Source organism: Vidua macroura, chromosome 10 (genome assembly GCF_024509145.1).
Source record: "Vidua macroura isolate BioBank_ID:100142 chromosome 10, ASM2450914v1, whole genome shotgun sequence".
NCBI lineage: Eukaryota > Metazoa > Chordata > Aves > Passeriformes > Viduidae > Vidua > Vidua macroura.
The window spans coordinates 13,771,457-13,843,545 of record NC_071580.1 but is presented as its reverse complement, the minus strand read 5'-3'; the positions used below and the strand labels follow the sequence as shown (position 1 = coordinate 13,843,545).

At 39.7% G+C, this 72,089-nt stretch overlaps 1 protein-coding gene across 2 annotated transcripts; it reads right to left on the bottom strand.

Annotated features, from left to right (window-relative positions):
• Window positions 1-18,997: 18,997 nt before the first annotated feature.
• Window positions 18,998-69,536, bottom strand: PLOD2 (procollagen-lysine,2-oxoglutarate 5-dioxygenase 2). Of its 2 annotated transcripts, XM_053986625.1 has the most exons (20): window positions 69,348-69,536; window positions 54,705-54,796; window positions 53,100-53,236; window positions 47,354-47,517; window positions 46,147-46,259; window positions 44,194-44,257; window positions 43,266-43,363; window positions 41,398-41,499; window positions 37,556-37,681; window positions 35,826-35,947; window positions 28,552-28,656; window positions 28,161-28,286; window positions 26,828-26,969; window positions 25,557-25,619; window positions 24,118-24,231; window positions 23,649-23,714; window positions 23,080-23,184; window positions 21,615-21,761; window positions 21,262-21,387; window positions 18,998-20,211 (listed from the first exon to the last, which is right to left on the bottom strand). In XM_053986625.1, exons 1-20 carry the CDS (start codon window positions 69,445-69,447, stop codon window positions 20,056-20,058), a joined length of 2,268 nt encoding a protein of 755 aa, XP_053842600.1. In that variant the 5' UTR covers window positions 69,448-69,536; the 3' UTR covers window positions 18,998-20,055. The 2 variants fall into 2 exon arrangements, with proteins under 2 accessions (XP_053842600.1, XP_053842601.1); XM_053986626.1 differs by lacking the exon at window positions 25,557-25,619.
• Between the last annotated feature and the right edge of the window lie 2,553 nt (window positions 69,537-72,089).

Sequence of the window (72,089 nt, the reverse complement as noted above, 5' to 3'; positions counted from 1 at the left end):
TTATGGCAACTGCCTGTGCCTCTAGTTTGGGATGCTTTTAAGCTGCAAAAACTCTGCTTCTTACCCTCACTGGCTGCCACAAGGTTCTGTGCAGACCCACCTGCCCTCCTGAGCCTCCCACAGCCCTGCCTTAAGGGTTCCCAATTCCCCCAGCCCTTCCCAGGTTCTGCCTACAGTCAGTACAAATCCCAGAACACTTTGTAAAGTCCCTGACTCCTCCTCCACAGTAGGAAGTCACTGCTAGGGAATAAATTTCAAATCATTTATGAGTGTTCAACAGCTGGGTGTCTAAGGGATTACATACAGAGGATACAGTGCATGCAGACCACTTCCTTTTTAGAAGAATTTGTGTGTGTGCACACGAGTGTAGGTGTGTCAAATTTTTCAGTGACAAAATTTGGAAACATCAGTTCATCTTTACTCCTTTTATTTACTGCAGTGCCCTAGGCACAGGCTCTGTAGGCCCTGGCTAAGGCAGTCACTGCAGCTCTGTGGATTTCTGCCACATCCGTAGCTGCTCCGGCAGGTCCCGGCAGCAGCCAATCATAGCCTAGTCCTGGCACCCACACCCAGGGCCCGGGGGCCAAGGAACTCATCAATCAGTGAGTTTATACACAAACACAGCTACATGCATGCAAAAAAACATGCTTCACCTTGAAATCATATTTTTTCAATTGAAAAAAATCAAACCAATCCAGAAAGCACTCACCAGTACTTGGTAGCAGAAAACTATTGCCCACCATCCTAAGTGGTGGGATGTGTGCAGCCTGTCCAAGAGATTGTCATCATTGTTCAATGCTTTATGTTATCTGAAGCTTGATTTAGCAAGGCTATAGAGTAAAGAATAGCAGTCTTTTACATTGATGTTGAAACAATATTAACCCCTGTAACCACCCTATATCCTATCTCTTTCCCCAGTTTCAGATTTTTCTCTAAATTTTGCCATTTGACACCGTTTAATGTAGAAACCTGTGCTATAAGTGGATCCAGTCCAAATACTTTATGCTTTTTGGAAGTGGAAGGGAAAAAAGGGGGGCTTTTATGAATATCATATTTCTATACCCTATCATCCCACTTGCTGTAAATCAACTGTCAATGAGAATCTAACATTCCAGCTCCATAGGCCTTTCTCACAGCAGCAGGGATGTTTTTGAGATGTTTCCCATCCAATCCCATGCACAATTTGTGGAGCTCCTCAGCAGCAAAAGCTCACCTGGGGTTGCCACAGCAATGCAGCCGTGCAGGGGTGGGGGAGGCACAGGCACCAGAGAGCTTGTGAAATTACTCATCAGAAGGGGTTTGTAGAGTGCTCCAGGAGGAGAAAAAGAGGGTTGGAGAAGAGGGATTAGAGGTGGCATGAGAAGGGAATTTGTAGATGGAGAGAAAAATTGAGCAAATTGTGGCACCTCTGTTTGAGGCAAGTCAGGGCAGACTGAGCTCATTGAAAATAGTGTCTTACCTACTCTTGCTATGCTACCCTTGGCTTTCTACCTGTGCACCAAGGTCTGGAAGGGAGCCTGGGATTGCTGTGCCCATTGTGGGAGCAATTCTCTGCCATGGTAGACGTGTCTGACCGAGCCCTGGCGCTGCCTCTGCTGCAGGGACTCCCATGGGCAGAGAAGATGCTGTGTTGGCACAGGCCTGAGCCCTTCTTCTGCCCATCCACAACATGGCCACACCTGTATATTTACATCTGCCCACCTTTAGGTGCTTATTTTGGCCTTTTTTTTGCCCTGGATTTGATCTGCCTGACTGCTTTTTATAGGGCAGCCTTCTCACTGTAACCATGCATGGAGCATCTTGCCCCCAGTAAATTTTGACAAACCAGTAGGAGGAAGTAAAATATAAGTGGGACAAACCTCCTAGATTCCACATAAGCCATCAAAAATAAGTCAAATGCACTTGTAGAAACTACAATTACTTTTAAGAAGTAAGTCTTAAGAGACTTAAAACTCATCCGGGTTTCTTTAAGTTTTCATTAGCATAACTGAACTTTACATAAAAACACTAAGCTTTTTTATTACTCACCCTTAAGAGATCATGTTGATTGATCCCTTAGTATTCCTTAGTACTTACACCCTTTGCTGATAATCAGTTGAACTAATGCATCCAAAGACCTACAGTTCTTACTGGCAAGGCCAGGACTGCGGAGACAAACAAAGCTGTTGTTTGAGAATAACAGAAGGATAACAGAGTAGGTTTGAAGGTCAAATAATTTCCAGATTGACTTCTTTTTTCCTTCATTAAAGAATAATGATTTGGAGCAATTCTAGCTCCCAAGGACCCAAAAATGGCATTTTCTGATAAAGAGAAAAATGGACACAAGCCTGTTCTTCTACTTGAAATTTTTTTTTGAGTCCTTGCAAGATTGATAGCTTCCCAAATGTCAATTCACAGAGAGTTAATCTTACTGGCTGTATGAAACTACATAACTGCCTCTGGCTAAACTAGAAGTGATACACATCCAAACAATTGCTTTTGCAATAAAATACTAGAAGGTATCCTTTACCCACCAATCCATCATCTCTAATGTCCTATCAATGTTGTTTTAGTATATGCCAATATACTTCAGGAGCTCCTGGGGTAAAAAAAAAAAAAAAAAACAACAAAGGAAAAAGAGGGCTGGGGAGAAGACTAGATCATTCTTTCCTGATTTGAACATTAAAAAGGAAATTCAAGTATTATCCCCTTGCAGAACCATGGAACTTGGCACAAAAATCCATCCCTTGTTAGAGACTCCTGGTTTTCCATTTCAGTAATGCTTTTAGCTTATATTTCTGGGGAAGGGGGAGTTTCCAAACTATAAATTTTGTTTTAATCGGCAATATACTGCCTATATGAAACCCCAAAGCACCTGAATGAAGATCTCTTAACCATACCACTAACATCCATATAAAACCTGAAACCTCCCTCACCCTGACTGTGGATTAATGACTCTAATAGAAGACACCACCTTTACTAAGTCACTTTACCTTGTTTATCCCTCCAGATAATTTTGGTTAGAAACAAAAATGTTATTAGTGCCTGATATATCACAGCCTCCATCTGGGTCTCCATCCCCCCTTGGAGAAAAGACCCTGAGAGTTCAGGTAATTCCCCTGGCAAAACCAGCTTTGCCAGCCAAAGGGATACAGCAGAAGAAAAGTTTGTGAAGTCTTGGTTGCAATCACAAGTCCTCTCTCCCTTTACTCACCTGTTAATCAATGATCCTGACAGGTCTCTTCCAACACAGCATAGTCTATAGTTCTATGAACCTGAAAACATGTAATCCAGAGACTCAGAAAGCCTGAGTGCCAAGCTCTGTCTGATCTGGCAGATCTGCTCCATATTTCAGCTCCTCTAGAGTCAGGCTTCTCAGCCTCCCAAAGCACCTCACTCCAGAGTGTGCTCAGCATTTATGGACACTGCAGGTTATTGCAAAACAAACCCTTTGTGCTGCTGCCTTTGCTACACTGCTACTGCAAGCCAGCTGCATTAAACACCAAAGCTGGTACCTTGCTGAAATAACTGAACTTCATGCCATCAGGGTTGTGCAACTCTCAGCCTGCAATCTGTGTAGCACAGCCTTTAACAAACAGGTGCTCTTAGAGAATGCCACAACCCAAAATTGTAACCCATTTTCCACAACACAACACTTAACTATGCAATACAGCTTGAAAAGAGACGTAAGAAAAGAAAAAAAAAACAGGACTACGCCCAAGTAAACAACTTTGTCTTATTCCTCACATCATATGTTGTTGGCTGCAGACAACAAAAGGAATTTAGTGCAATTACAGATTAGCCACAAATACAACCAAAACCGGAGAGGATGCAGAATGACATACCACTAAATAGCCATGGTCTATAATACCTCTAAATTAGCTCATTCGTTTCAATTCATTGATTCTTATATTAGCAAACTGTACACCTGCTCTGGCAATGCCTGTTTCAGCTGCAGCTCGATGTTGCCCTCCTGTGGGCTGAAAAAAAGGGAGAGCCCTTGAGCTCCACACTTTCACCACAGCAAGAGAAATCTGGGCATTATTTGCTTCTTTCCAGCTGAGAAGGAGTAAGCACTGATGAGCTGAATTCCTGTGGATCATGTAAATGTAACATTGTTCTCCAGATTTAATCACTTCTGGACTACTTTTGGAACAAGTCTGCTGCATAGGAAATTATTCCATAGGAATAAACATCTGCATCTTGCCAGATCAACCACAGTTTACAAGATGGTATTTATGCTGACTTTCTTCCAGCCGAGGGAGGGGAAGAGATACATGAAGTTTGCTGGAACAAAAGCAACTCTTCAATTTCTTCAGCAGTTTTTAATGATAGAGTGATGTTTTTTTCCATCCTTTGCCTGACAGTGGGGAGCTTCAGTCACAAATCATTTTTGCTTGAAATTTGATGAAGACCTCTCCCTTGCCTAGACTGGGTGAATTTGTCTGAATGAGCCTTGTTATAACAAAGTTTAGTCTTTGTCACTTGTGTGAATCTTCCCATGTTTTGTCACTTGGGGACTGCAGGTCCCCATTTCTGTACCAGACTGAATTTGGGGCCTATCTTCATTCTGAACTGTGGCTACATTGATTTGGGGATGGCATACAGTTAAGTTGGTCTCCCACTAATCTTCCACTTCCTAAGGATCGGGTAAAGAAGCAAATTCCCCACCAGCAGGAGGTAGGAAACACTCCAAAATCAGTGATTCACAAAACACAGACACTACTTAAACACTGGGAAGCTAATATTCGATTTCTTCATGCCAGAAGCAACAGCCAGGAGACGGGATGGGATTACCTGGGCTATGTGAGAAAAGAGTATTCTCCTTTTCTTGTGCTTGATTCATGAGTGGTGAGAGCTATGAGGAACATAGGTTAAATATAGCTTGTTTTGGTACTTACACTGGTAATTAATAATTCTCTCTGCAAAGACCCAGCACTGTCACATCTGTCACTCCAACAAGGTTGACTCCCCCAAGACTCCTCTAGGAGCAATGGGAAGGGAAAGGTGTTTGAGGCAGCTGCAAGAAGAACCTGAGCTCCAATTCCTCTTACCAGAGCAGCACAGCCCAGGTCTGTGCCAGGGTCATTGGGGAGAGATGGTCTCAATAATATATATGATACTGATATTTATGGCCCTCAAGAACAAAATCACATCAAGCACAGAGTTTCAGGTTATTTAATTCCTCTGAAAATGCAAGCTGCCCATAGCAGTGTTCCAAACAAAAGGAAAGGGGTTAAATCTTTAGCAACAGGATTTGACTCTACACATAGTCAACATAAAACAAGCTGGGTAGTCTTGGATCCTTGGTAAAATCCACCTCTGAATCCAGAAATGCACTTCGTGGCTGGGTCTGACTGTTGCCACAGGCCAAACCAACATCTTAAATCCAAACACAACCTCAAACGGAGGAAGCTGAGGTCAGACAGTTGTGGCCTGGGTTCATGTCTGCTTGCTACCAAGTGAAAGGCTTCCCTCTCAAAAACAGAGTGCTAATGATCAAGTGACAATCCAAACGAAAACAAGAAAAAAGCACCAAGACAACATCTGGAAGCAATACTGGTAGGAAGAGAACATGAAGACGTGGCCAAATGCTTCACTGCCAAAGAGGGGTGAAAAAAAAAAAAGAAAATATTTATGACAAGGGGCTTTTCCCTGCCTGTGTTCAAAGAACATCAACAGAGCATCTGTGCAGAATAAAAGACTAGGAGAGAAAGTACATACATGGAGAGGCAATGAGGAAAGTAGAAACTGCTAGAAAAGCAACTCCAGGCTAGCTAAGGAAAAAGCAGCTGATTAGCATGCAGTCAGTTGAGATCTACACAATAAATAGCATAATCAGCATTCATACACATCTGTCCAATAAAGGCTGTAGGAGCCACCAGTTTCCCTTAACAATCTCCACATTTAAATCAGAAATTACCATGCATTGCAAACAAAGTCAAATTTCTGAAATCTTTCTTGCCACAATCAATCCATAGATTAGGCATCAGCATAACACAAGGGTTAAAATTAATAAAATCCCCTGGAAACCTTTGCAGTAGTGCTTAGGCTATAGTGACTTCTGACACAATGAATGCAGATGAATTCCAGAGACAAGCCAGCAAAGAAAATACTTTGAAGCAGAAGGAAATTTTTAAAGCAAATCTGTGCATTTCCTGAAATGGTAATTTTACTGGATTTGGTTTCTGAGGAGGAGGAGGGAGGAAAAAAAAAATTAAAAGCTACTTTTCTCTCCTCTTCTGCTGCAACTTTAACAGAAACATTCCTCTTTATTCCCTGTCCCGTTCTTATAGCCTCACACCTTCAGAGCATATTTCCAAATACTAGGAGATAGAGAGAGATTCAGGACAAATATTTATTCTGTTCTGGGAGGGAGGAAGTGAGGGACAGCAAAACCCAGGTATGCAGTCTTATAAAAAGAGAGAGATGAATGTTGCCAAAAACATCCACAGCCTGGTTTCCATTTCCCAGCTCCCAGTGCCTCTCTGCAGGAGGCTGAGGCTCCCAGTGGTGTGGGGAGAGCCTGGCAGCAGCCAGGGCTCATGGTCTCTGTCCTCAGGAACAAGCTTTGGCACAAGCCTTCAAGCTGAGCTTCCTCCTCATGGCTGCAAACACAGGAGACAACAGCCCTTAGAGTCAGGACATGGAAAAATCTGTTGTCTGTACAAGCTGCTTTTAGAGGACCTGGATCTGCAGCTAAAAGCACTTCTAACCTCCTGTTGAATTATACAATGGAGCAAGAGACAAATTACTGCCTTTTTCCACCTCTGCTTGAAGTGAGTTTCACAGGCTTTCCTCTGAATCACTTCAGCTCTGAGACAGTCTTCCAGTAAAAAATCCATTTCTGAAAGCACCTCCATCCAACTGACATTTCAAATAAAATATACTACACACATTTATTTGTCCTTCATAGTATCTTCCTTGATGGAACATGTACTTGCCATACATGTACAAAATGAAACCTGACCAGAGATGTGAAGAATTCCTGAGGATGCAAGAGCTGATGAGTAAGCAGCTGCTTTATTAGCAGCCATACAGCTCTTGATTTAGAGGCTTCATTCATTTATAGCATCAGGCACAGAAGATGTGCTTGATGCTATAAATGTCAGTCAGGACTAAAAATGGCAACAGGACATTTCTGTTGTTGCTTCCCAGGCTTGTCACCTGAGCCCACTGAAGCTGAATGGGTGAGAGAGGAAGCAGATGCCCTGGCAGGGGCACAGCAGCCCCAGCTCTTGCATCCACACCTCCTCCTGTGCTCCTGCAGCGAGGATGGCTGCCGAGGGAAAGCAGAGCCATAAAACAAAGAGGTCTCCCTGCACCCACTCACAGCCCAAAGCACAGACTGAACCCGCTCTGCATCTCCAAATTCCCACCGATGGGACGAAAGCTCAGCTCTCCAGCACTGCTTCGTACTTTCAAAACTATCTGGGACTGCCAGATCTGCATTGATCCCTGGCCAAGAATGACCTCTCAGGATAAACACTGCATGACCTACCCAGCTGACAGCCCAGCTGTGGCTGCAAAGTGCTGTAGGATAACCAGGGTACTGCTGGCAAAGCAGGGCTGACACGTGGCACAAGAGCCACTCCATGCACCTTCCTATTTCCAACACTCTGCTTTCTCTGGAAAGAAAGCCTTTCCCCCTTGCCCCATCAGTCTGCTTTAACCTGACTCATTACTACCAACCACAGACATCCCATGATAAATGAAGACACTTGCTACATTTTCCATTCTTATAGGAAAAAATGTTCTTAACCCTTCATGTGCTCCTTTAGTGCATTTAGAATGAGCAAAACATTAAGTAACCACCAAACAAGAAAAAGGTTTTTTTTTCTGGATTAGTCTTTAAGGCCAGTTTAGGAATTCCCTTATTTTTCAGCTATTTTTTTGAAAACGCTCTTCCCATTTATCATAACTAGAAAGGAAATCCCACAGCATGAAAAGGCTCAAAACTGTAACTTTCCAGCTCCCATGAAGATGACATCAACAATCTCAAGTAAGAAAAAAATTGCAGTTGTATTCTCTGATCTGCCACACCCATAAAATCAAAAGCCAATCCAAAAAATTCAAAATTACTTAACTCACAAAGAAATTGCCTCTTCTGATAATGATTTCCTTTGACAACAAATTTACATTGAAACAACTGAACTTTGCCAACAAAGAACTTATGAGGTAACACAAAGATTTCACATTCCATTAGTCAGCAGCTTAAAATCTTTACTTCCAGAGCAGGTAAAGAAAATAAATTAACAATGAATATTTATGAAACATAATAACCCAAGCATTTTAGAGGTTTAAGGTGTAAAATGTGCATAATTTTTCCTTTTTGCATTTTTCTCTGAAGCCTACAAACCACATAATTGGTTAATGCACCACTGAAGTATACAAAGTTTCTATTTAAGTTTTTCTGACTTGACTGAGTAGACAAATCCACCAAATTAGAGCTGATGAAAATTGTTCTCTTCACTTGCCTCTTGTTAAGAAACTTCAAGACATGGGTCTGTGCAAATTTTTTTTTAAATATAGTTTTAAGTTCTATATTATTTTTTCAACCTGGCTTTCAAAATGTACAACAAAACATACATGCCAGTGGTCACCTGAAATATTTGAGTGCTACGGTAAGGAATTAAGATATTAAAAAAAAAATAGGGTTTCAATATTTGAAACAGTAAATAATTTCAAAGAAACACGATGACATTTTACTTCTGGGAGGTAAGAGTTGTTTTCTCTTACCCACATAATTAGCAGAAAGGCTTAGAAAAGGGGTCACACCTCTCCAGGTAACTTCATACTCACCACCATACGGAAATGGCACATTCAACCACCATCTAGGAAAACATTAACCAAATAATCAGCCCCATCGTGTATTAAAACAACCTCTTTATATAAACATTCAAATTTACAAGAGCACGAGAGTCAGAGGCAGCATTTCACTAGAAGGTAGAACAGGTACAGGAGAGGCTGAGCACAGAGGCTCTCTGCTCCCACGGCATCGCTTTGGCTGCTGCCGCTCTTGGCTCCCGCAGTCCGGCTGATTTTGGGCTCATACCAGAAGACATTTTTAGAAAGTAACAGAATAGCACCAGGAAAGAGATCCTGCACCAAACATCAGCTTGTTGGGAAAGTTTGGTCTTTGTTTCCTCGCTCTGCAGATGGAGCTGGCAGAGGCTGTGTCTGCTGTTCGAAGCTGTCCCTGCTCAGAGCCCCCTCCTGCCCCAGCCCCGCTGCCGGGAAGCGCTCGCAGCCACCGCGGCCGCTCGCCTGGCAACTGAGTCACTCAGCCAGGGGCCATGGCCAAGGCTGGAAATCGAGACTCTGCAGCCTCTTCCCAGATTTGCTGCCAAATGGAATGAACAAATCAGTTCTGAGCCACAGTTTTCCCATCAAATGCTTTGACGCACTTAGATGAAAGGCTGTGCGAGCGCTCTATTACCAGACACTATTTCATCCTCTCCCAGGTTGTAAATTGTAACTTCCACCTAAAAATGTGGGTATGCAAGTATTATTCATGACATTTTTAGGTGCATGTGGACAAATGCACACTGTACAAATATGACCATATTGCTTGAGTCCTATAAATGTACCCTAAGTTTTATGTTGGAAGTATTTTGCAGCCAATATTTCTGTCCTAATTTCTGTTATCCAGACCCCATCCTGGTTTTAACAAGCATCTGTACAATTCAATTTTGGCCACAGGATGACTGACAGAGGGTAAAGGCATTACTTTATCTACAACTTCTACTCACCAGAGAAAAAGTACATAGATAAGACAAAGCCTTTGTTTCCTTACACTGTCTGTTTGCTCATACTTTCATAACTAGTTTAAAAATATTTTGACTTCCCCAGCATATTACAGAAGAGAGTTTATAGGACACAGATCATGAAATGAAACTGAGAAAGGTCATTTCCCAGAAGTTTAAGTCAAATGTGCAGAAATTCAGCATTTTGCAGGCATGGTCCCAAAACATAACTCACTGTTTCATAGCTCATACACTTTGTTTCAAAATTATGGATATTTAGTCTCTACTTATCAGAGTTTAAGATTATTCCTGTGAGCAGCCTTAAGTAACCACCAAATAAATCAAATAATGTTCTTGTGGTATATTTATGCAATACATACCCAAGATAGCAGAATTACCAGAAGCTTAGCAGACAGGAGACTATTGTAGGACTGTCCAAAACTCACTCCTAAATTAAAAGCATTTTTTCATGCTGTTATTATTCTTGGTTTAAGTTTAGTGAATATGAGAATTCTAGTAGCCTTCTGCCCCAAATTCTCATGAAAATGAGGACAAAAAGCAACATTACATATTCAGAGGGCCTTCTTTGAGCTTCATGTGTTATCATTTAACCAAAACATAATGCACTCCAGCTTGCTGAGGGCAGCAGTTCAGTTCAAAGAGTTTTAACACACCTTCAAATAATTTCCTGAATGACAAATAAATACAAAATTGACGCTGTGCAAAGCTGCTTGTCCACCATCTGTTCAAGTCTTTAGACAGTCCTGAACTTACAGATAGTATAAAAAGGAAAGTTCTATTTTGGCATTTGGTTTGAATATATTTATTTCTGAACTAAAGGAAGAATGAAGAGAGAGAAACTGGAGCCTGGAGAAGCATACCATGAAGAAACCATGCTTCACATTTAAGTAGCATTTTTATTGCCAGTGGTATTGGCTGTGTTGTTGGACTGTTTTCTCCTTTCCCACACCACTCTACTACACAGAAAAACATTCATAATTCAAAATGTAGGCAGTTGGAAAGCTAGATGAAAAGGAAGAATATTCTCTTTATCAAGGTTCACTTTATACAGAGGGCTATCAACATGCTGAACTCAAGCCAGGTGGGAACACAGAAAGAAGCTCTGTATCTTCAACCAACTTCCAGGAATCCAAGAGAAGCAGTGAAATGTTCCATCAGCAGTGAGGAAGGACTGCAGGCATCTCTGTAATCACTTTACCAGCGGACCACAGGCGTTTGGGAAAATACTGGGTTCAAGAAAGAAGTTGGCACAAGGGCTGGAGAAGTGCCAGGGCTTAGCAATGCTCTGCTTGGACCACGAGACATTGCACCAAGCAACACACAAGGAAGGCAGCACAGTAAAGGCAAAAATTAATGAATTAAATTTATCTAACAACTGTTGGCAAGGAAACAAAGAGTAAACTAAAGTTGGAGTGGGAGAATGCAGGAGTTCCAATGAGTGGCCTCATAAATAATTCTTATTGTTTCAACTGGCCAAATATGAGAAAGCAGAGATTCCTATTGGGAATTCAGCCCCTTAGAACAGAAAATGGAAGACAACAGAGGATCTGTTATCGTCTGACATGATCAATGTATTTCACTCTCCATTACAGCTTGGCAAGTGGATTGAAATAAGACATTTAATATCATGGATAGACCATGATATGCAATGCACTTGCTCACTCAATTCCACTGCCTTGCACTTTTTCTAAACTCATTTCCTATGGATTAAGATTTATAATTTTGCTTTGTATACATCTACTTGGTTCCATTATTAAAGAAAAAAATCCCAACAAACAAAAACTTAAAAAAAAAAAAATCAAACCCACAATCTCATTTCTTTCCTTCTAAAAATGAAACTGAATCCCAAATCAGTTTTCTTTAATAGGATTTTTTTTCTTTAAAATCTGCAAGCTTCAGTAGTGAGAGGAAACCATTCTTATCATTAGCAACAAACACTCATCACCTCTTAGACATTTAAAAGGGAAAAGATAAAAATCTAGTAAAGTTTGCTGTAAGTTTTTACCATGAGCAGATTTTCTGTGGAAGATATTCAGTCCAAAAGAGCTTCCTTGGCTTGCCTTTGAAGTAAAGAAGCAGCACTACAATACAGCATGCTGCACATAAAATCTTCAGCTTGGAGATAAGCACATCAAAAACAAAAGGGCAAAAGCAGATGGGAATATTTGTAAAAGAATTATTCAGAAGCAAAATTTATATTTGAGTTACTTACAATAAATACATGAGTACCCATCTCTCAAGTTTCTTTGTTAAGCAAAAAAAAACTTTTCAGCCTTATGAGATCAATTCCTCTTGCATTAGCAAGGAGCTACAGTTTTATGTTGTGCATATCTTACTCCAATATCTGCAGAAATCAAATAACAGTGTAAGGGCATTTCCAGAAAAAAGAACAAGATTTCCTTACTCCAGATCTCCTACACTTTGTCAACCAGAGTTTCTTTACATTTCAACACTCAGATTATGTATTTCTACTATTTCTCTGAAAGAAAGAAGTGTTCACTTCTCATTTCTATAGTTCTAATGATTTACATTGTTCAAGAACTGTACTAGCTTCCTTCATTTCCCAATTAAAAAGAAGGAACAAAAAACAAGCAAATAAAGAGGGTGTAAGAAATCAGCCCTGATCAGTGCCATGGAAAAAACAGTGTGGTATCAGCCTCCCCTCTTCCAGAGGCTTTGTTGTGTCTCAGTGCTCTGCTTGGACATCCATCCATCCCTGGTGCTACTCTGCAGTTGCCATCCTGCTCCTACAGATCCACAAGAAAAAACAACAAGGAGCTCTGGTTGGATTTCTTAATTACCAAGACAGAAAAGGTTCATTTGCTCCCATCCTCAAGAAAAGAGTGTCTTTATTTCCCAGCTGTAAGAGCCAGGCTAGATTTCAGCATCCTTTGAGATGAGCTTCCTTTCATTCAACAACAGTCTTATTTATTCTAAGCGTGAAGCTTGTCCCAGACACCAGAATTGTGGACCTATGCTCTCTCAACCCTTGGCCTCTGTGGTCTCACTATCAAATTACACCTCCTGCTTTGCAGGAAATAGATAAATTAGCACTTTAGGCCCAAGTATTTTGCAAACTTCTTACCCACAAGCTCTTACATATCCACAAGCAGAGGACATGTTGAAGCCATGTGCAAAAGTTTGTTCTAGCTGAAATTAATCCTTGCACTGGCAACCTGCACTCAGATGCAATCAGTGTCAGTACTGCATGAAACCTGTCAAAAATACACCTGTCCCTGTACTTGAGTACTTTTTGCCTGCTAGCTTAGCAGAACTTACCCTGGAATTTTCATGCCAAGCATGAGACTGGGCAGGCATTAGAGCATTGCATGTGGGGGCATCTCAGCTAAGGAACTTTGATTAGGTTGGTAATTTGGCTTTATTTCTGAATACAGGTTTTTAATTAAATCTCTCATTTTGGTTGTACGTGAAGAAAAGACCCTTCAGGATTAAAGTTTGCAACTAGAAGGTCTTTTTAAAGAGAGTTAAAATTATGCCAAAAAAAATGTCTTCAGGCTGTGGTATTTTGATGAGTTTCCTCAAGTGCCATCTCAGGGTTCTGGTCACAAAATACTCCAAGCAGGGAATATTTTTGTTGCCTCAATGGCTGTAAAGTTTTTCTTTCCTCTGCAATATAATCTCTATTTATTTATTTTGAGCTTCTGATTCCCAGCATTTGAATGCTGCTATATCAGTACATTAATGTACTTTTGTTCCCTTGATACTACAAGCAAATAAAAATGGAAACAGCTTGCCAAGAACAGATCCATTTATTTGCTCAAAAAACATTTCAAGAACACCTGCACAGCTATTTTGGAAACATACTGGGATGTCCATTCAGTCTTTCCTGTCTGTGTAACTTCAGGTAGATTATGTCTACCTGAAAAACAGAGCATTTCCCATACCACTATGTTCAAACTAAAGAACTTCTCATTTTTCCTACTTTTGCTATTTGAACAACTAACATGGATCAATTAATTCATGTGAAGTTCATATTCATATGCTCTTTTTGTCAGTAATACAGAAAAATGAAGCCATGCTTGTGTTCTCTTCTATGTGCCCTAATTTTCAGAAAAAAAGGGATAATTTTTTTTCTGTATGAGCTGCACAATGAAAAAAACTCTATTTGCAGAACAAGGCAAAGCTACAACCAGACTACAGGAAAAAAAATGAAGCATAGGTTTTTGTTCATACACATACACTGATGGATAATGAGATGAAGACTAAAAAGCCCTCACCAAAGACAGACCACAGCAGTGAAACATGGCATGGGTCACCTGCTCCAAGAGCCACAAGCTCAGGATGAAGGGCTCGCCCGTGGGAGCTGAGAAACTGCTCTTGCCTGGAGCCCTCTGTGTCCATCTCATCCCACTGGCTGCACAGACTACTCAAAGAAAATCAGGAAACCTCATCTGTGCTTTTATACAGAGCACAGCTCTGTAGAAGCAGTTTAAAAATTTACACTTCAAGAACACTTGAGAATAAAGATCCCTTGTCTCAGTCTTCCTTGCTCCTGCTTCAATTAATGCAAAAGCCATTGGCCACCCATGTTTATTTTTTGTCCCTGGAAAGCTGACATCTGGCAAACACACGAGATGTGAGGGGGGCATGGTTTGCATGGAGAGACGTGCACTGTATGCCTGAGTGATGGGAACACAGGCAAGGAGGCTAAGAGAACTAAAAGTTCATAGCACATGTGGCCAAAATGCTCTCATGCAGATTAACATATGTGATTGAAGTATAAGAACTGAGAATTTCCTCTATTTTCAAGTAACTCTATCAAAATTTCCAGTTTACAATTCCTGATGGCACAGCAAAGACAAGTCTGTGATGGCTGGATCTGGGAATTCTACAGCAAATCACTCTTTTATATACCAGGACCTAGCCTACTTTATGTGGTACGTATTTTAAACAATGACCAAATGCTTGAAATAGCTCCCTGGGTGAATCACAGTGTACAAAAGTGATTCAGAGATGATGAGTCTCTAAATCTGGCTGTGTCAGAAGTTCATTGTTGCACTCTGAACCCGCCCACCTCGTACATTCTCCCAGCCCTGCCAAAGATAAAACTAGCTTCTAGTAGCTTACACTGAATACTTTCTGCCCCAGCTTCTCATGCATTCTATTTACTTCATGCTGGAGTACCTTCCTTTAGAAGGCACTTCTTACAGAAATGCCTTAATTGCACCATATCTATGTTAGACGTCTCTGAGGAAAAAGCAAGTTAATCCCTCCAAATCTTCATCTCTCATAAACTCAGAGACTTTATATAATTTAGGAGCTAAAACATCAGAGGAGTTAATCCTTAAAAAGCACACTCCATTTTCTCTAAGCTCTTTATACACATCCTGGGGCAACTAAGTTGGAGCAAACTCTAGCAGTAAACCCTAGATTTCTCTTTAATCAGTGTGCTTACTGTGGGATCAGAGCAGGATGCAGCTTACTCTCTCTGGTACCCTCACCAATTCCATCCTGACTGCTACCACAAGAGGTGGAGAAAGACCTATCATTCAAATATTAACATCACAAGTTGAACACTTTGAAGTTGAACCTTCCCATTACAGAAGAGTGATAATTGTTACCAGTCAGCAATTTGCTTTAAGGAACAAAGACCTGAGCAGTTATTCTGTTAGTCCTGCTGCTAGGGACATGGAGAAGTGGAAAACAGCAAGGCTGCAAACCTCCTCTTCACACACTGACAGTGCATGACCGGACCCTGCGAGAGACCAGTGACCCACATCTGAGAAAGCTTAAAGCCTCAAGTGTCAGCAAAGCCCACTCTGAAGGGTAGGTCCTGATGTTTAAAAGTATTAAATATGGTAAACCATCTCATGGGTTTACATTACTGCTCACACTGATTATTATTCCAACTCAGGCTCTAAAAACGCAATGCTTTCATGCCCTGTTTACACTACAGACATTATAGCAAGGAATTAGCTTATAATAAATTTATTCTACTCCCTTCCTTCTTTCTCTGCTCCCCTCTCAGACTGCAGAAACAAAATAGTACAGAGTCACTGGAAGTTGAGCAACTCCTTTCACAACTAAGCAAAATTCTGGGAAACAGGAGAACTCTGGTTTGAGGCCAGCAGACGAGTTCCTGAGTCTGCTACTATATGACTATACATCTCCCTTGCCAACCTCAGGCACTCAGACACTCAACAACCATAAAGCAGAAGTAAGTAAAGAGGCAAGTGCAAAAGGATCAATATTCAGGACCCACAACACAAGCAGGATTTTTCAAGAAAGCACAGTTTTCTCCACTGCCCAAGCAGGACAGCATCACCCCAGGCCAAGACCCTCCTCACCGGCCAGGCTCTCAGCTTTGCTACTTCTGCAGCTGCACTGATGCCAATCCAGGCTGTAGTCATGCTGACTGAAATCCTACTTTTGAACTGTTGCCACACTCTATTAAATAACTTAAGACTAATATGACTGATCTTACATTTGATCCTTGTGTAAAATAATCCTAAGGGGCATTGCTTTAACACAGCCAAAACAGCTCTTGTGAAGTGAAGCTTAATCCAAAAAACTCACTTTCCAGAAGCAATAAACTGCCAAAAGAAAAAGATGATCCTGCATTTAACAGCCTTTGCATCATGCCAGGATATCAAGAACTTCTCAGACCTCCTCCTGTTAGTTTAGGATTGAGGTGTTGTAGGAACACAGCTCTATGCAAACAGATTCAGAAGGAAGCAATTGTGTGGGGTAAATTCTGAACCCATCCCTTCCTCATTCTGCCCTCCCCCTAGCCCTGAAATACAATAAAAGACAGCCACCACCCTGTAAGTGGGATGCACTTACACAGATTTGACCCATGTATCAAATAGGAAGAGAATTACACACAGAAGAGAGGAAAAAAAAAAAAAAAAAAAGGAGACGAAGTGCCAAATGAAGAAAAAAAAAAGAGCTTCTCTTTCCATTTGTATTTAAGGTTTTGACCTAGGTTCTTCAGCACTGTTGAGCAAGACTATCTGCTTTATTAGATTCCAACTTCTTACATTAAGATACAGAAAGCATTTGTGCTGGAAAGCCATTTAAGTGGCACTTCCACCATCTAGGTACAACAAAACCCTGGCAGTCATAAATTAATTACTTATTCTTCCAACTCTACAGTTAACACTACTAGGGCAAATCTCCTCTCTAAGAACCACCAATAGCAATTCTACAAATGCATTTTGTGAAAGCTCTGCCCTCCAATTCATAGTCTGTTGTGGAATCCAAAAATATCCCACAAGTAATTTATTTGACACCTCAATCATAGGGGCTGTTGACACAGGTATTGTCTTCCCTTCCACTCAAAAATAGCAGAGCAGCTTCCTCTGCCATGCAAGAAAGTGAGAATTCACAGAGGCAAAGATTCAAAAAAATACTTACTCATTCCAGAATTGAATTCACTGAAGACCATATCAGAAATAAATCAAATAAAACTGAAGTTCTTTGAAAAGCTCACTGCAGTAGCTGAACAGAAAAATCTAAAGCAGTTCTTTGAAGCAGAAAAACAAAAGTAAAACTGGTTAAACACACATGGGAGGAAAAAAGTACAAGGGTCCTTACTAGATTTTCTGTCTCTTAAATATCTTTATCTGCTGCAAAAGAGAAGCTGCTGTGGAAGCCCTGCATTGAATTAGCATTTAGTCCATGAATACAGCAGATGTGGGGGGAAAAGTCATTATAAAGAAACAGGCACAATCAAATAGATTTCATTATTATTGCCTCACTGAAAATAATCTGTTCTTTTGGGGCTTGTCTTACCCCTACCCGCTCACAGTAAGCATGAAACAGTAATCCTTTGGGAGCAAAAAAATGAACTGACAGATAGATAGTGGAATTACTTGTTGAACAGTGATGTTAAAGAAGATTAAGTGTGTAAAACACGACCAAAACCACTGAACATTTCTTAGGAGTACAGCTGGAATAGTTCACAAATATGAAATAAAACCAAGCTATATTCAGTATTTTTAAGCAAAAGGAGACTTCAGAAATCTATTGCCTATATACTGTTCTCTCACCCACACCACAGTCTCTCCAGGCACTAAACAGTGAAAAGTAAAGCTTGATGAAAGCAGAACAAACAAAACACTTCACAAATGCTTCAGCTGTTGCAGAGCACCCTTATGTCCCTGCACTCCTGAGGTTTTTCATACACCCTTCCAACAAATGTGCAGCACAGTAAACACAGAACTACCTGTCATTAAGTGGCAGAGTGAACTAAGAGTTGCAAACACAAAAATTTAGCAGTAATTAAAGCCCTCGGGGTGTTCTTGAGGCAAAATACACACTAAAAAAAGAGAGAAGTTTTGCTGAGGATTACAGAGCACATAATTGAAATACAAATTACAGGAGGGGGAGGGGGGAATTCTGCAAAAATGCAGAAACTCCCCTGTGTTACAGGATTGTATTTTTGTGCTTTTTTTCCAAGAAATCTCCTCAAAACAATAAACTGTTAACTGATCCAATGGTAAAAAATATTATTCTGTTCTAAGTTAACCTAAGAGACCACAGAGAAATGCTCAGAAAAAGATGACAAACAAAGGCTGTTTTCATTTTGAAGGCCTGAAGATTTTCATATCTGTAAGGTTTGTCTAAGCACAGGCAGTACAAAGAGAGACACTGAGACAGCTGTTCCACACCAGAAAACAAAGCTGAGGGATAGCAACCCCCAAATATTAGCCTGAAAAGGAGAAAAGTTGACAGTGTAAAGAGAAACTGAAAGAAAGCAAAAAATTTCCCGTCAAAAGCCATTCCTTTTCAAGCCAGCCCATTTTAATACATGATTGAGGTTAACTCAGTTTGATGTATTTGCTTCAGCATAACTTTAAATACAGCTAAAACACATTCCTCAAAACTGCAAACCAGGGAAATAAGCAGATGTGGTTATTTTCAGTAAAAGAAAAAATCTTTGAAACTCTTGCCTAATCCTGTCAGCTGCAAATAAAGTTTCTGTTTAGAAATGTGATATAAAGCTTCTTCAAAGATACACAGTTAAAAAGTGAAGTACTCTTTAGATCATCAAACAGCCTCCATATAAAAACAAACCCAGGAACCATCACTCCTGCTGGGATCATTCTGAAAGTGTAATGCAAGGCTTGGTACACAGGCACTCACTGAAATAACTCCAATAGCAAGCAAGCCAAAACCTGACATGACCATCTCCCATCTACAGATCATTAGAAAATCTTTGTCAGTACAGTTTAAGAACAGTCGCAAATGCAAAGAAACTACCTGGTAGTCATGTAACAGCTGCTCCATTAATTTAAAATTACCCTTTATTTTTCACAAGGTTTTCCAACATGTCGTGCATTTTGGCACGGTAGACTTTGAGACAGTTAGCTTCAAGTTTCTTTAAATTACAAACAGTAGATACAGTAGGAATATTTTAAACCAATTTCTTTAAAATAAATGTCAAGTTAAGACACTTAGCTTTAAAAGAGACTGCCACCATTTCATTTTCCTGATACAAAATTCAAGTAATTTTAAGAGTAGAAAACTGTCCCTATAAAACATCCTATTAAAATTTACCAGCATTCTGAAAATAAGCATCAAATTTCCAGTATCCATTGGGTGCAACTACACATTTAGAAAAATAATTCACTTTAAACAAAGGTCACTTGCTGAAGAAAAGTAAGCTTTCAACAGGATAAGTTCTCAGAACAAATGATAAAACATTTTCTCCTTAGATAAAGGATTTAATCCTTGTTCCATCTCTGCAATTAATTTATTTTTTTCTTCTAAGGGTGTACATTTCAGTATTGACAATGAATTAAGAGACCAGGCTACAGAGACATTTTCCCTTCAGTATAAACCAGCATATGGAATTATTGCTTACCAGAAACAACTGTAAACAAGATTCATTTGATTTTGTTTTGATGCTGTGATTTTCCTTTCTTTGGTTGGTACCAAATATACAGACCACCAAACTTTAGCTGTGTCACTTAACTGAATGAAAATCAGGATAAATTTTTCCGATGATTTTGTATTTAGCATTCCTTGGGGTTTGGGTTTTTTTCAACGAAGAAATGGGTTCACTGTGCTTTTCCATTTTCTCTCCTTACCCACTCTTTAGGACAGCAGAATGGAAAAACAAGTAGGACACGTTTACTTTGGGACTCAAGGCTCAGAGCAGATATCAAGAAATCTTCAACAATATTAGAAAACATTTTCTTTTTTCCTCCTTTTAGCCCAAAGTACCTCTGCCATGTAGTAACAGTAACTTAAAGTTTCTTTTATCACCATCTTCCAGAAGAGATCTATAAATAAATGTTTATGTAAAGAACACTGCTGTTGAAGAGGACAAAGAAAAATAAAATTAAGGATCAATAAATGATACTGCAATGTATCTTGTGCCATTCAAGATAGGAAGTCCTTCATGTAAATGTGTGAGTCTTCCTGGGTGCATGAAGCTCCATCCTTTCCTGGGAGACTCAATGGAGCAGTTGTACCTAAGGAATTTACATCCACCTCCCTGTAGTGAAAACACAAACACAATAAACCCCAAATATTTATCTTGTGCTTTAATAAATTCCTTTTAATATATCCATTACTTCAAATTATTTGCTATTATTAATAGGCTGGGTTTTTTTCTTTTACCATCCCTTAGCAAGGTTGTTTCCATGACACCATCTTTAGAGCATTAATTAACAGACAAGTATTTGCAATCAGATTTCCCCTTGTCTTGCTTTAGCATTCATTGGATAACAACTTGCTCAAGAAAAAAATTTGAAATAGATCTTCAATAACTTCAGATTGGTAGGTTCTACCAGAGAGAAGCAAATCATGTTCACAGGCCTTGTTTCAAAACTGCACCCCTACCCAGGGCAGCATTTTAAAAAATCTTAAATGAATTAATCTGGATGCTGATTTCAAACTGAAGGTATGCTTTCTAAAACAGTACGTGTGGCAAGCACATTTATTGGCATTAAGTACTATGAATGATACAGGCTTATAAACACAACAGGTTAAATTTCTCTGTAAGTAAAAATTTGATATTATTGCCACTGCCCTGCCTAGCTCCACACTCTGGGGACTGTTTTATTTGAATCAATATCAGACTAGAAAATATTTTAGCTCAAAAAAAAAAAAACCTAAACAGATACAAGAGTTAAAAATTTTCATTCTGTGGCTGACCTAAAAAAGAACCACTAAAAAAGTTCTACAGAAAAGATGCCACTTTGAGTCAGCTTGGCACTATTTAAACTCTTTTGAAAAATTGGTTTTCACTGTACAGAAATGAAGCATTTCAGAAATGCTAAAAATGAAATTACTAACGTCTCCTAAGTTTTCCTTCAAACTCCTTCTCTCCCACCACCTGAAACCACTTTGATAATTCAGCCTGACTGCATCAACAGTTCTGGATCCTGGAATTGAGCAAATTTAGTGCTCATCAAAAACCCACAAGGTATAACGTATCTCAATTTGTGATGTGCATCTTTTCCTTCTCAGCTGGGTCTCTATATGTGTTTGGGCTCTAGTATTAGATACTCAAAGGACAGCATTGTTTAAGTCAGTAAGTTACCTGAAAGTCCTCTCCTACTTTGTTGAGGGCGATGTTGATCGTGAACGTAGAGGAGTCGTGGTGAGGTCTGAGCGACCGTTGTCTGTCAGGGCTGTATTTTACAACAAAGTTCAGTAGAGCATAGCCCTGCAAGAAAATACACAGTCAGACTTCAAACTGTGAGCTGCCAAATCACACAGGATTCTTGGGATTTTGTTTAAAGCTTAGTTAAAATAAAACATCAACAACATTCACTTTTAACTACTGCTATGTGACATATAAACTTCCCAACCAAACCAAAGAGGTGTATTCATTAAAATACTTAAATTTAGTCACACCATGGAGTAATTTCTGCAAAAGCTTTTAACCCATACCTTGGTATAATAGCCAGCAAAGACTTTTAGTGTTACTGGGGCAATAAACTCTCGTATGAAATGCAGCCATTCATTATCCAGTCCTATTTGCTTCATATGAATGTCATCGGTTGGGACATTTTCATAACCTCCAGAAATGCGGCTGTCCTAATGAAAACACCACAGATAGTTTGGAAACAGGAACATGGAATGTTTCTGACATTTCAACAAATATTTATTTGAAATCTGCAGAATCATAGAACTGCAACAAATCAACGTTTCAGTGGCTGTCTGTACAGCAATTCCACAGCTAACTGTCAAGGAAAAAAGTGTGCTGAGAGCAAAAATTGGAAGTTTTTATAGGATGAGCCAATATTTGGATGTGTCACCTGTAAATAAAAGGGCTTCTTGGGATAATAAGTTTTATTTACTGAGCTGCAGATGCAACTGAAATTCTATCTGATCAAGAGACTACAGGCCTCAACTTGACAAGTTAATATATGTTGAAATAATTTGAAGATAAACGTATGTTAAAATTCTTTCCAGAGGCTCCTACCTACATAACAATTGTGACTATAGTTTCTCATGGTTCTACGTTTGTGATTAAAAGAAACATTCCTCTGACTTTAGTGGTAGCTAATAAATACCTTGAATTCTCTGAGAACATTGACACAATAGCTCATAACATTTTCAGGTAACTTTAGGGGGACAAGTCTGACAAATTAGTACTTAAGAGGTAAATGACTAAAACTTGTCTGAACGGTTATCAACAGCTATCCAAAATCAGCCTTGGATAACTGTCAGGTACCTGCTACAGAGCTGCACCACTGTTAGTGTCTAATTTGCTGATTCAAAGTCTGCACTGGGTTTATGTGGCACAGCATGGGCAGCAGGGGGGCTGCAGGGATGGCCTTTGTGAGAAGCTGCTGGAAACTTCTCCAATGCCAGACGCTGCAAGAACAACTGCCACTGGCCAAGGCTGAGCCCAGCAGTGACAGCGTACACTGTGACAGCAGTGCCTTTAAGAAAGGGGGATAAGTGGAGGGAAGGTGTTTTTAAGATGTTTCATTTCTCATTATATTACCAACTGAATCAGAGTAGAAAGTAAACTAATTTCCTCCAACTGAGTCTGTTTTGCCTATGTTGGCTATTGAATGATCTCTCCCTGTCCTTATCTCTCAAGTCAAACTCTTTTTTTCAACTTTCTCTCTCTTGTCCAGCTGAGGGCAGTGACAGAGTAACTTTGGTGGGTTCCTGGCATCCAGCCAGGGTCAGCACACCACAACATTAATTGAAGAATGCCTCTAAATCTACTGAAGAAGCAGCTACATGGTAGACTAAAATAAGCACTTCATATCACAAAGCAGATGTTTCAGACCACGGGCAACTGTTGGGATGTTTGTTTGTTGCAGTACACTGTGAGTTACTATTGTAAAAGTAGTTAAGATTGCTCATTAAGATTATGTTTATATAGGCTGACACTTACTTGGTGTTTGCCACCAGACCATTGACCAAAATGTTCCATTTCTTCTACTAATTCATCACAGGCAGTGTCAGAAAATATGGGAAACCAAAACACATCTGGACATGGCTACAAGAAAACCCCAAACAATTAAAAACTTGATTCTCAAGCACATTTTCACAAAAGCAAAAATTATGAGCTACATTCTAAGCACTAAGAACATGTCAGTGCACCCACACCTTCTGTGCCTAAATAACAACCCTGGTCTTCCACATTTCAGGTTAATATGGGATAACAGCTTAAAACTTAATATTGCTATACACACAAACAATTTATCCCAGCTTTTTAGAGAGGCAATGTTCATTAAATCACTGTCCCTAACTGTCACAACTGATCATCCAACACAAGAGCTCTGTCCAGATCAGTTGCATAAAAGAAAGCAGCCTAATGAATGGCAAAAGTTCAGTTCTGATCCAATACATCAAAAAACTGTTTAGTCACAGACCAAAACAGCATTTGCATGGAAATATTTACTGCATGCCAATTTATTATCAGTCAGTCACACAATTTTTTAAAAAACTACTTATACTCGCCTGTTCTACTATGTTATCAGTGAAGATCTTTGAGTAGTTTGGATTTATGTAAGTTTCCTTCCAATCCTAAAAAAACATGATTTAAAAACATTACAACAGAACAATGACATTTATAAGTGATATAAAAGAATTTATACTCTATTCATTGCTCTACTGAAAGCACTGAAAACAATTCAAAAATTTCTTATTCTCGTAAACAAATTGGTTCCTATCATGTCAAAAATCATGAAACCTGTTACCTCAGGGTCATATCTCCAATTTCATGCTCTGATCACCAGCTGGCTTACTGATATGATATATTGTCATTTGCTTAGATGGGTAAGAACACCTTTTAGCACATAATCAATATTTAGCACACAGTAAACAAAAGTTCTCCACACATAGCCTTTAAATTTGAAGTCCTTTAGAATGTATAAATTTATACTTTTTTAAAAATGAAATATCTTCTTAGGAACAATTAGATGCATACCACAGGATTCTCAAATATCTGCCAGAGGTCATTGTTGTAGTGGGAAGTATTGTAATTGGCTGTAGAAAGAAGTCTTCCAAATTCATGTCTGTTGGTAATGTACATGAAAACACCCTATACCAATTAGAGAAAGCATCGTTAGTAAAACTGTCCATCTTAGCAAAGTTTTAAAAAGGTCTGTTCATGATTGTGCTTTCATAAAACATAACTGTTCACACATTTGTACACATATATTGTAAAGGTGCTGTTAATTTAGCACCTTAATTTTCAAAGGGTTGACTCTAACCAGCAACCACTCTTCATAACTTCTTGTTTACAAGCATTTACCTGCATTTATTTTCTAAACACAGTAAAACATATATTGTTGAGAACATATGTAGAGCTATAGAAAGGAAAAAGCAGAGGAGTGATTGATTGATTTTCTTTCCAGAAAACTTAAGCAGACACAATGAAAGCATCTGATCTCAAACTGAAAATGCTCATACACAAGAGAACCAACATCTTGGCTTTAGTTTCAAATTAAAAACTGTAAGCTAGCAATCAATGGGTTCATGAAAATCAGAACAAGAAACTTATTTCAGAGTATTCACTACATGATCCATCTGGTGAATTGGCCTGAAATAAAAAGGTATTGGCAAATATAGCACACAAGAATATTCAGATCAGCATCCAAAACAGCTGAGCACTCTGAAGTCTGTTCACGTAATTATATGCAAGATATCAAGTGTGGTAAGATACAGCTTTATTATCAAGCTATTAACAGAAGGTATTAACAGAACTCTCTTGATTAGAAGTAGTAGCAGAAAATAGTATTTTTTAAAAGAAACTTAGGTTCTATGGGACTTTTTTTTAGTTTAAGGTTTTTCAGACTAAAACTTTTTTTCTGAAATGTTTGTGACTTTTAGATTTGCAGCAGATGAAGACATTACCATCTGGGTACTTTGGTACTTCTGTCTATGTTTTTGTCTGAAAAAGAGTTAAACTGTTAGAAAGATAATGATTATGTTAAACATGCCCAGTTCTGGGCACTTACCAAATCATAAAATAGCTGCAGCAGGGAGAATAAGGAGGGCCTGGGTCAAGAAAAACAGCTTAAAGTGACAATGTGGTCACTGAGGGGGCCTGGCAGACCTACAAGTGATCTGAGCTTCACTCCTTCCTAGGACTGCTCCATCCATTGTAGCTACAGAAGCAGTGTCAGCACACCTTGACCTTAGAAGCACTGAGAAACCCCCCTGAGGAGACAAAGAGCCTCTCTGAAATGCTTTCAGCTGGGCTTGAAAAACCTGTCCCTGGCTAAAACCTGAACCTTAGAAGACTGAAGAGAAAGCCAGAGCAGTATTTCATCAGAGGAAGTGGACAGAGGAGAAGTATCTTCCTGTGGTAGAATGATACTGCATGTAATAATAACTAATTAATAAAAAAAAATAAAGCAACACCTTTGGGGCTCTGAGCATATGGAATGTTTCCGAAGAAGGGGAGTCTTTTTCCCTTTGTAAAGTCTAAAATGAAGGAGAATCATCACATCAGTTTTCTGACACAATCTTTTTCTCTTTTTCCGACTACTTTTAGGTTTCCACGGGTACATCAGGGAAATTAGCAGCCTTTGACCAAAAGCTGATATGCCTTTACAGACAACATGCATCTCCAAGCAAAGCTCTCCATACACATGTCAAAGCTGTTTCCACCAGCCCCTTCTTATCTGCTGCAATACAAAAACAAGCACGTACCAAACCCTCCTACAGCCCAGACTGACAAAGAGGAAAAGAGAAAGCAATTTTCTCATGAGCCAGTCAGATTAGTTTAATGAGCACATGGAAAGCACAGGTTTTGCAGGAACTGATGCTGAGGAGGTTTGAATACAACAGGACTGGACGGGGATGTTCTGAAGAATCAGTACAAACAGAGGAGATCATGCCTTGTTATGAGGGAATAAAAAAATTAATACTTGCCAACTTTTCTTGTTCAATTCAGCAAAAATATTTTTCAATGCTATAGTGTCTGGAAATAGGTCTGGTTTAGGTCTTATTTGCCTCTGTGCTGAAACTAGCGTAAATATCAGTAGAAATATGGATTTACAGATTCATAACTTTACAGTACAAATAAGTTCTCTCATTACTTCCAGATTAACATATGTAACATTTATCTGATGCAGTTTTAATCTATCTAGAAAAATTAATGAGTAATTCATGCTCCCTAAGAAGATTCCTACCATTACTTGAATCACCTAGGCTTTTTATTTGACACTGCCCATCATTAGTTTCAATATATATCTACTTAATAAAAAATGGCAAAATATTCCAACTTAGTCTGCTGGAAGTTTCACACTGTATAAAAATATGCATGATAGAGATGATCCAAATGCATTAGTAAATTTTAAGTCATACACAGCAGAGCAGTTGAGCCCTCTTTCATTACTGAGGTTGTGCCAAGGAGAAAGGTATTTTAACCTCAAGAGAGATTTTCAGGGAATTTAACTAGAAAACACTATGCAGTCATTGCATCGGTGCATTGGCCTTGAGAAAACCTCTGTTCTCAACAATTTAAAAAAATACACCTGAAGGGTTGTATCACACAAAAATTGGCCAGTACTTGGAATTAGAAGTAAAAATATAATATCCAAGATCAATCAAGTGAAGCAGTCTATGAGTACAGCAGGACACAAAGAAATGTGTGTATTTGAAAGCAAGCTGTTCCAGATACACCTTACCATTTCCCTGGCATTCCTGCAGAGTGCCATATCAGGGTCCAGCTTATCACGCATGAAGTAGTTCTTTTCTTTCATCTCAGATCTGAGAGTTTGTCCCTTAATTAAGTATATATTAGCCATATAAGGGATATTCCATACACCTCTGTTGAAAATAAAAAAAAGAAAAACCAACACAAAAATAGTTTAAAGCTATGAAAACTAATTTGTTGCCTATTCTATTAAATCAGCATCTCTGTATTTGCTGACAAGACTAAGCAAGTTGCAAGGAGAAGCAGCTGAAATGTTCCCAAGACATTTGCAAAACTGCATCTGGACATCTCAAAAGTAGACGTAGGCAGTAATTCAATTTTTATGAAATACTCTTATAAAAATATAGCAAGGTCAAATTCTCTATGGAGTTTTAACTACACACGTACTTCATGTTTCCATAGTCAATAGCAATAGTCATAGCAATCAGTCAAACTCTCTTATAATATTATTCTACAGTACCAGATGGAGAAAGTAACTCCAAAACAGATTTTTAAATGAGTTTAAAGACTTCACTGAGACTCCACACAGCTGGTCTGACCTCCTCACACAAATACCCACAGACCACAGCAGGCCATGTATTTATGTGAGTTGGGCCAATATCAACAGAAAAGCATTGCTTTCAAAATGCTCCCTCTGCAGATTTTCCCCCCCACTCAGTGCCACAAGCACATCTTTTAGTACAGTAGGACTGAAAACAAGCCAGTCCTATTCAAGCAGTCTGTTTCAGACCCTTTTGTTCTTCCAGAGCAAAGAAAAGGTATCACCATATGGAACAGTCAATTTAAGGGAGGGATAAACCCAAAAGTTTATCCTTGACAAAAGTATTGCTGAAGATATCCTCAAGATATACATGACATCATATACACAAAGGATGAAATACACAAAGAAGTTACAGCTGTTCCATGGACGAAGCATTTTCCCCAAGGAGATGACAAAGTCATTTCATGAATACAACAACCATTCCTTTTGCCTGAGGTTCCAGGGATGTAGAGTTTTGGGTTTGCTATTTGTTTATCTTGTCTTTTTCTATACTGTGCACTGGTAGAGCAACCAGACACCATCAGACAGGTGCCAGTAATGACTGTGTCAAGTCCTAACACCAGCTCATCACATTGAACACTTGGCTTTTTTTTCAAGCTGTGAGTGGGAATTTAAAAGTGTATTTCTATGAAATAGAAAACAAAACAATATATCTAACCTCATCTCTCCAGGAGTAATACCATATTCATATATCTTCATGCAATATGTTGCTAGTAACCATAGTGGGTGCCCTGACTTTAACAATTAGTTTACAGTTACTTACACTCTGTTCCCCTGGACAATGTCCACATAATCTTCTGATCGAGCATAATAACCATCTGGGCTCAAAGCACCCCAGAAATTGGACCAAAGCTTCCCATGGCGAGTTACGAGAGGAGCAATTATCTTCCTGTGAAGTGACATATTGAATAAGAAAATATGAAAATCTGAAGCACTTGACATTCACATCAGGAATTGCTGTTTGACAGGAAAAAAAAATGCTTTATGAATTGTTGGCCCCCAAGCCCATTATGAACTATGGCAATGAAATAACACAAATAAACAAAGAGGATTTAACTCTCCAAAAACAAATGGGATCTTATTTTCTCTGGACAGACCCCAGAGAATCCTTTCAATTTAGAAGAAATTCTACAAAATAAAGAGATTTACTATACCTGTTCTGTTCTATCAGTATTCTTAAAGTTTTTGGGTTTGTCAGCACAACATCTGCATCTATGCTTAAGTAATATTCACATGTTTTATCCTGGCGACAAAGGTCCCTAAAAAGAAAAAAAAAGAATTATTAACTCATGTTAATAATAGTGTCCACATGGATATATGTCCAGAAAAAATTCACAAACCAAACAAAAAGATTTAAAAAAACCCCAAACTACAAGTATCGAACTGATTCATTGCATTAAAAGTCCTCTGCAGCACAGTATTGTAAATAAAGGTGTCTTTAGATTACAGTAGTGTGATTAACTAAAAGATTAAAATACATGGATTGGATGCCTTATATTTTTCTTTTAATTAATTAATTTTAATTAATTAATTTCTTTTAGTTAATTAATTTTAATTAACTAAGTGGCCTTTAGCCTTTACCAAGTTCAGTAATACCTCCTATAGAGTGTCCTAATAGAAAATGGGGCCGGGGGAACAGGCCATTAATTTATATAACTGGGTATCAGTACAATCACTTAATAGTGAAGTGACCTTATTTAGTAAGCTCCTCTACCACGTGGCTGTAATGCTGTCTTTGGAAAAAGATTCCACAGATGCAATCTGAATGGTAATTGAAACCTTATGGAGGGTGTAAGGCAAAATTTTATAAACTTATATAAAGAAATACATATTAAAAGACTTTGTCTTTTTGACCTACAAGAACAAAAAATTGGTAAAGAGAAATATAAACCAATTGCAAAGGCAGTGAATTTATACTGGAGAAAGTAACTGAATGTGTCCATTCACTATTTCTATCAGTCCTGATTTTGATCTCAGATGAATAAACTGTACAAATTCCCAGACCTTCAGGAGAAAGACAAAGTAAACACATTCTACTGTAAATATGAAAGATACACAGACTATAATTGTGTGTTTCTGTTAGGGTGGACTTGCTAGGCCAAAACTTGGTATAGTGAATTCAGCTTTCCTATGCCATCAGAATAATAGGAGATTATAGGAAATCAAATATACTTTTAGACAAGGTGGAACAATTTCCTCAGGTCAATACTACAGCAATAGCTTCCTATCATGCAGGTGGCATTATTGAATTTTTCTATTTTCCCTACTTTAATTCCACCATAACAGCTTGAAACATTACCTTACTTTCTTGTCTTAAAATATCTATAATCAGTGCTTTAGTTCAAGTTCCACTTGATTTGATTGATTGTGACTGTTTTCTGCAAAGGCAAAGATCTCTGTCACTTCAAAAGATATGACAAAGGGTGGATGTGACAGGTTACATACAAGTCAAGGTAAGGGCTGCCATGGTCCTGCCTGCTCTTCTTCCATCCCTCTCCAAATCTAGCACTAAATCTTCCATCAAAATTACTACTTATCAACACCTTTTGGCTCTTTCTGTTCAAACTTTCTTCTGCTCAAAGGACTCAAGAGGTATGAATTTGTTAGAATCACAGTAGAAGGCAGAGCTTTTTTATTCCATAACTTTAAGCACTCCTTCCTCTTCAAGCTTGATCACTAAAGATCTAGCAATAATTTCAGAATTTTTTTTTAAAATACCCATATGTCAGAAACTATCTTCCCACTGCTGCTAAAATCACTGTGTTTGAACATAAACCCAGTTTACATCTCTGGGCAGTCTCTGGGCTTGCCTTAACTGACATCTTATACAGACATTTTTTTGTGACAGAAATTCCTTAATCAGCACTTTCTCACATAATTGCCCCAACTGAAACCAGCAGGTTTGATTTTGGCCATAACATGGTCCTGCAATTCAGTCTTGATGGTATTTTCCTTTACTAACCCAATCTGTTCAAAGCTTTACAACCACTGAACACAAGTCATATGTAGACTTATCATTGACTTAATTACAATTATTAATAGTAACCTGACTTTTATACTGCACTTGGCATTAGATGTTAAATTTCTTCCAAAAACATTCAGCACCTTTATCCTTATTCTAGTGAGGAAAATAGATCTGAGACCAGACTTGATCTCAGTCCAGAGTTCCAGCCAAAACACTTGCCAGCACTGCCCCAAAGCAGGTAAAATTTCTGCTGCTAACAAAACCATGAAGATAATTAATGTTTTTAATTTAAAAAATGTGAAAAAGTGGAACAATATTTAGTTATAGGCAAATATACCTGGAAATTTAATTACATAATAGCAAAATGCACTGTCCTTTAACTTTTGCCATTTTATCTGTCCCCCATCCCTTTTAAATCCAGAACCAGAAAATTCTATTCCAACTGGTCTCATGTGCTTAGTGTTAGAAACCCTCCTGTGCCTCATTGACACCTATTGCCACCTAGAAACCCTCCTATTGCCTCATAATAATCCAAACCACAAAATACTAAATTAAAAGTTTTGGTCTAAGTCACACTCAGTCATTCAGTACTCTCTTAAGAACTCTGAAAGCACTCCTGTCCTAAGCAGTCAGGAAATTTCAAGGTTACTATTTTGGCTTATTTTTCCCTCCAATTTCTTTCTCTACCGTGTTGAAGACTGGTTCACCACATGGCAGAACTTATCTTCCACATTTGACATGATGGCTTGTATCTGAAAATGCTGGAAGAATTATGCTGCAAGCGTGAAGTTTTGCCATTTGGTGATCCTTTGCACTTTAAGGTCACTAACAAAAATCTCCCCAAAACACTACAGGTTTCAGATGGAGAGAAAGAAAATGATAAAAGTTTCAGTCAAAATTAATAAAGCAAGGACACTCTCCAGAAATTAATGCATATTCTCTTTAGGCGTTCAGTGTTGCCCAGTAGCTTTGCCCAAGGAAATAAATGTAACCCTTTATATTGTCATGCTTTAGAGTGGTATTTCTTACACTGCATGCTAACCTCTCCAGATGTGGAAATCCCAGATTATATGTGAAACTATTTGTATGCATATCCAGGTCACTCCAAGGAACACGTGAAAAATGCTTTCTGGCAAAGATCATGTGTAAAATGCTTCCTTATCTACATTCAATGGCTAAAACCTTCAATCTACTTGCTTTCCACTCCACCTGCTCTGAAGTAAGACCAAATGTTGAAAAGAAAGTTGTGTCCTTGTACATCACTTAAAGCAATTTCAGTCCAGCAATTAAGAACAATCTAGAAGAAAGCCAAGATTTTTGGTTGGCAGTGTGAAGTGAAGCTCAGCAGACCAGTTTAAAGTATTTTGCAATCAGAGTGATGTCTGACTGAGTTTACAAACCACAAGTCCATCTGGAACAGTGACCTCATCTGAAAATGGGAGAATGTCACAGCTCTTCCCCTCATCACACTTTCCACTGAGATATTCCAAGGGTCTACTTGGTTGTAACAGAGACATATTGTCTACCCAATTTCTCTGCAATTAAGCCATCTCTCTTTTTTTTAGACATAGTTTGAACTTGTCTAATCAATTTATCATTTTCAGACCTCTCAGTTTGGAAATACAATTCCAAATATGGACTGCAAGCCCAGAGGGAGAGCACTGAAACCATGAAATCACTGAGACCTCTGAAAGAAAAGGTGCTCCAGATACAAGTCTGCAACCAAAAACCTGGATGACATCTCCTGCCATTTAGGGTTACAATTTGCATCTCTCCAGACAGCCACAACAGCATAAACACATTCACATCAACCATCACTAAGAGAAAATAAATCCAGGAAACAGATAAAGCACTGATGTTTAGTTTTGCATCTCAGGTTAAAGCATTGTTACCACAGTCATCACATCTAGAAATTACTGAAATCAGCTATGGGTGGAAAATGTTTTCAGCAACACTCAAAATTCAGTGTTACTCCTCCATCTGAGACTGAAACCCAAAACTGCTGAAGTGTTCTGGAGAAGCAGCTCCAGAAAATCCAGTCTCTAACAGAAAACACTTGACATCTGGGAGACAAAGGTTTAATCCCTGATCTTCCTTCCCCCACAGCCACGATACTTGCCCTGCTCAAAGGCTGTGTCCTTCTCCCTCCAGTGTCCATGCCATTGTTTATCAATATCAAATGGCAACTCAGAGACAATGACTTAATACCCTCCTTCAAGAAACACATGGGAGACCTCAAACATGGCTCAAAATTCAACAGTGCTGTCAATGAACTCTGACTCTGATCTCTCTACTCTTTTGCCTGAAATTTTTGAAAGCTTTCAATGTGAACTTCCATTAAAATGTGCACATTCCCACTTAAAAGCTGAGATTTTTTATAAAGTTTTGGGAAATTCCTACCCTGTTCTGTTACTAATATTTTTGAGAGAGGAACAAAAAAGAACCAACGTCCCCAAAAGAGAAACCCTGAAGGCTGTAAGTACCAGGAGAAAAAAATATTATGGAAAACATACATTTTATAAATAAAATCTCTGAAGTTAATATTTCCCAACTTTCTGTTATTACTTGAACATATTTAATTGCTTTTTATGTTTTCTGTCATAACAAATTCTGTAACAGCTGGCTGAAATCTCATCTGCAACCAAGGCAGAAGCAAAGATGATTTTTCCTTAAAGAAAAAAAGAACTAACTGTAAGAACTCACACCTTACAGACAAAGGCTAAAAAAAGACAGACATGGAAATGCCACACAAGTGTTTCAAGTGACAAAAATGCAGAGAAAATATTCAGACAACAAGCAGCTAAACCTTTCTTCTCTTTATTCTTCTTAGTTTTGCTTCCTTTTTATCTCAATTCAGCCCACAAGAAGGAAAGTTGGGCACTCCTGTTTCCCAGTATTGCTCAATTCTAAAAAGTTTTGCAGACTGAACAACTTTGGATCCTTTCCAACACCTATCCAACTTTCACAAGCACATGAGAGGAAGAAGCAATAAATTAAATGCTTCAATTACTCCTTATTCTGTGAATGAGAAAAGGTGACCAAAGTTTACTGCAAGGCTATGGGTGAAATTGAATAAAGGTTATTTTCTCACATTTATACTGACATGAGAGTGTCATTTACTGAGAATCTCATTACGATTTATCACCATTTTTTACTGAGCCAAAAGCCAAGAAGAAGAGAGGTGAGGAGAAAACTGATCAAACTGCATTATTTACTCCAAAGTATTCTGCTGGAAACAAACTAGACCTTCAATGCTTAAGTGCCCCTCTTTGTATTAACTAAACCCTGCTAGGTTTCTCCAACTAAATAGACTCAGTGTGAAATGTGCAAGTGAGAAGATCAAATTAATTCCAAATTTACACGAAACTAACAGAGAGACACTAATAGCAGATTTGGAAAAGAAGAGAAAGCAAGTATTTGAGGCAGATAGTTTTGTTCTATCTGTCAGTAATGCAGATAGAGGCAGGAGAAGATGAATCAGAAGACTGAATCTGAACCTCTAAATCAGAACAATAAGCAAGTTTGAAGAATCATTCTTTTCAAATTATTCCCATTGCAGTATTGGTGAGAAATAAATGAGGTTATGATGATCAAAGCCAGATGAAGGGCTGAAAGCAAATATTTTTTTATAGTTACTTCCTTCACCTTGAACATCCCAGACTTCCAAGCTAGACTTTTTAAAGAAATGTAAAATGTGTTTGTTCCAGCGAAGTCAGTGATGTTCACAAGGGCAGCCAAGCACACCAGGTGTGCAAAGCAAGCAGCAGATTAATCAAATCTGCTTCAGACAAATTGAAAGGAGCTGTGGAATTACATCCACATTGTTTACTTGGAAAATCTTACTACTAAGTTTCACACTTTTTGGACAATTCAGTGCTTTGCCGTGGTCTCATTCCACACACATTGTACTTCAGGTTTTCTCTGTGTATCTCTTAGGACAGAATCTTTATCAAAGGGGCCTTTCAAAACTGGAACAACGTGGGTCAAATTACATCCATACAATGGATAACATCACACAATTATCTACCTGTCTTTCAAACAGGACTCAAAATGACTTTGTGCAAATATACATGTGAATTACTATTTCTTTTTAACCACAGATCAAGCAGGGACCATATATCAAAAGCTCTGTCATTATAAGTCAGTAGGTTCTACCAAAAGATGACAGGTTTCCAGGTCTTTGGGTGAGATTTAGTATTACTATAGATACTGATTACACTGAAGTTTCTGCCTTATGTTGTCCATATAACAACAAAGAGCAAAAGGCAACTCCAGAAACTCCACCTCAGTTACACGTAACATACACCAAAAAAAGTTTGTCAACATGGTACATCTGCTTTAGAGAGTATTAGAAACAGAGAAAGAATGATTTATAAACATATGAATGGGTGCTTAGACTACCACTGGACATCTGCAGCTTTCCTAGAAAGGTGAGGGGAGAAGTTTGGACCTCAGACAAATCAGTTTTCCAATGGCTTCAGCACAACAAAGCCCCATTCAAACAAATTTCCAAGAACACCACAGGGACTCAAGACCTTCATTCTTTCAGCTGAGGCTATGAGCAGCCTATGCTCAACCTCTGAATAGAAAATGAACATCTCTGCTCTGACACTCAGGGGAGATTTGGTGGAAGGGTGAGTCAAAGTATTATCATTGAATGAATCCTGCTGCAGGGCCACAGCAAGGCGGTCCTGATCCTGGTGGGATCCTGGGCTGAGAAACTCCATCATGTGGCTGATGCACTGGCAGAGCCACAAGCCACTCTGTAGGAGCCAGCTGCAGCACTGAAGAGACCCTGTGACAGGCAGGGCTGACAAGGTTCAACTTTGGGCACAGAAAGTGCCAGGTTTAAAAGCTAAAGTTTTGGATACACTAGTAAGAATAAAAGAAAAAAGCAAGACCAAACATAAGATAAAGTCAGTTGCCTTTGTGAGAAATTTCTGCTAGAACACTTCTGAAGGATATTCCTGCCTCTTTGAACCACAGGAGGAAACAGAATTTGGTCACCTGTACATCCAGGTCAAGTTTTAACCATGTGTGTACTTAAATATAATGTCACTTAAGAAAAAAGAAAAAAAGAGTAAGCACTAGGACAACAAAAGAGCAATTGTTAAAAGCATACCCAATGCAAAAATGAAAAAAATTCAGCAGTAAGGTCACTGGAAAATAAAAAAAACACCATGCATTGGTGTCACAATGCATGTCATCACAAGACAAGATGCCAGACTATTGAAGTAGCCCAAACCAGAGAGATTTTTTCACAATGATCAACAGCTTTTTATCTTAGACAGAAACCATAAAACACTTGACAATTCACGTCTTATGTCTAGATCTTTTCTACCACAAAAGCTCCCATTTTCACAGGTGAATACGTAAACATTAAAGGCACAAAATAATACACATGCAAGATGAAAACATGTGAGTGTATGCATCAAAATAACAGATTTATAAATTAGAACCTACATTCCCATGTTCCGGGCTTCTGCTTGACTCAGGTTTTCTTCAGGTCCAACAATTTTAATATTTCTGATCATGTTCTTGGCTTTTTCCCAGAATTTCTTGATGTGCTTTTCATGGTAAACCTCCTGTAATCATGTAAACATTTTTTATCACAAATGTAAGGCACCAATAACTATGAATCATAAACACAGTGTCCAAGAACACAGTGTATTCTGTCCTAAAGAAACAGATGCCAAACAGTGTTTGAAGATATTCCAGTATATCTGTCATTAAAATGAACCTCCTCTGTCCAAAATTTTAGGAAAATAATCCAACATGTCAGCGATGTTACTCAAAGCTGTACAACAATGCAAGATTCAAAACCTATCTATGCAGTATTTTTCAGGATATTTATGTTGCAGTCTTTAAAACCCATCCTACAACCCCAGTGGCATGCAGTTTTTTATGCCACTCCAGAATCACTTTAGAGAGGAAGTTAAACCTATACCAAATTGTACAGGCACAGCCATTGTTTCTTTAAAATGCAGTCCCACTGATTGTTCCTTTAATTTCTATTTATCCTCCTCCTTACCTCTCTATTTATCTGTATTTAAGAGCTCTCAGCTGCACACAATCCTTCCAAACCAGTGCCCTCATTGTAGCTTTTGCCTATTATGGCTGACATTAGAATAATTGAAATATCAGGTAGGGGTTTTCCCCCTCTATAATAAAAAGCTGTTCAGTCTTTATATTCCATTTCAAACACCATAAAACTTTTGGCTCAAGCTACAAAACCTTCATAGCCTACAATTCCCATGTGACCATTACATTTATACCCTCAAAATCCCCTTACAAAACCACAATGAACACTTTAGAGATAAGCTCTACTTCTATTACTGATCCCCTTTTTGCTATCATATCAACAGCAATGTATGCACACTGAAGAGGGGTACAACTAAATTTTACTCCCATTTCTCTTCCAGCCTCATTTTCTTCCAAAAGAATTGCACACATTTGACACCTCACCCATTAAAATCACAGAATCACAGAATGATTTGGGTTGGAAGGGACTTTAAATATCATCTCCTTCCAGCCCCCCTGCCTTGGGCAGGGAGAGCTTCCACTGGATCAGGCTGCCCAAAACAGCAATACTGACAGAAGTCACTGGGGAAGTATCAGCAATGCCAGATCATTAGGTAATTAGCAAGGAGTATTCAAAATGATTCAACTTATCATCTGCAGTGCCAGTCAAAATACATCTGAACACACCAATCTTTCCATGGGACCCAGCAGGAGTGCCAACAGAAACAAAAATGCACTGGGATACCAGCAAGATGTAAAACAGGTCCCATGTCAACTATCAGGTGGCAGTTGTTAATGATTTGGTATCACTGCTGCTCAGTCCTGAAGTGGTCAGCAGCCCATGTGGTCATTGCAGGCCCCTTCCAACTGGAACTGCTCTGTTCTTATTTTACTCTATTGTTTTATGTCAGTCAGTACTTCCTCCAGAAGCACACACTTCAAAATACATTTTTTCATTAGTAAAATAATCTAAGCAGTTTCTTTAAATAGACTTCAGTAAGTCCTGACACAATTTCATTTAATTTTTCCAGCTCTGCATACTAAACTCAGAAGGATTATCTCTTCCTGTGCATTTTAACTGTGTTCTTATATCAAATCCATATACTCCACACTTTGATTCATTGCATAATTTCCAAAATTGAAGCTTTGTGCAATGATAAAGTCATACTTACATTATTATGAACGAAGATACTGAGCGCCTCCCGTGGGTAGTCCAGAGTCAACAGTCTGTCTAAAAATTTAGTTAGGAAAGGAGTGGGTTGTTCAATGAAAACACCAATTTTTACTCTTGGATATTCCTAAAAAAAATGATATTTTGATACAACCAATAAGACTTGCCTCTTTTCTAAGATTAGTTATAGTAAAGAGCAACTAATGTCATGTAGTAAACTTAGTCCACACAGCTTTCAAACAATCAAAACCAGTGTGCTCAAAAGCGCTATGCACCCCATTTATTTTCACTGGCTTCACAAAATAAGCAAAGATAATGGATTTAATATTGGTATGAAACTCTTTGCATTTAATAACACACACCAGAAGTAGAAAATAATGTAATATGATTTTAAAATTCTAACTTTAAAAAAATCACTAAAACAGCAAAAGAATCATTTAAGGAAATATACCTAGAACAGAATGGCAAATTCTTTTTTTTTTAAACAAGATACAGACACAGATTACATTTACAAGAAAATATAGGGGAGAGCAGTTTTTAAAAAATACTTAAAGAATAAATTCCACAAAATATTTTACTCAGTTGTACTTTAAGCTAAAGACTGCAATACCCTTCCATAAATGTATATGCATTATTTCTCCCCATTCATTTTAACTGGGCCCTGCATTCCTTCCCCACGCACTGATTTTAGAAAGATCTTTAATAAACTAACAGAGCTGCTATCCTTACATCCAAGAATACTGAACTTTCATGGACCTTATTTTAGAGTAAATTCACAACTTTTGATGGTATTTGGCTGCTTTGTATGTGCTTGATAGAGATCATGAGATCATGACCACTAAAAGAAACAGACAGTACTTTTTTTGTAGTCCTGATGTGTATTACTGCAGTATGCAAGACAAAAAAAATTTAACCTTCAAAGGTCTCAACTCCTGCACAAAGAAATATACTGACTAAAAATTATTTCCACCTCTAAACCAGACAATTACTATAAAAATCTAATCCATTACAAGGCTCAGAGAGAAACTTTATATGAGCATAAAAGGCTGCCAGCTAGCTCTTTAAGCAGGCCAACACCCACTTGAGAAGTGTCTGGATAAAGCATCAACACATGCTGAGGTTTCACAGTGTCACTGTCTACATGGGAACCCAGAAACAGCCAGTGTTTACCCTGACCCCTCCTGCTCACAGCCGCATCTGCAAAGCTCATAAGGACTGCTGGGAAAGCACAGCCACACAGACACCCCAAGAACTCCAGAACAACTGACCAGCAATGTGCTGTGTGTCTGCAAGAAAGCACCTGTGCCCCTCTCTGCTGGCACTGCTGAGGCTGTCACAGGCACTGGTCCCACGATGGCCAGGGACAAGGAAAGCTGCCCAGGCTAAGCTGAGCACACTGAGCTACCAGTGCTACAACTGCTGCAGTCATTGTACTTTGTACACTTTTCTAACTCAGAGTCATTCTCCCCTTATTCTCCAGGGGAAAAAGAAAGAGGTTCAGGCTGGATGTGCCAAGGCTCTGGGGACAATGAGGAATGACTGACACTGCTTCATTACACTGAAACGTGAACCACTTGGCTCTATACTGAAATCTCAGTGTGACCAAAGCACAATGGTGTTTAAAAAATTAGGGGTAAAAATTCCTGTAAATTGCATCTCCTCAAAGCACAGAGTTCATCAGTTCAGACCTTGGTTTACCACAAGGAGTAGTCACTGCATAATCTGAATCTAGGTCACAATGAACATTTTGAAATCAAAAGTTGCCTCTCAGCAAAGCAACTTTGGGAATACCCAGTCTGCACCCAGATGCTACATTTTATCTGGCAGATTTTCTCATTTTCAGTGAAGTCATGTATTTGACTTTAAAAGTTTACTTTTTAATAAACAGTAGTTGAGTGTAAGACAATTTTTGGAAGAAATATAGGACAATGTCTCAGTACAATTGCACAAAGTCCATGATCTCTTGCCACAAGAGTTGCCAGTGAAATAAGAAGAGGAGTGAGATCATTCTTTTCAGCCACATTGGAAAGTCTCCACACCAGTAAGAAGCATTAGAATTTAAAAGCATTTCTAGGGAGGTTAAATTGGGCACCAAACTTAATTTAAGTTTCAGAAAAAAAGAACAAAACAAAACAAAAACCCCTTAGCAAAAATTTGCACTTATTGAGTCCAGGTGCTTTCTTCAACTTCTTTTCTATTATGCTGCTTCTACCTGAAAAGGTGGCTAATTTGGGGGTGGCACAGGCTGCTGACATTACTAAAGAGAGCAGTTACTGAGTTTTCCCACACCTCAGCCATGACTGCAGCCCAGGAGATCCTGTTTCTGTCAAAAGGACAAGGACTGAGCAAAAGACCTTGCATATGTACCTCTGAGCTCCTTTGTAGGCAATCCCAAAAAACAAGCAAAATCCTCAGAAGACATGAGTATATAAATGCAGCCAGTTAAATAAAACAATATGGAGAAAATTATTAGAGGCACAGGACAGGAACTGCTCTTTTCACTGAAAATTTCTTATTAAGCAGCAACCAGACTGGCCTGAACAGAGAGCATGTTCAGAAAACAAAATCCTGCTGGGTACTTAGAAATGCCTGAAGTAAACACTTCCACTGAGGCCAAGGAAAAGCCTTGTTATTTCTTCTGGCAGAGTGAGAGAGGCATGAAGTCCAAATGCATTACAGTAAAGAAGACATAAACTATAGGAAGCTATCCAGTAAATCATTGCATCCCCCTTACTGGCTTTAAGATTTAACTGCTTCAAAAACACGTCTTAATTACCAACACCATTGGAAAAAATCTTTGACAACATCTTTTCCTCAGGTAAACATTATGATGGTAGTGCAAACATTAATTATAACACCATTCAAATGTTTATCTTAAAAGCAAAAATAAAATTTAAAAACAGAGAAAGAATCTGAAAGTTATTAAAACTCCAGCAATAACTTTTTTAGTTTATATACCAGTCCATTAGCTACTTATTGCCCAGAAATTCTTTCAGTTTTTCCTTTCATTACAAAGATAACAAGCCACTATTTCTTTCATGCTATCCTCAATATGATTTAAGACCTGTTCTCATTCAAATCTTCAATACAGAACAGAAATGAAACATCTGCTGGAAAGATCCTGTTAGACGTAATCAGAATTTACTTTTTCGTCCAAGTCTTACAGTTCCACATGGCAGAGCTCAGTATTTACTCTGCCTCAAATTGACTGTGTACAAGCTGAAATATTTACAGAGACATGAAAGAAATCATGCTTGGAGTGGAGGAGCCAAAGCTGCCAAGTACTGGATATACACATATGCCACGTGTATGTGTACATTTGTCCCACAAGAATTCTGAAAACTGTACTGAAATCCAGATCTCTTTCTACAGAAACACATTTGCTTACATAATACAAATATGGGTATTGTCCTCGACAAGGCAAAGCAGTTTTGGACTGTTTAATCTCAGAAAATAGTTATTGTAACCATGTTAGTTGACTATTAAACTCTATTTGCAACAGATGTTGATCAAATTATGCATATTGACTGTTTTGTAGGTCAAAAAATCTGAAATATCTTGGGTTTTTTCTACCTCTTCCAAAATTCTAATTATTCTCTAGAACCTTGCACAATTCAAAAATTGTTCATTCACCCTCAGTGAACAGAGGTGGAAATCTGGAGGGCTTTTGGGGATGGCATCACCTTCAGTAATACTGTGCAAAGCTATATTAAAATACAGGCATAAAAATATTCTTGAAAGCAGTAAAACATATTGCATGAAGAAGCCACTTGGCCTCAGAAATCACTGAACACCTATCAGCTGCAGCCAAAAGGGCCTTGTTCCAGGGCAGAGTGCTCTTACCTTTACTGCTGACAGGTCTAGTAAGTCCAAATCACAAACACTGCAGCCAGCTTCCCGTGTCCAAGCATTAGGAATATAGTTTCCCAAATAATTCAACTGAATCTGATACATAAATGAACAATTCAAATTAATGAAAGATGCATGCAAAGGATGATCTGTACCTTTCAAACAATTCAGGTTTACTCATTTAATCACTTGTAACTAAGGGCAACTGACAGGAAACAAACATAAAAAAATAGCAGGTAAAAATTTTACTTTATTCTTTTTGTTGACAAAATAGAGATTACGTATGTACCATGAAGTCTAAAAAAATAAGTATTTCATAAAAATGACATGGACTTCAGGTGAAAAATAAGAGTATTACAGATCAGAATGTAAAAATTATTTGGTATGCATTTCAAGAAGTGTATCTAACCAATGTAATTTACTAATCTGCAGATTGGAGAGATTAAGTACAAAGCAGAAGTTTCTCATTAATAAAAAACTTTTAACTATTGGGAGTGAATTCCGGGAATTTTTTTTATGCTAGTTTATTTATTAACTAGAGAAAACTTTTTGCCTAATATATTATTGTCTTTGTGATTTTATCCTGGGTTTAAAACAGAACAATTTAACCACACTGACAAAGCGATGCATAGCAAAAGTTTCCTCTTTGTTTTTAAAACATCACTACAGGCAGAGGTGGAGTTGTTTTTTTTACTGTTTTGGAGTTGTAGCATAATTCTTGCATTAGTATAAGAAGTTCCATCCTAAACTGTTTGCCCAACTGTAAAATATAGAACCTTTCTTCTGTTGGCAACATATCAGCAAAGCCAGTGATGACTGAATTTGAGGATTGAATTGAGGCAAAAATGGAAGGAATTAGTCATACATTTCACCCCTACTGAGTAGTTATAAGGCAAACAGATAAAGGCATCATTATATTCACTAACTGCAAAATCAAAATACAAGTATAAAAATAAAGAAGCAGCAGCCCCTGGGAGATTAGTGATTTTCAAACTTTACTTCATTCTCCTGAAAGGCATTTTTGTGAAAATAAGGAGCTACAGTAAGGAACATTTATTCAGAAGAAATTAGAAGCCATGCTCAATCCTTCACCCAACAGACACTACTGTAAACGATACACCTTTCACTTCTGGGCACAGAACAAAGAGATGCAGCTGCCATATTACCAAAACACAGCCATTTCTCTCAGAGAAACTGTGCAGGGACCTCTGAACCACTGAATCCTTAGACACGAACAGAATCTGTCAAAACAGCTATTTCACAGGGCAGACAGGGCTCTACCATGTGCCCAAAGCTGACAAGCCATGGGCATACTGACAGCAGTGATCAGTGACACTGAAGGCAATGGCAAAAGCCAGCCACACCTGTACCTACACAGATACACTTAGAGAGATTTCCTCTTTTGCCTAAATGCAATGTAGTTTTTTATATATGTGTATACACACCTGGATCTAGGGTAGGAACAGATGTGTTACTGTTTTGTATCCCAGCCCATCACTCTGGGCTAGATTCTCCTGCCCCCCATTGTTCTGCTTGGCAATAACCAGATGGACATCCTTCACTCGCTTCAAGAACAGCTCTGTGTTAGTGAACCAATTAACACAAGCTTACTTGCTTCTAATGCCCCATGCTATGATGAATTTGGGAGCAAAATGAGTTGTTTCAGCAGCAATATCAAGTTACAATGAGAGCAGAAGAACATGAATTCGAAGGGGTTTTTTTATCCCCTCAATTCCTAACAACATTAAATGGAAATGTGCACTGGTGGTGTGCTATGACTGTTTCATACCCTTCTACCATTTTATTTTTTTCTTCATGGATGTTTTGGTTTTACATGAAAATAAAACCAAACTGTCACTCACTTTAGTTGGACCATTCCCATGAATGGTGACTGGTAGTGTGTCATACACTGAATTCCTTGCTCTTACTCTTCCTTCTTCAAATTTCAAAAGGACTTCATCTGCAAATCAACAAAGCAGTACAGTAAGTTCATAAAATACGCTAAAATTTCAGAGTTTTTAAGTCCTTGCCGATACAATATACCTTGCTGTTGCTACCACTGTCAGTATTATTTATTTAGAAGATTTTGTTCACTTTTTTTAACTATATCTTGAATTCTAAGCTCCTTATGATAAATAAGGTGATACCAAACTTCATCGTTTCTCATCAGCAGCTTCAGTATTGGAATAAAATCTGCTTTAAAAATAATTCTAATTTAGAGCAAATGCTATTTATAGAGAAATCAGTTATTTCAGATATGATCTGACTACAAAATGTTGTTCCAAAACTGGACATCAGGTGTAAGAAAGGAAGTTTGCAGAGATGCATTTTTCCATTTAAATTCAGTTTAAATGACAGTTTAATTTAAATTCCATTAAATTCATTAAAATGACAGTCAAATAAAGGAAATCCTACATTATTCTACATTCTACTTCACTATGTATAGCCATTTGCTTGAGAACATCTAAAATGCAATTTTAATTACTAATCTTACTCCTGTAATTAAGTTTTGGAAAAGCAGATAGAAAAATTATCCTTAACTCTGTTTTTACTGCTAACTTCATTTATTTAAAACTATTTTTTCCATTTTAAATCAAATATTTTACAATGAGAGAATTCAATTAATAATCAACCCAAAAGACTTGTAACTAATCTGGTGATTAGGTTTACCCATCCAAACACTTCCTTAAAAATAAGCACATGTTTAAAGAACTACATACATGGTTAAGCATAAAAAAGAAGTGTTAATAACAGTTAATGAAACACACAATGTGCCAACCATACACTTACCAACAGCTCCATTTAGGGTCTGGAAAATTGTACATTTGTGGTCCAAAGTAATGTTAATGTGCTCCTGAAATCAAAGTACCAAAGCTGTTGAGGCATTCTAAAAGCCAATGTTTTTACAGTAACACTGCAATTATACCACAGTGGCAGCAAGGAATCAGGGCAAATGTGTTCTTCAAATTGCTATATTTTTATGTGTTCCCAAGTTGTGCAGTTCTATAGCAATCAGTTTTGCATATGCAGAAACTTTAAACTTGAAGGATAAAGGTCATAACTCTCCACAGGAACTGCAATTTAGCATATAAGCCAAAGAAAAGTTGTCTCTTAAAAAAAAAATTAACAAGTCTTGGCCAAGAAACAAAACATGCTGTGTTTCAGAGTCACAAAAATATAAAAGTCAAATTTAAGTATCATGAAGTAGCATGTCAGAATAGAAAACACTGGTGGTTAAAGCATGTTCCTAATGTTGCATTACTAATCCTAGCTTACTTTAAATACCATGTTTTACCGTTTTTAAAATGTTGATTCAAGTATGTAATATTTAAAACACACTTAAAAACGGATGACGTCCTTTGTTTTGGTCTTCCAAGATCATCTTACACATTCTACAACACTGGGCATATTATTACTATACAAAGAATGAGTGGTGATGTACAGTAAGCACCATGGAAGTGTGTTGAATCATGGTGCAGCAGTGCTCTGCACAGATACACAGTTTTGGTCTAGAAGACAATTCACTTAGACAAGTAATTACATTACTTCTGACTTGGATGCAGAATCAGCTTTAATATCTCTACACCCTGTCTCTTCAATTGCATACCTGGCATCTGACTGAACTTGCATGTAAGCAACTCAGACATTAAAGGCTGGAAGGAATTTCCTGTGAGGAGCAGCTGAGGTTTGTCTAGAGGAGCAGGCTGAGGGGCCACTCCGTGCTCCCTACAGCTTCCTGAGCAGGGGAAAGGGAGAGGGAGGCGCTGAGCTGGTGAGAACGGTTCAAAGCTGCACCAGGGAAGGTTCAGACTTCCCTTGGACAGATTTAGACATTAGGAAGGATTTCTTTATGAACAGGGTGGTCAAATCCTGGATCAGTTCCTAGAGAGGTTGTCAATACCTCCAGCCTGTCAAGTACTTAAAAAGCATTTGGGTAATGAGCTTAGTAACACTCTGGCTGATACTGGTTAGCCAGTCAGACTAGATGATCACTGTAGGTCCCTTCCAACAGAAATATTCTATTCTATTTCTGAACTGTATCCAAACAGACCTGATTTTCCATTACATTATGCCAGAAACAACATGTATATATTTCAAAAACTTTGCATCTGCCTTAAGCATACAAATTACTAAAATCCTTCTCAAAATTCTTCTGTATCAGTTTCTAAAGTCTTTTTGCATAAATATCCCTCTTTTTCCACCATCAGAGACACACCTCTAACACCTATCATGCTTTAATGTTGCAACTCAGCAGAGAACTTTGTTAAGTGAGGACATAGAGAGGTCTTCACCAAAAATTTACAAAGCAGCTTTATTGAACATATTTGCACAGAAAGCTGAAGGCAGGGTCTGAAATGGCAGCAAGCCAAAGTATAAAACACTAGATCAGCAAGTAGTTCAGTCACACCCTGGCAAAATGCCACATTCTCTGGCCATCAAACTGCCAAGTACATAGGACCCTCATTGAGATAAATGTGTCTGATCATATACCTCAGAGCTGTTATTTCTAACAATGAAGCACAACCTGCCTGGGTCTGAAGACAGCCTGAAATAATATATCAAGTCGTGACCCTTTGGGAGCCTGTTCATCATTCCAGCAGTAGGAACCTCAGGAAAACAAATAACTGTCAACATGGCACTCCAGTATAGACAGCATTCCTTGTCTTTTCATCTCCTGGTGTTTTATGAGGAGCAGCATGCTATTTCAAGCAGAAAGAAAAGAGAAAGCGAGTTACTACCTACCCTTGCCAATGGGTCAACATAGATTTTGGTGTAAAACAGCTGGTCATCATCATTATCCTGCAGATTCCATTGCTGCACAATACGATTTATGGATGGAGCGTAACCAATGAATCCTGCAACATCACACACACATGGGTTATTTCTATAAAAAAGCACTACCCTGCCAACACTGTCCAACAACCAGGGACTTCATTCTGAATGTTGCCAGTAAAGAAAAAGTATGAAATTTATGAAACTCGGCTCAAAATCCAATCTTCTTCCTGAGGTATGTAACAGGTCTGTTTCAAAAAGTTAATAATTATTGGCTATTTTTATACTAATGGTATTTTAAGGAAAAAAATAAATCAGACCTGCCCAGGATGATTCTGAGAATGCCAAAGCATGATATCAGACTATCACTTTCCCAAGAAGCCCATCTGTGGAAAAAGTTTCATTTTCATCAATCACTTCTAACTGGCAGAGATGTCTGAATCGAATACTGCCAGAAATACAATGAGAATTCAACTCAAAACCAATATACACCAAAATAAAAAAAGATAGGACTGATAGGTGAGGGAAAGAAACAGATCTGCACACTGAAGAAGGCTGCCCCAGAAATGATACACTCAATAGCTTCTACACAGCACAGTGTTTGAATCAGTACATGTGTTAATCAAGTGCAAAATTATTAGCAAAGCTGGCATTTAAAGGATTCCAGAATTCATCCATCATTGAGATTACAGGGAGTAGCTCCCACTCCTTGGAGAAGTAGCTGTGTAAGCCATGCTGACAGGCCAGGCAGAGCTGCCAGCACATCCACCCTGTGTGCAGAGATCGGGAACCAGGCAGCCAAGTTTGTAATTCTGTGACCAGGCTATAAACACCACGTGCTGCTTTGCTAGGCTTGTGCACTGCATTGTTTCTGCAGCAATGGGGTCATCCTTGCACAGCATTATGCTGCCATGCACAGCTGCTTGCTAGACCCTGACTATATTTATCTGCTTTTTACAAGTTATTGCCAAACACACACTGTGCAAATTTGAATGAAAACTATGCCTGAGCACAGAAGAGAAGGTATTCATGTGCGGAGGGGAGGAAGATGACAGCATATCCAGTCATCAGTTTTGTACTTGGGTAATTCAGGAACAGCTCCACATGCAACAAGTACATAGAACAGATAACAGAGATGGGTCATGTTCAAGTTCAAGTGTTTGAGGATCCCACTTGCCTCCTGAGTTCAGGAATCGTTTCCCACTCTGGACAACAGGATACTTGTCAGCCAGCCTTTTATCCGGCCAAATTAGTCCATCTGCTGCAAACACCACTTTGTGATTTGTTTCCCGAAATTTCTTTAGCAGTTCTTCAGGGCCCCCGGCAAAGATAACATCATAGCTTAAAAGGAAAGACAATTCATCCATTAGGTTCGTTTCATTGTAATGTTTCTGTGTTCAAAACAAGTCATTGGACTATTGAAATTTAAAAACCAAACAGCCCTTTCATTCTGAAAAATGACTCAAATCATATTTAACCACTATGTAAAAATTCTGTACCCTTCTAGGAGAGAAACTTCAATCAGTATTACTTATCCAAAGTAGTTTCTCCTTCTGCTTTTTAGTCTTCCACATTTTGGACATTCTTTTTTCTTCACATTTTGTTTATCTGAAATTCATTTTCCTATTTCAGGTATTTTGCTTATGTTTTTAAGAACAATGAATTAAAATCAAACCTTAATAGATGAAAAGTAGGACTAAAAAATGACTTAGATGAGTTTCACTGGGAAAATCTAGATGATCTTATTCCTAAACACAACAGCACTGACTTTTCTAAAAAGTCTTAATCAAGAATGTACTTAGATCTCAATGAAGTCTAGTTGCCCATAAAAAGTGCATTGCATCCTAACAAGGCATAGACTTCTCCTTCAACCTCTTTAATGTGCTGAAGACTTAACAAGGCTCAAAGTATCACAATACCTATTTATGAAGAAATTTACCTGCCTTTGAGTCACAATTCCTATTGAAGATACAGACCTAAAGGTGTGGGGTTCATCTTTGGCTGTTAGACACAGACAAACGTCTGTGCCAAACCAGAATGGAACCTGCCTGGCTTTGGCCAAGGTCCTGTAAGAATGGATCATCCCAAGCCTGGTGGTTTCTTGTGGCTGAACCAAATCTAAATCAATGCCTGGAGGGCACAGGGGGCTGGGAACACAACCACACAAACAAACCAATCCCCCCACCATGGGCAGGGATGCCACACACCAGACCAGCCGGCCCAAAGCCCCATCCAATCTGGTCTGGAACTTGGAATTTGCCAGGGATTTGGCATCCACAGCTGCTCTGGGTGACCTGTGCCAATGCCTCCCACTTCAAGGTTCACTTTATACAGCATGAAGAATGTCACAGTGAAATTGGAATCACATCATAAATTAGCCTCTGACTGAAGCAGCAGAATATTTTAATGGCAGCATCTCAGCCTTGCAGTTTCCTCATCTGAACACAGGAATATTCTTGCTCTACACACATACCTTAAAACTTGAGAATCACTAGTCCTGATAACAGGTAAAGTAACAGCAGAGCTACCAGAAACCAAGGTCTAACCTCGACCAAGACTTCTCTTGCAAAGCCTTTTAGCTGGGCTAACTGTGACAGCAGCAGCCCCATCTGCAGTACACAGAACATTTTGCATTGCAAAGGATTACCCAGCAATAGTGCCAACAGATCAACCATTACTGACTTATGGTACTCCTTTATTACAGTTCTGAAATTATTCAAGATGTCATTTCTTCAAAGAGGATTTCATGAAATTGGCCTAAGAGAACTGAACAACAGCTGGCTTACAAATGTAAAAAAAAGTATTTTCACCACAAAGCAAAGTATAAACCCTGGAGAGGAACTGTGTTATGTAGCCTATATAAGTAAGTGGTGTTCTGAAAACTCTGTTATGTTTTTCTGCAACTTTGGCAGAAGAACGCATGAAAGAAATTGTACATTTTGGACCTTCCCCAGTTTCACAAAAATTGCCTGTTTCTGCCCAAATTTACAGGAAAACACTTCACTCCCTTTTCCATTCAATTTCTGTAGCCCGACTCAATGCCAGACCGAGCCTGTAGAACACACAAGAAACAGGAGACATGTTGAAGACAGACAAAAAGAGATCTGTCTGAGGCTTTAACTTAATAGCTCATGGCAGGCTGTGCTTCTCCTCCGTGATCAGGGTAGTGCTGCTAGGACTCACAGCTGCAGGAAGGAACCAAACACCCTGGAACATTGCTTCCAAGGACTGTCATTCTGTGAAAGAAAGCCAAAGTTGAGCAACATGCTGGGCCAGCCACAGGCCCTGCTTGTGAAAGGGATATGCTACTTAATACAGCACAGTTTATAAAAAAAAAATAAGCTCTAAACCCAGAGCTGAGCTGCTAAACTGCAATGGATATTATGCAGCTCTATTAATCCAGCAGGAACCTACACTTGCCATTAATGGTCAAGGCTCTCTTGTCAAACTCTTCCTGGGCAGGACCTCCACCAACCTTCCAGCCCTTGCTGACAGTATCCTCATCAGCTGCTTTATGAGGCTCCCACTTTTCTCTCCATGCAAAAGGAAAACTTCTTAACACCTGTAAATGCACCATTTGCTTTGTTTACCTGCTCTGTCAGATTAAATTTAGCCTATTCAGACCTCACCTCCTGCTGTAAGGGGGGATTCACTTCAAGTCTACACCACTAAAACCATCACAAAACAGGTCCCAAGACTATCCTTGACAGTTTATACTGTTATTAGAGGTGACACAATGACTTACTTTAAACATAACTTCAAAATTTGACAGGGAAAAAGAGTGTGGACATATCCAGGAAAAAGCAGGCGTCCTTGGCAAGCAGGAACAGCTCAGATATTCTTTTATTTATTCTTCATAAATCCTTCAAATTAAGTAGAAAGCAAAAAGGAAAAAAAAAAAAGGAAAAAAAAAAAAACCAGAAAGTTTCCACAACCTAATCCCATTTCCTGAAGCTCCCAGATGGCAGATGCTTGGGACTGGAATCCACTCCTCCCTCCCTCTCTTTTGCAGCAGCAAAGCATCCTGGCTATGCACCCTGCACTCCCAGCAACACAGGGAAACAGCAGCAGAGACTCAGGCGCTCTAGAACTGACCATGCAATATTTGCATCCACAACTTCAACAATGAGAACTTGCTACTAATGGAACTGCAGGGTAAGAGTGCAAAATACAAGATAGTGCCTCCTAGTGACTAGCAATGTCACAAAACAGACACAAAACTATTTTGTCACTTAGACTGTGCCCCCACCAGGACCACACCTTAACCATTTTGAGATACATAGAAAATATAATTATCCCTTAGTTTCTGATGAATGTTAAAAAAAAATACAACAAAACAAACAAACTGAGAGGCTTCAAAATTCTTCCACGATACAAAGAGATGTCTGTGAGAGTTCTGGATGAGCAGTCACAGCACCAACCAATTTATCCAGTCTACATTGGCCATTAGCCAGTTCAATCTGAAATGGTCCAAAATAAACCAGAAGTTGGCTTGAGCAAAAAAAAAAGCCTAATTTAAATAGTTTTCCATCTGCAGGCATTTTGCTATCTACACATAGGCACAAGCTGTCCACAGAAGAAGCTCAAACTATTTCCAGAATCCTGAGCCATGTAAAAAACTGCTGGGGGGAAAAAAAAATTAAAACTAAGCTAAGAAACTAAGTTTGTTAAGTAAACAGCTCCCTATAAATTACTTTGCTAGTTACAGTAACCAAACCAGACATTTCCTTTCCCCACCCCCAAAATTAATATTCCAAATGCTTCACAATGAATATAATAAAAAACACTTGAAGAAGAAAGGAAGTTCATGACATTTGTCTTTTCCAAACTTACTGCTACATTGATCAGTGTTTAAATTGCAAACCAGGATTTCTGGAAATGCAAAAGCTCATTAGAATTAAAATGTAATGCTATAATCAGTAAACGGCTTTTTTCTCTCCTGTCTGGAATCAGTTCCACCAGCTTTAAACGAATATGTACTTGGGATGTTAGACTTCAGGAACTTGGGAGGCCTTAAATCCTGTGATTTTTCATGGGAAGAAAGATTATGGCTTTTGCACTTCAACACACGTGGTCCTCTGTACTCTCATCCGTGCCAGCAGACAGCCTGCCCCTCTAGAGAGTAAATTATGATAGAGAAAAATTTGAGCTAGACCTTTGTACCAATGTGATAATAAATTTGCACATTTTACCACATAGGAAGAAAATAGTTATGAATTAGGATAATAAATTCAGAAACAAAGAAATTCAATGTAAGTAGAAAACATTTGGGAAATGCTTGTTTTATCTGAGCTTTAGCACAGAACAAAATCTTTTAAATTAACCTTTAAAAGTGTCAGTTCTTTTATGATTAGTAGGACAACACTAGGAACAAACATATAATGTATTTACTTTTAGAAAGATTATTTTTCCATTTAGCAAATGCAAAATTGAACAAGTCAATAAAAAAAGAAATTCAAAAACTGGATGTGTATCTTCAAACTCGGTAACTTTTACAGACCTAAGCATGCATAAAAAATATTCAGCATAATAAGCATCCCTTATAATGCTTATTTATAAATTAGTGAAAATTATTTAGATTTTTTGCTTTCTAGGTATTTCTTTTACTCATCACAAGAGGTGAAATTGGAACAGAAAATTAAGTAACATATTTGAATTTGCTACCAGTTTAATAGGCTACCCCAACTTTCCCAAAGTGTTAACTTATACAAAACAAATTAATTTTGCCAGTGTCCAGCCACTTTGCCTTGTGACAATATCTGCTGTGCAAAACCTGCCAAGCTCCTGCCTTGAAAAAGTGCCCCTAAGTTTCTTCAACTGTCAAATTTTAAATAAATAAAGCAGGTTAAAAGCTGAAAGAGAATTCTGGAGCAGACATTCCAACATCACCTGGTAACAGCAGCATGGGTGAACTCATGCATAAATCCTTCATGTTACTTTTTAACAGATTTACAGATGTAAGAGATGTTCATAGTTCATGAACATGACTCTCACCAAGCTCACACTCAGCTACCCCTCTCCAAGGCTGCCTGTCAGCCACTGGAGCTTCCTGTCCCTCATTCCAGACCTGGTCCCACGCCTTCCCTGCAGTGATTATTTCAGAGCTCTAACCCTGCTCTGGTTAACATTAGCACGGAAGAGCCTGGTGTCTGCTGCAAGCTGGATTCTGAGCTACTCTCATCGTGCTGCTGTCACAGGAGGAAAATAAGAGGAAGAGAAAAAGCAGAGGGAAGCAATAGAGAAAGTGTGTTTTGAACATGTTTGAGCTCTATGCTTTCTGTGACAGGAGAAGCCTATCTGGCCTGCAGGGAGGATGTTCAAGCATAGATGTGCTATGAGCTATAATCTGGCACCTGCAGCAGCACTGTCTCTCCCTGCTTCCATCCCACAGAGAGCACAGGCACCAGGCTACATCTGACACCAAGACTCTTGTTTCAGCTCTCTAACACGTAGACGTTCTCCTGTTAAATGCTTTCCTCAGGGAGCCGTTTTCCAGCTTCCTCCATATCACTGTTACTTCATGGAACCAGATTATGCCTCTGGTCCCTACTGGACACTATTTCTGGAGCTGCTTTTGCTCCCCCTCCCATCCACACTCCCAGCCCGCAGCCACATCCTGCTCTTACTGCAACTGAACAGGGAGAGGACAAAAGCTTGCCTAAAAGCCTGTCAGCTCCCAGCAACATTTTTCTACCCCCTCGAGGCAGCAGAACTATGAAAAACTCTTACATCTGTTAATCTGTTAAAAAGTAACAATTGCTCCAAAAGCAATCTACTATTTTTATGAATGAAGAAAAAGACACCAACTCTCTCAAATAAAACAGTGAAGAACAAAAGCATCTTGCAACTTTCAGCATGTCACAGCAGCTACTTTTGCATGTCTACCCAAAATAAAACAAAGACAAGAAGCCAGGTTTGCTCACCATTCCACAAACAGTACAACCAAGTCCTCTTGATCAGCATAGCTTTCAATGCCTTCTTTCAGCAGTCGAACTTTCTGCCCTCCGCCAATAGAGTTGGGCAGCTCACCACCTTTCCATTCTTCACCTTTTCCAAGAACCTGGAACAAGAGGTAAAAAAAACCACCACTTTTTGCTAGTACCCAAACCCATGAGGCTTTTTTAAAGCAGACCCTTATTGAAAACAGATGCTAAGGCATCTTGTGTTGCTACACATTAAAGCATAGCAAGCCAGCACTTCCAGCATCGTAGGTTTTCCATGTCTGAAGCAACGTTCAGCACAATGACATCACTGCAAAAACATGAGAGAGACATTTCTTAACCAAATAAGAATAAAGCAATTGCCTGCTACTGCCATTTACTCAAATGTGTCTCCTTCAGGCAAAAAAAAAATAGAAAAAGAAGCTAAGGATTGTTTAAAAATTTGTATTAGAAAAACATTCTGAATGCAACATTTAAAATTCAATAACATCCCTTTAGGAACAGGAGGCACAAAAGACCTTGGTGGATTAGGGTATAACTAATTCAAATTGCAAGTTTTTTGTACAAAAAGGAAAGGATAGGTTTCCCAGTACACAGTCATTGCTAAAGCTGAGTTAAACATAAAACTCCTCCCCAGCCAAGCACTATAGCAGATTACATGTCAAAAAAGCAAAAAAAAAAAAAAAAAAAAAAGCTATTTATGTATTTTGAACAAAGTTTTTGGAACATATAAAGCCTAGAAGAACTACATTGCATGATGATTTGCACAAATCTGCAAATCTAAAAGACATATCCAGAGTTCAGGCTGTTCAGGTGCTCTAGTACAGCTTTATCATATTAAGAAAGATTCTCTCAGTCCTCTGAATTCAGTGGTAGAAGTCAAAGACCCAAATAATTTCCTATTTATAGTGCAGGCACTGTGGTAAGTGAGAAGAAAAACTTCATAACAGCATCTGAATTCCTGGATTTTCTCTTGGCAGAACCAATTTGTGAGGAAAGTTTAGAAGGTTAGTGCCCTCCCTTTTTCCCAAGGTCATGCAGAGGCCAACCTAAGTACGTGACATACAGAGGCATGGAGCAAGGCAGAAAAGGCTGGAAAAAATGATAGAAACACATTGTCCTCTCAGAAATGACAGGCTCTTGGGAAAGACAGAGAAATTTTCAGTTGTGAGCCTCCCTCCTTCCTTGCAGCAGTGTTCCAGCCTTGCTTCAGGAAAGCAATCCAAAGCCCTGGAGTGCAGTACAGCTCCCAGAAGTGTTCATACAAACAAAATCAGCCACACTGAAAAACGAGGCTCTGTGATAAAATGTGCCAGGACCTGTGAGTGAGGAGGATGCTGACCATGATAGCTACAAATCCCTAAAGCAGCTCCTAAGGCACTGGAAGCACTTCCCTCCCATGGTGGTTCAGAGGGGCATCAGCAGGTAAGCAACAGGGAGGGCAGCAAGTGCCCTTCTGCCCCCCAGCTCTGCTGTTGTTTCCCTCTGTCCCAGCACACAATGAAGTTAAGGCAAGGTCAGCTACCATTTACTGGTTCTGTTTTACAGCATGGACAGCACAAATATTTGGTACAAAACACACAATACCTTTACTGTGTAGTTGAAATGCTTTGCAGTTCGCATGAAACGGTGAAAGCCATCAGTTTCTTTAGTTGCTACAGTAAAGACTAGAAGTTTATCTGAGGAAGAAAAGGAAAGAAAAGGAAAGAACATGTATTAATATGCTTTTAGGGCACAGTTTGTGACATAAAATGCAATGAACAGCAGCACTAGCTCAGGAGGATCTCATTCAAAGAGAGGAGGCAAATACGCTGCCACAGTATAGGTGTGAGACATTACCAAACAACAACTGCTATGGGCAAGATGCTGTATTTTAAATTATCCTCTGGAAGACAAAGGAAATAAGTCTATCTACTCTGTAAACAACTAGTTCAAGACACAAAAACAAAGCTAGTGTGACTACTGAACAAGAAGAAATCTTCAAAACAAAATAACTTACTACTTTTCAGTCTGAGCTAGTCCTGCTACCTTTTACCACAGGACTGAGTGGTGGTAAGAGAGCTTCACCCAACCCCAGTAGCTCCCCTGAAAGCCAATAGTGCATACTCTTCATGAAAAGAAGGCCAAAAAAACCCAACCAATGAAACCAGTCCCTCAACAAACACAGTTTAGTGCTTTTAAGTCCTTGAGCAGAGACAAAAGAGCGAGGAGTTTGATTGGTTGTTTTCTATTATTCAGAGAATACATACATTACAGCACCACTAATTTTGCCCTCTTATTGCACACAGGCAAGTGACCATGCAACCACTTTCCTCTTTACATTCCACAGCTTTTAAGACACTTCAAAGAGGGGCATGAATTTCCACTAAATACCTTCCCAATTAAACTACTGAAGAACATTTAGAACCCTATGGAATATGCTGCATAATGAAACTCAATAATTTGAAGCTATGAAAGGTTTTATCCCTATCTAAAATCAAGTATTTAGTCAAACCAGCCTGGATGTCAGAGTACATTGCAGCTTCCCCAATTCAGGCCAAGTTCAAGCAATAGCTGTGCTCTAACCAAAGCCCATGAGATCAATCCTTACAATAAAATAAAATTAATCACCTATGATGAGTATTCCAGACAGAGTGCCTGTTACTGCATTATTTGCCAAAAAAACATCTTCTGGACTTACCTTCCTCAATCCAGTAACATGTGCAAGAAGTGTCTGCTATGGAAAACATTCCTATTAACTCTTCAGCCTTGTCCGCCACCACAGGCTTAGCAGCCCTCAGACAGCCAGGACATCATCCTGAGTGTATTCAAACCACTCTCCACTTCCCATTTTGCTTTATGTGACAATAGCAAAAGTTTACACAAAAGATGATGATCCAGTTCCCACGTTGTAGGAGAAATGCACCTTGCAACTTACTCATGTGATGCTCTGCAGCCAATACTTCAAGTGCATTGTATTGACTCAGGCAGAAATACCTGTCAGAATACAGACATAGCTTGTAGAGAAGCCTAAAAGCCCTGTTCTAATGAAATTCAAGTCTGTCTAAAGTACCACAGCAGACAAACTCTGCAGACCAGTCTCAGGTGGCACTCATTCTGTTTCCACTGAAATACAGCTCAGATTCAGCCCTAGTCACCAGGTCACCTCCAGAGCATCCTGCCAGGTCTGGCAGTGGTCTGGCTGCTCCATCCTCACCAGCAGCTCCACTGGTGTACATGGGGCAAGCAGGGATAAGACAAGCACATGTGATACTTTCTCTGCTTTTGCTACTGGTCTCAGTTTAAGGGTGGGGTGTTCCTGACTCAGGTGGTGTTTCTGCAAATTGCAGAACCCTTGATCTGCTTTGTGACCTTGCTCTTCCCTAGACACTCCTTGAACAGGTGTAACCTTTAAGCAGTGACAGCACCCTGTGCCCAGTACCTACTCCACCAAAACCAACCTGTGCCTTGAGCAAGGCTCCTGCAATTTTATCTGACACTGCCCAAGTTCCTCAGCTACAGATGACATCTCTACCTGCCCTCCCCGCTGCACACAATTTTATGGATTTCTCTCACATCCTGCTATCACTTTTTTTTTTCTTTATTTTTTTTTTCCCCATGGGAGACATGTCTGTGAACAGGGGGGCAAGACACAATCCTTTTCCTCAAAGGTCCTAGAGACAATTTTAACTGCTAGCTCTACTGAACCAGACACTCCTGCAATACAATATGCAACAAAGAAACTGGAAATATTGTAAATTTTTCCATCAACTTAACTTGAACATCCAAAAATTTTGGAAAGCCAGATTTGGAAGATAATTTGCTCCACCTTTTTTCCCCCTTAAGTGCTAGAAGTCTTTTGTAGCAAAGAATCAGAATAAAATTCCCCAAAAACATCTCAAAAGGACAGGAGGACCTCACAGTGCAATGAGTTCACATAGACTCACAAAGAGACAGAAACAGAGCAATAATGGCTCAATACTTTCCAAAGGTATTACAAAGATCATGCAATTTCAAGTAATTCTACTGAACTCACCACAAAATTAATAAAGAACATTGTAACTTAGACTGTGATTAAAACAGAACTGAAGGCAGAGGAGGGTTTTCCTCTATGAAGGAAATTAAGACTACTTTTTGTTCAAGCACTACATTTTCAAGTTACAGGGAACTGGAAAAATCTGATCATACCAAAATTGCATCATCAAGCCAACTGGATCCATCATTAAAAGTTTCCTAGGTGACCAGATCATTGACTATAAACACGGAATTTGGTTTGAAGTAGGCATATTTCACACCTACACATTGCTAAGAAATGCTACCAGCAAAGATCTCAAAAATCTGTACTTGACAACATGATGTAAATGACAGAATGTGGGCTGCATCAGATTCCTTCCACAGTTACTAAGTCAAAGAAAGTTTAAACTAACATACAAGTACAGTTTGGCAAGCAAAAAATAATCTACTATTCTTTATGGGATATTGTTACTCTCTCTTAATGGAATACACATTATTCATGTATTTTAAGATTCACTATCGAGTCTGGTATGTTACTTGACTTTTGTGGAACAGGAGGAAAGAGAATAATGTGCCAAATCTTAAGGGATTTCAAGCTGAACTACACAAAATGAAGAAAGCTGAGCAGGCAAATAGTACAGTTTATATTGATATGAAATGGTGAAAGAGGCTGTACTGCACCAACAGAAAATGAAGCAATCTAAATAGGCTGCCAGATTGGGGTTTGCAAACAGCCACAGAACAGAAGAAAGGTATTTTAAAGGCACTATTTACAAGTAAAATGTTTTCTTTTTAACATGCTTACCCATGGTCTTTTTTTTTTAATTAGACTTGAAGAAGTTTATGAGGCTTTATTTTATGTCATTGTTTCACCACTGACTTTTAAGTGCAGGTGGTACTTAACTTTTTAAGTGCGGCAGAACTGTAATTATAGCATTTGAAGTCCCCTTAGAATTAGAGTTTCTTTCTAGATGACTTAGTCTTCACTGGGGCCTCTTTTGTTTTGGTTTGTTTGGTTTTTGCAGTGGTTTGGGGTTTTTTTTTATTTTTTTTAAGCTGTGTCTGACCAAAAAGCATGCTTTTATTCTATATATAGTATAAATAGAGAGACAATGGAAACTGCAGTAAATGATAGTTACCTTGGCACATTATAGAGGGTATTATTAACCAAATGAGGAAAGCAGAACCATTCTCCTCCAGCTAATAAAAATATTACCCTAGTTCCTGTAGGTTGCCATGACTATATTTAGACGTGACAACTCGCGCAGTTTCACTGGCAGATTTCCACTAAAGGTAGCATGGGAGATGTCTGTTTCTTTCAGTGGAAGTGAGTGAAGAGAATGCTTCTGACCACTAAATACTTCTGCTAATTTCTTTTCAACCTTTTCAACTTCATTCACTTTGAAAAATCTACTCCTTTTTTACTACATTTAGGTACAACTTCTTGGAACACTTATCCCAGTCCTGCATAGCAACATGGATACAAAGTGACTTTCATGATCTCGTAGGAGTGTCAACGTGAAGCACAACACTCCCAAGGCAGTATGTTTATCCAAGTGTCATTTCCATTTCAGGATGTGCTCAGCTATTTCAGCTGCTGCCGCCCACAGTGTCCCTGGGCACAGAGCAGGTTTGGCCCCAGGACGCCCTGTGGGTGCAGAGGTTCAGGGCTGCACCAGAGAGGCTGAGTGAGTGCCCAGAGCCCCCAGCAGCATCCCTGTCTCCAGCTGTGCAGTGAAGACCCAGGCACAGCAGTGGAAGGATGTCTGCAATTACTCAGACCCCAAGGTGCCTGGTACTCCCCAGTGCGAGTGCTGCAAAATCCCCACAAGGAATTCCAGCTGCAGCTAGACACCATTCCTGCTTCACCATCCCCTCCACAAACCCCCACCCTCCATCGAGGTGTCCACCCCAAGGAGCTCTGCTGTGTGATCCTACACACAGGCTTGAGCTCTGCAGTTCAACCCTGACTATCCACCCCACACAGGGACAAATACAGCCTTGGGAGTGTCTTCCAACAGGAACAGCATCCTCAAATGCAAACCCCCATGAGACCAGGAACACAGCAGGCAGTCCCCCTGCTTCCCACTTGCAGGGTGCTGAGATGCCACAGAGGGTCTGGGCTGGCAGCTCCCCCGCACACAGCCTGCCAGAGGCACCTTGGCACTCACCCAGGGGATTGCTGAGCTTGGCATTTATTTCCACAAGTCAGTTTGTATAAAAAGGAAATGTAAACCCTATGCTGAAGTTCAACAGGAAGGCATGAAAAAAAATCTCCCAAGAGCTCCATGCCAGGTATGTGTTCGGTTACTAGGACGAAATTGTGTCAGACAGATTTCCAATAGTTACACCCACAAAACAGCTGCTCTGTTTTGAAAACAAGCCTGAGAGGGCACAAGTTTAGCCAAGAAAAGTATATCCAGTGACTAACAGAATTCATTTTTACATGCAAATTAGAAACCCTCTAGCACACAAGCTGTGAAAGACAACAACACTGCACACAGAGCACATGCAGCACATTAGGAAATCCAGTGAAAGTTTATCAAAACAACTCACTTTTCTAGTCTTTTCTTGCTGCTACCTTCAGGGACCTGACTGCATCATAAATATTTATTTCCAGAAAGAAGATCAATAAACCAGAGGCTTTGCCTTCAGTGAATTGCCTGGCAAGGTCTAAGCCAGGAATTGCCGTGGCTGGACCGCTTTAAGTAGCGGTGACCTTTCTCCTTGTATCCTGGCAAAGAAGCATGCAAAGAACTACAGTCATTCCTCACATACCCACATGGTTCTTATTTATCTTGAATGAACACTCTCAGAGATTACTACATAATTTCTACCAGGGGTTGTGGGCACTGGTACAGTAGCTTCAGAGCAGCCAAAACTGAGGATATTGCTCACAGCCACACGGAAGCTGACATTTAGTCCTTGGATTCATGTACTACAGGCTTCTCTGGAGTAGAAGTGAGCTGGAAGATCAAAGGACATCTGTATATGGTAACACATTATGCCATTAAACTCTATCTCTATCTTTAAAACTAGTGGCTTATAATGGTAAACAAATGATGTTTGGTACTTGTAATACTTATCCATATTCTTATCTAGTGTCTACATAAAACAGCTTACTTTCCTGTTTGCAGATTACATCCCACCCTGATCTGCTCAACACAAGAATTGTTGATTGCTCATTGATTGCTCATTTAATGGAAAGATTGATACCCAAAGTCAGTTATTACAATATGCAAAATAAATCAACAGCAAGCTAATAAATGTGTTGCTAGATATCACAGAAAAGGCTTGAAAACTGGAAGGATACTAGGAATACTTCTATGGGTTAAAGGAAAAAAAAAAAGCACACAAAATAGAAAAGAAAGGTCTGGTAGTACTAAAGCATAGGCTGGACAGATACCTGGAAGAAGCACATGGATGCATCCAAGCTCATTAATAAAGCTCTGTAATTATCTACTGTGTCTCCTGAATCTCTGGTAATGTGGGAAACCAAGAGGATATAGTTTCCCACAAAAACAAACAAACAAACACAAAAACAAAACAAAAAAAAAAGGAAGGAAAAAACCCCAAACAAACTCCAAGCAAAGCACAGACTTGATCCAGCATGCCTTGACACCTCAAAGCATGCTTCTCTATCATTGGAGGAATGCACTAAAGCTCAACACAACTGAAAACCTGTTTTCAGCATGGATTCCTCTTGTCAAACTTAAAAGAGTACAAAACCCAATTCCTCCACACACTTTCATGGCAAGCTGAAGCTTTGCAGATAACCTGAGAATCACCAGTGGTGCCAACAGCAACTTCCCCATTTATATGGACTCAGACTGTATGTTCAAAATCCCAAGAACCATTAAGTAATCTAAAATACCATAGAATACTTTCAAAATCCAGATCTTTTAGCACAACACAATCTTACAATTATCACTGACAAAGGCAATATTAGACTTTACAAAAAGGAGTCTGGATTTTCCATTATGAATAGGAGTTATTGCCTAAACTTAGGATTCTGTATCAAAATATTTGAAAATCCACATACTCTGAAAAGATGTCAAACAGCTGGAGATGGGAAAAACCCATCATATACAATGTAACCATGATTATAAGTTATACCTACCGACATATGCTTGGTTACTGTAATCCAGCAGCAAACAAAGATCTTAAGTACACAATGAGAAAAACACAAACTATATGTGTGTATATTTATGCATATGCACATCCAGTGAGAGCTTATGAGGTACATATGCTCAAATAAAATAATAAGCCAACAGAAGAGTTTCTGGTCAAATAAAACTTTTGGCATAAAGAGAGAAAAGACAGAGCCATCCGACAGCTGTTTATTTTTCCCCTAGGATTCTTCAGAAACACAACAATGTGCTGAAATAGCAGACATGGTCATCTTCTTTTCTCAGGAAATAAATGTACATTACACTGCAGGAGGGGGAAAGATGACTGGGGCATAAAACAATACTACTTCATACTTGGGAGTCCTGAAGTTTTTTTTAATCTGATCTTTATACAATGCAGTCATCTTCCGCTCTGCACAGAACACTGCTGCATGCCTCCACTCATGCCACACTTCACTGCTTCCCCGAGAGGCAGACTGGTTTCAAAGTCCCACTAACCACAGCCATGATCACATAATAAGATTGGATTCTCTGCATTTCAGTAGCATGGTTGGATTGATGCTAAAAGCTGTCCTTGAATGGGAGATAATATATGTTTGAAAAGCTCATGAAAGATCAGAAAGTGGTAAAAGTTAAAATAAACTGTAAAATTAGAATTAACAGATAGCAAGAGCAGTCATGGATTGCCAAACATCTAGTGCATACTGATTTTCTATACCAATACAATTGTTCTGTGAGAGAAAAGGTTTTCTAAAAAACCAATGCCTTTAAAGGCCAGAATTTGAAGAAACTGACCTTACTGTACAGACCTCAGTTTGATCTGTTTTCCTCTGTATGACAAACCTCCCTTTAATCACTGCACTTCTATGCATACATGTCTTACTGCAAAATACAGACAGTAACACACACATTACTTGTGTAATTTCCAAAAACTTATTAGATTCTTCTTGGCCAGCTACTAATAGATTTGTAAAAATTTTTCTTTTGATGATATAAAGTTATTGCAGAACTAATGGAGGCATACAGGTATCACCTCTGCTACCACCTACTCTTTATACTGATTCATCCTGCAGGAAAAAAAAAAAAAAATATCTGTCTTTAAGCCATTGCAAACAGTTTATAACCACAGCTGGCATTTATGGTTATTATTGGCATTTATCAGGATCATTCAAAGCATGGGCTGTCTATGGATAATCCTTCCTGTGCTCTTCCATGTTATCTGTAAACCTTCCTGAGGATACTGAGCAATAGTTACTGGTCTTGAAGCTGCCAACTTTCCCAAGCCAGGGAAGAGACTTAACAAAGGCAAGAAGCTCTCAGGAGCATTCTAGGGAAAGAAATATACAAAGTATCATTTCCCCCTTTCAAACAGCTGGTACTGTTGCAACTTCCTCAGCCACAGTACCTGCAGCCTGTTACAGACTTCTCCCTCTTCTCATGTGTTTTGCAGGAACAAAGAAGCTGAGTTAGCAAAAACACATCTTTACACTAAGCAGGAGCTGCTCTCTATTTTCTCACAGTAGAGAATCTATGTTAGATTAGCATTTGCAAACACACACCCTGGACAGGACAGTACTTTTTTTTTTCTTTTCTCTTCTACAAACTGAAATTCCTTCAGGCTTTAATTCACAACTCGCAGTGGTGTGAACAGGCATTTCCTCTTCCATGCAGACTGACTCAAATGGCAAATGTACAGAGCTGCTGCTCACTGCTGTCTTTTATCACATTGTTTCTGATGTCACACCGATACAGCAGCTAAATCAGTTACATTAAAATGATCAAATATTGAACAGAGACAGTTCAAAACCAATTAAATAAAAATTTGTGACACACAAATCACAGATCTTTCTGTGTATGTTTATCTATACCTACACACACATTCAAAGGTTAGCAGGAACTCCCAATATAAAACTGATTTCAGGAAACATTTGAAAGCTGTTTGTGTCTCAGCTCTTAACTTTCTTTTCATTCAGTAGTATTGAATATATAGTCAACAAGAGCTCATTAAGAACTGTATGTGCACTCATCAATCACGCGTGTCAGCCCTTCGTGCAGCACTGGCCAGTGCTCAGGCCTGCACTCACGCTAATGCAAGATTTCCTTGTTTTGATAGTTAAACAAGCCAAATACAAGCAGCAGTAAAGTGCTTTTCCATCAGCTTCAGAGGACTTGGATAAGACTCTACATACTGACTCAGCTATTCTCTAGTAAAGCAAAGATAAGACATGTTCCTTAGTTCCCAAACAAAGAAAAAAAATTAAAATCGACTGTTTGTAAATGACATCATTGCCATGCATGAAGGAACTCCTAGCTGCCTAACTTCCTGACAAATGGGGAACAGATCAGGTTGCAGCTGTTTATGGGTGCCCAAATAGAAATGAAACCACAAACGTCTTGAGAGGGAGTGGATGGAGTCATGGCACAGGCTGTGTCTTCTCTGAATGCACAGCTTGGACAGCCCCGCTATAAACTGTCATCAGGGCTGTGCAGCTGAGAGCAGGACACAATTAGCATCAGCTGGCTAAGTGAGAAAGTTTACTCAGCTTCTGCCTTTTTGCAGCCTTGCCCTCTCTTGTCTCTCTCATAAATATGTATCTGCAAAAGAGCATGCTCCTTCTTGGGCTGTTGTTTAACAAACCCAGCTGTTTAAACAGAAGCGGTCGCACACAGCACCAGGCATTGCTGAAGTCAATCTTTTGACAGCTAATCAATCCACCAGTGAAACTCAGCAGTTAAGATTTGCAATAATAGTTTCTCCTTCGACTCAGTCTTTAAAAAAAAAGAAAAAAAAGAGGAATTGAGCTGGAAGTGGGGCCATCCTGAAGACCCACAGCTATCCTTCACCATGCTTCATGCCTGCACTGTAGTTCATGTTGTAAGCAGATGCTACCACCCAGATCAGTCAGTTCATTTGAAAAAGCTGCCCTACAGCTTCACATCTGGCTCTGTGTCCAAACACTGGACATATAAAATTCTTCACACACGTGACACTACCCCTGAAATAAAAAAAAACCCATACTTTTCAAAGTTCCCTATTCTGTGTGAACAAGAAATTCAAACTCCACACTTGTGCCCTGTCCTGTACAACTCAGGCCTTTAAATAATGAAATAAAAATTCTGTCCTACTTGTGACACAAGACACATGACATGGCACGTATGATGTATATTTAAAGGTGTTTTTAACATCATACATTTCACCCAGAAATTTCAGGTATTAAAGTTATGGGCCTGGTTCTGATCTAACACAATGGCTTTACAATGAAGTAAGGCATAATTAAGTAAAATGCTTACAAACACACTGTATTAAAGTATTATGTGAATTACAAAATTAAACAATTTATTTTTACTTTAAAAGAAAGAAAAAAATAAAATATCAATGCTATCAGATGTTGATTAGTTTCTACAGAGCTGATACCAGGAAGAATGGGTTCATTCAGCACATTAAAACAGAACTACAGGTACAGAATCCATTCTCAGAGGAGCAGCACTTAAATGACAAGCCTATTTTTGTTTAGCATTTTTTTGTCTTTTGTTTCCTTACAGTATGTTTCCATTAATTACAAATACTGCAGCTTTAAAAACATACTTGCTCTTTCCTTACAAAACCAGATATCTGGGATAAAACTGAGACCTTATGTATTTAGTCTCCTTATCATCAGTATAATCCATATTTTTAAAATCAAACTCGCCTTAAGGAAAAAATTGAGAAGCAGTTCTATTAATCCTAAAGCTACCTGTAGCGTCAGGCTGTGCTTGCGAGCACGTATTCCTTGCAAGTTAAGTGTCATTTGTTCTGTAGAGCTACATTACCACACATGAGACACAAACTTGCTGCTAATCTGTTTGGTCAGGCTGTATTTTGTGCTGGAGAGAACCCTGCTACTGTTCAAATTAAGAGGGATCAAAAATATTCTTCCCTTTCCAACTGGTGTGCAAGTGGTCCCTCAAAAACTATAAAAAAATAACATTATAAATGAAAACAAAAATGCCCTTACTGCAACCATGCTTACTCCTATGACAAGGGAATTCACATGAACAGCATGTCAATTAATTTGTAATTCAGACAAATGGAAAGATACTGCTTTTGATTACACAGTGCAATAGTGCTAATTCAACAGACAAACTAAACACTTCCCCATGAAAAGATGAAGTCACTTATGCTTAAGTAAGCAGCAGTGAATGAAAAAGCCAAAAACTTTCCCATAAATGATGACTCCCCAGGCCACCAACCTAAAGAAAACCTGAGAAATAATGTTAGTTTAGATCCTTGACAGAAATACATTTCACACAAAACACCTCTGGCTCAGATAAATATAGCAGTCATTCCACTGTGCCCCTTCAGTGCAATTTACAGCATCCAGGGCTGATAAAGGTCTCCTTGCTTTAACTTAAAATGCATTTTACAATCAAAGTTGCAGTAACCCCAGTGTATATCAGAGCAAAGCAACAACACATCCAACCCTGTGGTGTACTTCCACAGCTTAATTATTACCTTCCTCTATGAAAAGAAAGAAAAGCCTGACCAAATAAATCTACAGGGTTTTTTGTTTGTTTGTTTTTTGCCGAAGAGACTGGCATTGAGCAGCCTCTAACACAAGTGCTATGGAGAACTCAGACTGCAAACCTTGGGTGCCTTCAAGGATGAGTATTTGCCAGGAAACAATACACGATGAACGCACAGCTTTGCCGCTCTGCACCTCTACCACAACGTTTGCTTATTTTTAACTAACTCCTAACACCCACACCTCCCACTATACATTGTTTTATTTTCCATTCACTATTTATTTCAAAACTGGAGGCTAAAGATATCTCCTTGAGTAGGTAACTCCCATCTAAGTGGTGCACACTGATGGTACCTGCATGATGTGCTCCAGACAGGTAACCCAAGCACTGCCTACTGCACAGTCAGTTCTGGGTCCATCACCCTCTGCTTTTCCCCTTTTCCTCTAAGGGGCAGCTTTTTCTTACAGTCCTCACAAAAAGGGTACAAAACTCCCAAGAGATCTGGAGGAGGTTTTTCCACAACACAGGTTTATGTAGCAGCTTTAGGTACTATGGTGACAAGAGGAGACAGAAGCAGCACCAGTAAAGAGGCAAGAGACAGAAAACTGGGCAGAGACAGAGAGCTGTGCTAACGGCCTTTCCTTCCCCAAGCATGCTGAGTCTGTCAGTACTTCTAACAAGTATGTCAGGATGGTTGAACGGCTAAATTTTCTTGTTTGGGCACCACAGGTAACCCAGAAGGAAAGGCCTATCGATTGCTGTCACTCAGACCACTTAGGCTGAGCCCAAATTAACAGAAATGGCAGCAGTACATGCTGTAACTCAAAGCCAGTCCTCGCAGTTAGACCAGCCAGCAATTACTGCTTGAATCGCTTGTGACCAGCACTTGAGGGACACTGGTGTGGAGGAGAGCCCAGAGGCTCAGAGCGCTCCAGAGCCAGCTGAGCCGCCACACTTCCCAGCCCAGCTGCTCTGGGAAGCCACCCATGCTGCTGGAGCCCCCCAAAGCCACCCCTCCTGCTTTGGGAGGGCACACAGACAGCAACAAACCATGGGGCCCGCCAGCCACCATCACAACCTGGGCCCCGACGCCTCAGCATGGCTCCAGCCAAGCCTCCACAGCTGCTCTGGGGAACAGACTCAAAGGCGGCAAAGTAATTTTCCATGCAAACAGCTGATTGATAAAACATCCCAGGTGAGAACATCATTTACATCTGCTGCCAAGAGAGTGTCTGCCTCTCACACAATCACAAATGTAATTTCCACTGACTTTGTGTGTCACAATAAGCAATCTGCAAGCAGCAAGCGTGGTGCAATGAAAATATTTCAGCGCTGATGTTTTAACACAGAAACTTTTGCATCTCCACCACACAGGAGCCAGTGTTTCAGAGCTCAACAGTGCTCTTCTCTGTGACTGCCTGAAACATAACCCCGCAGCCAAGGAAGGAGCAGAGGGATTTCTGCAAACAGTTTGCCACAGGGCTGCACTGATTGCTCCCTGTAAGCAGTGCTGTGCAACAGGCAGCTCTCCTGAAATCACTTTTCCAAGCCTTTCTAAGTAAGGTCTTATTAAGAAATAAAGATGCAGCTTGGCAGCTGGTTCCAGATAGTCGTGTTAAGCTTTTATAGCAAGTAAGCAACACTAATGGACTGCAGTAAAAACTGACATGTGTCTTCACCTGCTGTTTTTACACCGAATTGTACGAAGTATCAAGAAACTAGAAATTGAAAAACAGATTTCTAGAAATAGAGGCACCATAAGGTCTGTGTTTCTTCAAGTAATACAGCATAGACTTAGGGAAAACATTTAAGGGTTAAAACTGGAACAAAAACAAGTAACACAGCAGGCAGTGTCTGAGGTCAAGAAACTACTCAGAGTGGTTTTAGTTCAGCAGAGATTGTTACAATTCAGGCTACTCATGTCTAAATTAAAAAGAATTAAGGTCTTGCTGCATGAATACCTTACCAGTGCACCTACCAGTGCTTTCTTGCACTGTAACTTGCATAGAATCATTTTTATTATTGATATAGACAAAGCAGTCTATTTTTGGGTTGCTGAATCATACATTGCTGTCTGGAATAGGGACTCTGCTTTGCACACATTTGAAAAGCAGAAGGATTATAGAAGAATCCTTACCATGTCAGCTATTAGTTTACACCAGCCTGAGAGCCCACATTTCAAGTGCACAGTTAAAACATTATTTGAACAGTTGTTTGCGAGAATAACTGCTTGCCATAACTAATTTCCAAACAAGTTTAACTTACGATCTCACTGCCCTGAAAACAGGGATAGGAGCTCAACTTTTTGCTCAAACCTGTCCCCGGGGGGTGCATTCCAAGGGGCAGCAAAGGCTGAAGGGTAATGCTCACACCCTCCCCAACACACAGAAACCAGACCATAGCCTTCAGAGAAATACTCTGAATGACCAAAAGTAGCAAAGTATTACAAAAACTGGAAATTAGAACTTCATTGAGTGGTCTGGTATTCTTCAACACCTTTTTTTTTTTTTAATATTTTAACTTTTTATACTACTTTTCAACTAAATCAGTAGTCTTAATTTCAAAGTTAGAATCTGCTGACAAAACTTGCTGCTCAAATAAAGAAGCCTCCTTGTTCACCCCAGAAGAAATTAAGCTAGATACTAAGAATAACTTGATAACTCTTGAGAAAACAAGACAAGAAATGAAACTATTTTGGATATCATGTGATAATAATGTAGTGGGATGAAATACCTTTGTATGCCTAGAATAGAAATCAGAAGTACAGACTCTAAACAGCATTGTAACAAAAAATAGGTTTTGGCATATTGTTGGACATACGTGTGCTTGGACACCTCTCTCTGAGAGAATTTCCCGTATACATTTCTTTATTTTACATGCTGAAGATAAAATGGCTTTCTACATCCCGGCTCCTTGAAGCAAACACCACTACACGAGTGAAAGACAGGGAAGGGGCACTGGAGTCTCCAGCTGACTTTTGCACGAAGTAGGAAAGCTCATCAGAGGTTGCTCAAGTTCAGAGAAGCAGTGACTGATGCTATTGCTCCTCCGAGCACTGGAAAAATATGTTCATCAACACCTTGTCTCGTGGAGACGGGAGAAAAAGGGCGGGGGAGCGGGAAACGAGAAACTTTAGGAGTCTCGATTCCCCTTAAGGAATCCTTTTTCTTTTTTTTTTTTTTTTTTTTTTTTCCTTAAGTGGAATTAGGCATCTACGAACTCCTGGGCGGGTTAAGACAGTTTCAGCCGAGCGGTTCGTCTCGACAACAACCCGGGGAGCGCTGCCCCGGCAGCCCCTTCCCCCAGCGCCGAGCCGCTCCGCGTTACCGTGCGGGGCAGGGACGGGCCGGTGGAAAATAAATAAATAAATAAAAATACATAAATAACCCGGCGAAGCGGCGGGTCCCAGCGTTCCCTTCCTGGCGGATGTTGCCGAGCCGCCAGGCACAAAGCGGCCGATGCCGCCCGGCCAGCAGCGCATCCCCGCCGCCCACACACACCTCCCGCGGGCACGGCCACCGCATCCCAACCCCCGCACCGCATCCCAACCCCCGCACCGCATCCCAACCCCCGCACCGCATCCCAACCCCCGCACCGCGCTCACCTGCGGGGCCGGGGCGCCGCTCCTCCGCCGCCACCGGCACCGCCAGGGCCAGCAGCGCCGGCAGCAGGAGCCGCGGCCACCGGGCGCCGCTCCTCGCCATCTTCGCCCTCCGCACCCGCCGGCCTGCCCGCGCCACCAGCCCCCGACAGCGGGGGAAAGGGGCGGGCGTGGAAAACGAGAGGGGAGAAGGCGCCTGGGGACCGCGGCGAGCAGACAGCGCTCCTCCTCCGCGGCGGGCAGGAGCCACGGGCGCTCCCCCCGCGCCGGGCTTTATACGGCGGTGGGAGGGCCGGCGCAGCGAGGGCACCGGCGGCGCAACAGGAGCCGCCGCGGGCGCACGGTGCCGCCGCCGCCGCCGGGGAGGGGCGAGCGGCCGAGCCCCGCCTCGGCCCCGCCGCGGGTGCGGCGCTGCACAGGCGCGGCCGCGGGGATGGGGCCGGCAGGCCGGGCGCCGCCGGGGATCCGCCGTGCCGGCCGGGTGCGGGGAGCGCTCCCGCGTTTGCTGTGCCAGCAGCTACGCTCTGTCCCGCCAGACACTTGCTCAGTGCTTTCATTGGCCATTATGTCCCGATAAACGTATTCCCGAACACACGATTGTGTGAGTACCTGAAGCCGCTACGCCGTGAGCCCATAGAAACGATGCGACCCTTCCGCCTGTGTGCCCTGATGGCATCGGGAGCGCGCTGCGCATCCGCTCTGCTTGAGAAGAACACGTCTGTCAAAACCTCCATCGCCTCAGCATTCAGCCGACTTGGTTCATTTGTCTAATCAAAACACACAAGACTGCCACATTGTTACCATTAAATAATAGCCAAAAAAATCACTGCAGGCAAGCTCGGTGATGACAAAGGAAGTGTACTGGCCCACCTTCACTTTTTCTTATTGTGATACAAAGCATATTCAAAAAAATAGCATAAATGTTTAAAAGTGACATAAAATTATAAAAGCAGATGTCAACCTACTGGAATCAGTGAAGACTTACACCTTGGAAATACTATTTGAAGACCAAAGGCATAATCCAAAACAAAAATTAGTGGTGACAGTAAGATTCATGTATTTGAGTTCCACATGTATAACCATCAAATAGACACCTCATTTTTTATTCTAAATGTCTCTATGGGCTTAACAGATGTTCTTTTTTGGACCTATAGAGATCAGAAAAAAAAAAAAAAGAAAAAAAAAAAAAAAAAGGAAAACTTGACCTGGGCTACTACAGCTCTAAGAAGTGTGTGCTGTTATTTGGAACCCAGGCCAGAAATCAGAGCCTGCATTAGTCTCCCAGATGCCTTTATGGTTAATTGGAAGAGCTCGTTCTTTCTGGATCAGGCTGCACAGACAGCAGGGATGGAGAGCAAACCAAATAAAAAGACTGAGTCCTTGGTCCAGAGGAGCTTCTTCAGCATAGGGGCTCATGAAAGCAGCAGCTGGGAACTAAAAATGTAATCATGCAATTGATGCAGAAACAAAAATGATCCTCCAGTTCTTGGGAAAGTACTCATTATGTACTTTTTCCTCCCACCTCTTCCAGGCACACAGAAATTCATCAGAGAACAAATATGTTTTGAATGCAGACAATATGACCACATTACTGCTCACATCCTTGAACAGCCTCTGCTCACTCCTCCAAGAAGCAGCACCACTGCTGCTGATCACCTCACCGCATTAGGTGAAAGCGAGCAAATACCAAGGGATGATCCTGCAAGTACATCCATCTTCAGGTTTGGTTTTTCAATAAACAAGTTCAAGAAATTTGGCTAATGGAAAATGAAGATGGAAAAAAAAAAAAAGAGTTAATCTATCACAGCTGTAGTTTTAAGGTAGAGAACAGTTTAAACAAGCATTTCAAAAGAGGTCCTGAACAGATCAAATCTCACCTCAGATCCAGAACAGCTTCATGGTAACACTTGTATGAGAGATAGAAAGTGTAATTGCAAAGCTGAAAAAAACCTCATTGAGAATAAATCACTAAAAACATGTAGAACACACTTACTACCATCAACCCTGAAAGAAATCACAGATTTCTTCAATAAAGTCTGAGAGGAAAAAACAGGACCATTGGGTATAATTTCAGAATACCATGGAGATGATGTCATGGCTCCCAGGGATGGAATGGAAATCAGACAAAGCTTCAGCCCCTAGAATTGAGAGTAAAATCAGTGGCTGATGGTCACGTACATACCCAGTGCTTTGAGAAATCACAGCCATAAGCAGCTGCTTTCACCAGAGAAAACACACAGGTCCTGAAACAGTTAGGTGGAAACCAATGGGCATAAAGAGGAGAGAGTGTCCAAGAGGAATCCTAAGAGGCATTTTGTTATCAAAATGTACAAGTAAACAGTAGCAGGGAAGAATGAAAAGAATTGGTGAGAGAACTCTGTAAATATGCAACAGTGAAAGGAAAGGAAATAGCTGGCAAAGACAGATTTCTAAAGTAGGAGGAAAATGGGTTGAGGGAACTGTGATATAAGCACAGCTAATACAGCTCATACCTGTAAGTGCAAGCCCAGACTTGCACTAGAAATTTATGCATTTTCTTAGTATTTTCCATGGTCTCTTGAGGGATAGTTTCAATTTTAGACCGTTCTTAGAAAATGCAAGCTTTATCCCCAGAGAGAAAACAGAGCTGAAAGCTACCCAAAATACTGCTTTCAAAGTGACAGATGTGGTCAAGACTTCTCCTACCCCCAGAGGCTTCACTCGGACATTGGCTGATGGAAAGGAAAATGCTTGTGAAACTCCAGA

What these genes read in the sequence shown, in the direction of transcription:
- PLOD2 (XM_053986625.1), bottom strand. Translation starts at nt 69,447, where the DNA reads ATGGCGAGGAGCGGCGCCCGGTGGCCGCGGCTCCTGCTGCCGGCGCTG. An exon ending in ACGATTCCTGAACTCAGGAG is followed by an intron (nt 46,260 to 47,353) that starts GCAAGTGGGATC and finishes GTGATGTTGCAG; the next exon opens with GATTCATTGGTTACGCTCCA. An exon ending in GCAGGAATGCCAGGGAAATG is followed by an intron (nt 25,620 to 26,827) that starts GTAAGGTGTATC and finishes CCTTCATTTTAG; the next exon opens with ACTTTACAAAGGGAAAAAGA.